General features: G+C 45.5%; 4 protein-coding genes across 13 annotated transcripts in view; 2 read left to right on the top strand and 2 right to left on the bottom strand.

Moving 5' to 3' along the window:
- The window catches only part of mphosph8 (M-phase phosphoprotein 8), a 21,241-nt gene extending 50 nt beyond the window's left edge, over nt 1-21,191 (top strand). Inside the window, exons 1-15 of one of the 3 annotated variants that reach the window (XM_012842340.3) lie at nt 1-204; nt 8,663-8,812; nt 9,785-9,841; nt 10,383-11,528; nt 11,895-11,985; nt 12,795-13,121; nt 13,623-13,754; nt 14,372-14,460; nt 14,806-14,946; nt 15,580-15,666; nt 16,338-16,492; nt 16,959-17,119; nt 18,628-18,752; nt 19,201-19,284; nt 20,334-21,191. The exon at nt 1-204 is cut by the window's left edge and continues 50 nt beyond it. In XM_012842340.3, coding sequence (XP_012697794.2) covers nt 103-204; nt 8,663-8,812; nt 9,785-9,841; nt 10,383-11,528; nt 11,895-11,985; nt 12,795-13,121; nt 13,623-13,754; nt 14,372-14,460; nt 14,806-14,946; nt 15,580-15,666; nt 16,338-16,492; nt 16,959-17,119; nt 18,628-18,752; nt 19,201-19,284; nt 20,334-20,375 — 2,889 coding nt within the window. In that variant the 5' untranslated portion in view covers nt 1-102 and the 3' untranslated portion in view covers nt 20,376-21,191. Of the gene's footprint in view, nt 205-8,662; nt 8,867-9,784; nt 9,842-10,382; nt 11,529-11,894; nt 11,986-12,794; nt 13,122-13,622; nt 13,755-14,371; nt 14,461-14,805; nt 14,947-15,579; nt 15,667-16,337; nt 16,493-16,958; nt 17,120-18,627; nt 18,753-19,200; nt 19,285-20,333 lie in introns of all 3 variants that reach the window. The other 2 variants (XM_012842339.3, XM_012842341.3) reach the window with 2 other exon arrangements.
- Nucleotides 21,192-25,216: 4,025 nt separating this feature from the next.
- zmym2 (zinc finger, MYM-type 2) lies at nt 25,217-53,603 on the top strand. 8 transcript variants are annotated; one of them, XM_031583289.2, is made up of 23 exons: nt 25,217-25,298; nt 31,556-32,654; nt 38,536-38,824; nt 39,185-39,383; nt 40,468-40,680; nt 41,226-41,382; nt 41,771-41,886; nt 42,300-42,425; nt 42,944-43,094; nt 44,510-44,682; nt 45,129-45,294; nt 45,414-45,448; nt 45,702-45,843; nt 46,011-46,141; nt 46,686-46,815; nt 47,213-47,413; nt 48,600-48,712; nt 49,180-49,366; nt 49,818-49,963; nt 51,332-51,446; nt 52,190-52,435; nt 52,724-52,850; nt 53,229-53,603. In XM_031583289.2, exons 2-23 carry the CDS (start codon nt 31,571-31,573, stop codon nt 53,515-53,517), a joined length of 4,536 nt encoding a protein of 1,511 aa, XP_031439149.1. In that variant the 5' UTR covers nt 25,217-25,298; nt 31,556-31,570; the 3' UTR covers nt 53,518-53,603. The 8 variants fall into 8 exon arrangements, with proteins under 8 accessions (XP_031439149.1, XP_031439155.1, XP_031439168.1 ...); XM_031583295.1 differs by lacking the exon at nt 25,217-25,298 and adding an exon at nt 25,301-25,324; XM_031583308.2 differs by lacking the exon at nt 25,217-25,298 and adding an exon at nt 26,159-26,295 and having other exon boundaries at nt 39,185-39,347.
- Nucleotides 53,604-63,432: 9,829 nt separating this feature from the next.
- Nucleotides 63,433-66,428, bottom strand: gja3 (gap junction protein, alpha 3). Its single transcript, XM_012842347.3, has one exon. It carries the CDS (start codon nt 66,400-66,402, stop codon nt 65,044-65,046), a length of 1,359 nt encoding a protein of 452 aa, XP_012697801.1. The 5' UTR covers nt 66,403-66,428; the 3' UTR covers nt 63,433-65,043.
- A 3,272-nt stretch (nt 66,429-69,700) lies between these two features.
- Nucleotides 69,701-70,793, bottom strand: part of gjb8 (gap junction protein beta 8) — a 3,429-nt gene continuing 2,336 nt past the window's right edge. Inside the window, exon 2 of the mRNA XM_012842299.3 lies at nt 69,701-70,793. This exon is cut by the window's right edge and continues 1,270 nt beyond it. The gene's annotated coding sequence lies outside the window, so the exon portion shown is untranslated.

Below are 70,793 nucleotides of genomic sequence, written 5' to 3'. Positions count from 1 at the left end.
CGTCGCTTAGCTCAGTCGTTGGGAAAGTGGACTGGCTTGATATCCGGCGGCAAGTGTGTAAACCAAGGGAAGACTTGCAGATTGGTTCTTGCTTCGGTCGAGATGGCTTCTGGAGCTGAGAAACCCGAGGTCGGAGACAGCGAGCAAGACGAAGAGGAAGATGTGTACGAAGTGGAGAGAATTATTGACATGCGAGTGGAGGAGGTGAGTTACAGAAGGGGGGTGTTGGCAAGCCGCTCAGGAACCTTTGCTAGCCGTGTGAGCTAGTTAGCTGGCTAACCAGTCTGCTAGCATGTGGACTTTGGAGAGTTCTTACAGAACTGATGGGGGTTTTCCCGACACACTGCGGTGTAAGGGACGTACCCAAGAACGTTGCAAATGTTGCCTTCTCTGCTTAAAGTGCAGGTTAATGCATGCCTTAACTTAAGTTGATATTAGTTAGCTAGAGAGACTAGCCGTATCACGATTCCTCCTTGGGTGCCAAGGATAAATTGTTGTACTCTCCTCCGATGAACCTCATCTAACGTTAGTTTTTACTAAGCTAGTTGGCTATGCAGCTAGCTAGCAGGCAAGGCTGAGACTGTATCCATGTTGTGAGCTGGTGTATGTTATCATATAGTGGTCAAAACATAAACAAACACGTTATCGCTGTCATGATTGGCGGCTGGACAAATGTTGCGCTTGTTAAGATTGTTGCTTTTCCATATATCCCCATGCTAACTGGCTAAAAGGCGCTAGTTGAATAGAAAATAGTCAGTTCGCTGGACAGCCATTGCAGATCCATCTGCGAAATGCCTGAACAGCAAGGATAGTGAGCGATTTTGTCGTTTTTGGTGTACACATACTGCTACAACAGTTGTCGGAACCGACTTGTGTAGTGTTCATTTTGCAGCTAGGCTGACGTTTTATAATACGAGTTGTTTAGTTAAGTTGTCCCTATGAACGGGTCTGGGTGGCGTGTTTACGTTGAGAGTTTACCGGCTGTGCGGGCAGCCTTTGGTACATTAAGTCATTGTGCGAATTTTCTGGAAATAGATTCAACAAAAGTATAGTCGCCAAGGTATTTAAAAAATATTTTACCCACGTTGCTTTTGTTTTGTACCCTTCTAATAATCTAATTTATTTTGTAGAACAAAAATAGTAGGCTCTCTCTATCGCTAAAGATAACATAAACATGGTGTACCTATATTCTTTGAGGCTAACTGGCCCGTGAAGTTGCTCTCTCCTATTTAGTGGACATTGGCAGATACACGAATTTGCAGTTGATATTCAATAAACTATAGACATCGCTGTCATAGTGTGAACTTGTATAATTAGTGTACATCGTGTCAGGTTTGGTGCACTGATAATGGAACTGTACTAAGCTGGTATTCTACCAGGGTTTTAGGGTATGGAATCATACTTAATAATAACAACACACCTGTGTTATGATGCACTTTGCAGTGTCATTCAATGCTTAACTTTTTCTTGCATGCCTGCCTCTTCGCTTTAGCCTAAATAACACTCCCTGTCTGATTAAATATGTTTCTGACATGCCCACCCCCCTCCCCACTGACTTGAATAGCTGTCCTGTCTCTTACCCTGCAGTCTTTACCTGCTGCACCTGTTGCTAAGCACCCAAGGGCTACTCAGTGTCAGTGTGTGTATGTGTTTTGTTTTTATAATAAGAACAGGCAGTGGGAAATCTTATTTATTCAAATTTATGTCATGGAAATTACCGGATCAAAGCATCCATTCCCTTCCGCCCTAACACAGTAGTCTGTAGCAGTAGGATTGATTGGGGCTCAGAGGTGCTCCACATGAAGTCTGCCAGGAGTTGAGCCGAAGGCACATATCTCAACTGTGTGTACGGTCCCTCCAAGGCATGGCAGAACGGGCTAAGAGAACCTGTTTTGTCTTTTTTTTGTTTGTGTGTGCAAAGCGCTCTTATTTTCAGACGGGCAGTGTTGACTTTTTTGATAACAGGTGCAGCCTTGAAGCCTCAGGGAGACTTTCCTGAGGGGGGAGGAGGCGCTGTTCAGGTACACCTTACCCCCCCCCCCCCCCCCCTCTCCACCACACTTCCTCCCGAGACCCTCTGCTTCGAGTGTCTGCTGGGAAACAGACAGATGGCACGTCTATCGTCTTATGGGAGTCGACAGAAGCGTCGTGCCCTACACACACACACACACACACACACACACAGCTCAGAGATGCGGCTGCGGTAGCTGGGAAACTGTCATGCCCACAGAGTGGTTTTTATAGCTGCGGCTTCTGCATGTTGAAGTGCAGGGGGTTGTTTGCTTGTACGCGTACCGGCTGCTGGCAAGTGTACAAAGGGATCGAGGAAGTTGGGTAGGAGGAGGTGGTGACCGCCTCACCGTGCTCTCTGGCTTAGTGAAGGCAGATGACGGATGTGTGTGTTTTTTTTTTCCCTGTGTGTGTGTGGTGTTGTTACAGAAGAGGCTCAACTGTGGTTATGGTGAAAGTTCCATTTTGGTGTGTGTGTATATGGGAGGGGATGGAGTGATTGAGGAGACTCTCTGATTTATCTCCTAACTGACGTCCTCAATGCAAAGCTGAAGGACAATGGTAGGAGGCGGGCAATGAAGCAACACAAAACGGAATAAGAAAATGGGAGTCCGAAAGAAAGATAGAGGTAGAGGGGATGAGGAAGGGACAAAACAGGAGAAGGAGGGCAGGTCTGCCCCCACAGGGATAGCGGTAGAGTGCAGATAAAGGACAGAACAGAAGAGACAGAGAGAGAAAGAAAGTAAGGAGAAAGACCATATGAACGAGTGGTTGGCCACAGAGTGAGAGAGGGGCCAGTGTGAAAGAGTCCAGACAGAGACTGTGTGTGTGTGTGTGTGTGTGTGTGTGTGTGTGTGTGTGTGTGTGTGTGTGTGTGTGTGTGTGTGTGTGTGTGTGTGTGTGTGTGTGTGTGTGTGTGTGTGTGTGTGTGTGTGTGTGTGTGTGTGTGTGTGTGTGTGGTGTGAGAGGCAGACAGACAGAGACTATGTGTGTGTGGTCAGATTTGAGCGGTTCCTTCACTCAGATGAGGGGGACCACATGCTGCTCTGGGTGTGGTCCAAGCACTGTGTGAGGAGCTGTGTGCTTTCAAACTTTGCACGATAGCCTAGTAAACACATACACACACACACACACACACACACACACACACACACACACACACACACACACTCTCTCTCTGTTTAAGTCATGCACTCGGAAGCACCACTCTCCTACAAGAGTCATTGAACTTTGTGTCTGGAATTCGTCTCCCAAATGTCACTGTGCAGTATTGGATTTGAGGTCATTGTGTGTGTGTGTGTGTGAGAGCGAGACGGGCTGTGTGTGGGACAGAGTACAGACAGAGACCGTATGTGTGTGGTGTGAGAGACTTTGTGTGTGTGTCTGGGTGTGTGTGTGTGAGCGTGCACGGCTGGCTGTATGTTCCTCTGCCAAGGCCGCAGTTGACTGCACATTTCACATGACTGAGTCATTTTGCAGTTCTCACAGGGATTCCTATGTATTGGAAGATCTCCCGTTTTCCCCTTGTGCTGCGTTTGTGATTGCCGGCTGTGTGCTGTGGAAGGGGCTGTTTTCATTCTCTCATTTTTTTTTTCCTTCGTCGCCTGTGTGTGTGCGTGCGTCCGTGTGTGTTCTGTCATTATCAAACATTCCCTCTTCTTCCGTGCTCTGTCTCACTCTGTGGTGAAAGACTGGTTCATTAGCATTTGTTAGCACTAGCGCTGATTAATGCTTCCTGTCAGAACTGTTGTTTTGCGCTTGTGTGCTAATGTTGTTTGTTTGTTTCTGTTTTATTGTATAACTACTTACAGACACACTTGTTATTGTTAGTAAACATTATTGGACATTCTTGCCGATGCACTACAATGGCCTCATACTCCCAAACAGTTAGTTACAGTCCAAGCTATCGCGTCCTTATTACTCACACACTCTCTCCTGCTCTCTGTGTCTCGCTCTCTTTCTCTCTCTTTCCTCCTCCTTGTGTGTGTGTTTGTGTGTGTGTGTGTGTGTGTGTGTGTGTGTGTGTTAGTACATCCGTGTGAGAGTGAAAGGCCTCCCTCATAATACCAGGGCTGTGTTGTCCCAGTAGCCTCCAGTTGTGTGGGAGAGGGAGGGCATAGGAGAAGGGGGTTGGGATAGTGTGTGTGTGTGTGTGTGATGAGGGTGTTGGTTGACTCGGTGGCTGAAATCAGAGATGGAGCTGCTGGCGGTCTGCCATCCACTGCCATTCACAGTTCAACTGAGTGGGTCTAGAGACACACACACACTCTCACCCCTATCTCTCTTTGTCTTTCTCACTCACTCACGCACACGCTCTCACTCACACACACACACACACACACACACACACACACACTCTCAATCACTCACTCCTGTCGCTCTCTGTCTTTCTCACTAACACACACACTCTCTCTCTCTCTCTCTCTCTTGTCTCACACACACACACACACACACGCGCACACATTATCTCTGGTGCAAACATAGACACTCACAAAAGTACAAAATTCTCTCCAATACAAATCCACACAGTCTGTCTCTTGTTAACAAATGCATACACATGTACACACACACACACACACACACACACACACACACACACACACACACACACACACACACACACACACACACACACACTCTCAATCACTCACTCCTGTCGCTCTCTGTCTTTCTCACTAACACACACACACTCTCTCTCTCTCTCTCTCTCTCTTGTCTCACACACACACACACACACACGCGCACACATTCTCTCTGGTGCAAACATAGACACTCACAAAAGTACAAAATTCTCTCCAATACAAATCCACACAGTCTGTCTCTTGTTAACAAATGCATACACATGTACACACACACACACACACACACACACACACACACACACACACACACACACACACACACACACACACACATACTCTGTCTCTCTAATACAGATGCATGCCATCACTAAATGCCCCAGAGCGTGCACGTGATCTGTTTTTCTAGAAGTTTCGTTCCTTCTTCTTTACTCGCCACACCCCGTCAAACTCTGTAGCCAGACACAAACAGATACTATCAACCCCCTCCGGCTCACCTTTGGTCACAGAGCAGAACCCTCTCCTCTGGCACATACCTTAATGAAATTGTCTGACTTAAACACTCATTAACTCCCAGGCTTAATGCATTCCACTTGAAACTAATCTAAAACTACTTGAACTACTCCTACGCAAAACACAAACAGGCGCGCACGCACATACACATTAACACACGCACACACACACACACTCTCTTTCTCATTTATTCCCACACATACACAGATGTGCAATAATACACCCACACTCACAAACAGACATATTAACACGCACACACACACACACACACTCTCACACAATAACACACACACACTCCCTGACTCATCCACTCACTCCCAGTATCCTCCTCAGCCTTCTGCAAGCATTAACAGCAGCTGACAGGCACGCCAGGTCAGGCCGCCGCTGACTGCACGCTCTGCTAGTGTGGGAAGATAAGGCCCGGCTATCCCAGTGTTTGTTTACGTTTGAAGTCTAAAGCTCCGTTTTACTTGCCGCAGTTCAGGGCTGGAGGCCAATCAATGGGACCTGATTTGCTTTATCATAATAAAGTAGTGCCTGTTTGAAAAGGGCTCAGGACCCGCAGATTTAGCGGCTTTGCTCGGAACTAAGGGCCCATATGAAGACAAATGGCATGCCTGACTAAGAGCAGGCCACACTAATCAGTTTTAGTGCCTGCTGGGGTGTGTCTGCTCTGTCCTTGTGTGTCTGTGTGTGTGTGTGTGTGTGTGTGTGTGTGTGTGAATGCATATTTGTTTGTGTGTGTGTGTGAATGCATATTTGTTTGTGTGAGTGTGCATGTGAATGCATATTTGTGTGCGTGCGTGTGCTTGTGAATGCATATGTGTGTGTGTGTGTGTGTGTGTGTGTGTGTGTGTGTGTGCCTGTGTGCCTGTGTGCCTGTGTGCCTGTGTGCCTGTGCATGTGTGCCTGTGTGCCTGTGCATGTGAATGCATATTTGTGTGTGTGCACGTGTGCATGTACAAGCACAAGCAGGGCAACACACAGTGTTGTGCATACACGTTGCACACACCTACATATTCATATATACTTGCACACTCGCAGTCATAATCATACACTATGAAGCCAGCACAGTAACACACATGCAGTACAAGAACAAATGACACAAGTCAGACACAATCTCTCTCTCTCTCACACTCACTCACTCACTCATTTGCAAACATGAACACACACACACACACACACACACACACACACACATGCACACTCTCATTTACAAACATGAACACACACACTCGCCACCTGCAGAGGACAATGTGGGCCTGATGGGTGGGTAGGAAGCAAAGGACAAAGGCTGGGCTCAGGGGGCCTGGGGAGCCAATCAGAGAGCAGCCCAGATGACGAGGTTTCAGCATGTTCACAGCCACGCCTTCGTCACCTAAAGAAAACAAACAAACAACAACACCACCAGAACAATAACAGCAGCAGCACAAAATCAACACATAAATTAATCAAATGGTCATTTCCTATTTCATTGACATCCCATTATTTCTCTCAGGATTGTTTAATCTCCATGAGAAGTAATTTAACCATTACCTAGCTGACTTTATAGTCCTCTCCATTTAACTTGACGCACACTAGCAACTGCCAACTGTTTCCCCAAAGCTAGAGATAGCTATGGTAATTCATAGCTAGGTTAACTGGCATGAGACCTTACATGTGACCTTACATGTTTTACACGTCTTGCGGAGGTTCGCACTCCATAGTATTCTGTTATATACAGTCAGGTGTGAGAACATGACATCCGTGACTCTGCCATTATGGAAGTGAGCTGAAATGACTATTTACTGTCTACTCTGTTTGTTTTTATCTGACACATTAGCCTGGGAAAAGGGCTATGGAGAGAGAGAGGCAAGTCATTGTTGTGTGTGTGTGTGTGCATCTCTTCAGCGGAGAGAGTGGGTGAGAGCTGGAGGAGAGGCCGAGGGGGTGGGGGGTGGCGAAGAGCAAAATGGAATGAGAGTGCAGTGAGGGTAAGGTGGATGAAGTGAGTAAAGGGATGCCTGCTGTGAGTGACATTGGGCGGGGGGGTGTGTGGAGAGGGGATATATGCAAAGGGCTGGGAGGAAGAAACAGAGGTGACCGGGTGGTGGGGCAGAGAGTGAAGACTGTGTGTGTGTGTGTGTGTGTGTGTGTGTGTGTGTGTGTGTGTGTGGTGTGTGTGTGGTGTGTGTGTGTGTGTGTGTGTGTGTGTGTGTGTGTGTCTGCCATAAAGGAAATGTTCGTGCTGAGTGGGTATATATGTGTGTGTGTATCTGCCGTAAAGGAAATGTTCGTGCTGAGTGTGTATATGTGTGTACTAAGCACACACACACACAGAGATAGCCTCACAGTATGAGTGGGGCACAAGCACAAAGAGGCATGCAGAAATACTGTGTTCCTCCGGCTTAATAACAGTAATCCACATGAGAATGAAAGCATCCGCTGCTGGTGTGAATTCACCCATTGAATCTGCTGTCCAGTACACTGAGATAAACACACAGCTGGGAAACCACTCACTCTCTCACTCACGCTGCCTCATTCCACAGGCTTAGATAACCCATTACTCAGACTTAAGGCAAATATTGTCTGGATAGTGAGGATTTCTAGAGCTTAGGGATTGTACACAGTGTGCCGTCTTTTAAGTGTGAGGGGCCAAGTGTGTGTGTGTGAGTTTTTCCATGACATACATTTTGCAGCAGCAGCAAATGCGTGTGTGTGTGTCCCCGAGCGGCCTGGAGTGGCCTTTGTCCTTGCAGGACAGGGTCCCCGGTGCACCAAGCAGATCACATTCTCTTCGAAGATCCATTGGAAACCACTCAGTAGACAATAACATCCCCCTCCCCCATTTACCACAGCACAGCACAGTCCGTAGAGAACCCTAGACCCTTTGACTCTCTGTGGGAGTGTGGAAATACAAGATAAGATGATGCTATACACACACACACACACACACACACACACACGCAATGAATCTTACTGAAAGTTTCCAGTGGGTTGCAAATGGGTGTCTCCGCCATAAGAAGAGGAAAAGGTGTTTGATCACAGATCAGTTGTATGGTTGTGTTTGTTTCATTGTGTTGTGTGTCTGTCTCTCAGTGGCTCTGGGTAGGTGGCCTATCCTGTTTGACTGATCATTTCAAGACAGAGTGCCCCTTTCGTCAGTTAGTTTCGCCATTTAAAACCCTTCACCGCTTTATAAACCTGCTTTCAGTAGCAGAAAGTATTGGTCCTGTTTGCTTGTGCGAATGATTGACTGCAAGACTACTTTACTGCCTATTTGTGATTGTATTGTCCATGTTTTCATTTGGTAATATTATTTTATATTTTAATTTAAAGGATGCCTAGTGTTAGGTTGGTCAATGGTGGTGTGCTGTTTGCCACACAGTTCCAGCCAAAGGCCATGCGTTACTTCCTTGATGTGTTATTTTTTCTTTCTCTGCCTCCTGCATTAACCTGGTGAACCACCTTGTCAACAGACTATGTTTCTCTCTATTGGATACAAATAGTTTTTTTGCTTAAACACTGTGGGAAACCTGTGTGCCCCCCATCCTCACTGTCTGTGACCTTTGACCCTGCAGGGCGAGGTGCTGTACCGCGTGCGCTGGAAGAATTATACAGCGGACGAAGACACCTGGGAGCCCGAGGCCCACCTGGAGGACTGCCGAGAGGTGCTGACGGCCTACAAGAAGGTCCTGGCCGAGAACAAGCCCAAGAAGGACCCGAGCGTGGTGAGTGACCAGGACAGGGCGCCACTGACGGACTCGCGGCCTGTAGCTGTAACGGTAAAAACACCAACTGGGTTTCATTACTACGATTTGGGTTCCACCCATGCCAGACTTGTGTGAAAGACTTGTCTGGGAGCTTTCAGGAAATATACGAGAAAATCGATTCAGATGAAGGCTTTAGCAGGTGTAGGAATTGCTAGAAATAATGGTTTCCGGACATTAAAAAAAATAGAGGGGGGAAAAACTGGGAAAGCATCTGAAGATATAAGTGTGTTTGGCATTTTCTGGAACAGAAGGCATAATTATAAAACCACTGTGATATAGATCACTTTTTAATGTGTCCGGAAAATAGCTTTTTGGAAAAATATAGAATTCAGAAATTATCATGTCATTTGGCCTGGAAAAGTGTTGACATGTAGAAAGTAATTTTCTTTTGGGGAGAGGGGGAATAATATTGCAGTTTGTGACCTTTTAAAAAAAAAAAAAAAGACAATTGAATACTAAAGGACCTACAGTACGAAAGAACACATCTGGAAAATCATTTAATTAAAATCTGGAGTCTGTCCTGGACGGCTTCAACAGTTCACAGTTCCAGGATCTGCGTCTGATGCTAATAGTAGGCCACTGCAAGGAACATCATCAGTACCAGGGGAACAAACAAACAAACAAACAAACAAATAAAACCAAACAAATGTAAAAGAAGCAGCCCCAGGTTATTTCACCCCAGCTTTATGATCTTAAAAACAGATAGAAGGAAATAGCAGCCATGGAAAAACAGGAAATGGGTTTTCGAAATTTGAATCTTAGTGAAATCTGTCTCTCGCTTTGCCCCTCGCGCTTAGCTTAGCGTAGCGCATTCTGCTTGAGTGAATGGATGAGTGCATGAACAGTGATTTAGCCAAACATGAAGCCCCATATCCCCCCCCTGAGTCCGTCGTCATTTTTGCTGACGCTCTTACATTTATACTACCTCAGACCCCTTGCAGCGATGATAGTTCAAGGCCCACCTCTGCTCCAACCCCCCAAGGCCAGGTAATGCATGTCTACGACTATTTGGGTTCTTTGGGTGGGGATGCTCACATGCCCCACAGTAGCAAGGTGGTGTCATGATAATCAAGCGGTGATATTATGTTACTGATTTAATTTAATGATGTTGTAGAGTTATAGGAGAACGTACTGTGATGCACTGATGGATGCAGGATAATGTAGTACCCTTTGTGATGGTTGTTTTGGAGTTGAACCTTAAGCAAAAATTGCTGTGATGTGTAGTAGGTTGTTGGTGGATGTTTTTTAATAGTTGTGTGATAATGGACTGTCAATCCCATTTAGTACATGTACAATAAAATAACACACAGTTGATACCATCTACCTTTTATATTGAAAGGCTTAGGAAAATATTGTGCTGGGTTGTGTGGGTATATTTTTTCCTGTTTTCACCACCTCTTTGGGTTCCAAGTTTTCTCCATAATGCTCTCTCTCTTAGTCAGTGTTCTTGTGGCTGCTACGAATGCAGTCTGACATTAAGTCTGACAGGAAGTCTTTGTTTTGTCCATTTGTTTTCCTCCCCCGGAAGCTGCCTACGAAGAGTGACCTCTTCGACGCCGACTCGGACAGCAGCGATGGCAACGTACCCGTCAGCGCGCCCATCAAAAAGAAGAAAAAGAAGAAGAAGGACGAGGTGGAGGAGGAAGACCTTCTCGTGAACGAGAAGAAAAAAAAGAAGAAGAAAAAATGGAAGGAGGAGAAACCTCTCCCGGCGCCGGAGACTGACGAGGGGGACGACGAGGAGGCCAGAGACTCGCCCCACGCGGCGAGTCCGCCATCACAGCCTCGCAAGGACCACAAAGCCCCCGAGAGCAAGCGAAGGCTGCAGGAGTCGGACGATTCGGACACCCCGGTCATCACCAAGAAGCACAAGAAGGACGGCAAGGCCAAAGATGGTGGCGGCAGCGGAGGAAAGATGGTGAAGAAGGAGAGCGTGGAGGACGCGGGGAGGAAGAAGAAGAAAAAGAAGGCCAGGAAGAGCCTGGAGTCATCAGAGGACGAGGGCACCAACAGCGAGGTCACCACAGAGACGCAGTCGCTCACCAACGAGGACACGGCGGATAGCCACGGCGACGCAAAGGGGAAGACGCTGGACAAGGAACGGGAGCGAGCGCACCAAAAGTCAGAGAGCGGAGGGCCTGCAGAGGTCCGGGCCAAGCAGCAGCAGCAGCAGCAGCCGCAGCAGCAGCCGCAGCAGCAGAAGAAGAGCAAGACGGACCTGAAGCTGCAGGGCCTGAAGGAGCTCATGCTGGACAAGAAGCCCAAAAAACCCGAGGGGTCCAGCTCCGCGGCTGCGTTCAAGGACAAGCTCAAGGGCCTGACCAGCGGCGCCAAGAGCCACAAGTCGCCCCGAGGCGGTAGCGGCGGCAGCAGCAGCAACAACAATGAAGACCTGGAGGCCAAGCCCCGGGGGAAAGGGCTGGAGCCTGTCGCGGGCCCCATTCCTCAGAGAGTGCCCTCTTCATCCTCGTCTTCAACATCGTCCTCGGCCTCCATGGGCGCAGGCCGGGGCAAGGAGGAGGAGGGCAGAGAGGAGGCAGCAGCGGCGGGCGGGGACAAGGACAAGGACCGCAACGCTTCCAATCTTTTTGAGGAGTTCCTGCTCAACTGCGAGGCCAAGGACCGGGTGCCACGGCGACAGGGACTACACACGGGTGCCGTTGGCCCGGAGAAGGTACGGTAACGGTTCCCCCGCAAATCTCAATCCTGCACCTTGTTGCTCCAAGCAAAACTGATCACCTAAATTAGTTGTGTTCATTTAATCATAAGTCCCAGAACGAGCAAATAGTGCAGCTGTCATGCAGCATTTGTAAAAACAGAATGACATGATTATGGACATATTATATTATTATATTATATTATATGGACATATATTCCCTCTGCTCAGCTAGTTTCAAGTTTAGAAAGCAGATCTATTCTGTAAGGCTCGTTTCATGTCAACTCTTGTTAATCAGGTTAGAAAAGTGTCTCTCTCTCTCTCTCTGCTTCAGCTTGTTCAGCACTATCTCTAAGGTCATGTTTGTTCTTGTTGCTATGGCAGGTTGTGGCCAAATCGGACAAGAAGACCAGGCCCATGAAGGAGTCCCCCGCCCGGCGGCCGGATGCTGACAAGGCAGACAAGTCCAAAGATGGTGAGGCAGCAGGGGAAGCCAGCCAAGCTGTGTGTCTCTGTGTGTCTGTCTCTCTCTGTGTGTGTCTCTGTCTATCTCTCTGTGTCTGTCTCTCTCTGTGTCTCTGTGTTTGTCTCTCTCTGTGTCTCTGTGTTTGTCTCTCTCTGTGTCTCTGTGTTTGTCTCTCTCTGTGTCTCTCTGTGTGTCAACACAGCTCTCTGTTAGCACTGCTCACATAGTTCATATACGACTCATCCAAACATATGGCATTCCTTAAGGCGCTGTTCACATTCCACATATTTTTTGTTTCTACAAATGCCAGGCACACCGCTTATATTCCAAAGTGTGAGCGTAAAAAAAAATGCCAGGTGGAAATTGGCTGTGTGTGTTGTTGCTATGATACGCTAGACATTTAGCTCCCTGATATGGCACAGACAGGGAGCTAAGCAACGCAACCACAGAAGTTAAACTATTTTTTAACTTAAAGCGTCTCAATGTGCGTAAGCCGGTTCTAGAAAGAATCTAGAATATGGATGGAATGTTAAATGAATGCCCTCTTGTTGTCTGTTCTTTGATGGAGAGTTCATATTCTCTTTTCCTGTCTAGAAACAATATATATTATTATTATATCATTATAATAGGTTAAAATGGTTAAAATGTAGTGAAAGACTACTGCTTTCTCTCTGTCATCTCTCTTTTTTCTTTTCTGTTTCTCGCTACACCCTCTTTTCTTTTTTTCCATCCTGCTGTTGTTGACCTACTTTACCGCTGCTGTAATGGATGTAATTGGTCATCCTCCTGGACTCATTGCCTCTGTTCGTCCGTCTCAGCGTCACGTTCCGGACAAAGCCCCATGACCCCGGAGTCGGAGGCTGCCATGGAGGCTTTAGACCAGAAGGAGGAGCCTCCGGCAAGGTCAAAGGTCGACGAGCGCAAGGAGCGGGCGGCGACAGAGGAGGAAGAAAGGCGGCGGAAGGACCGGTTGGAGGACAGGCGGACGGCGTCCGAGACGCCGGCATCCATTGACGGTGCGGACGAGGCCAGCCGGTGGAGAGAGCGGAGGAGGAAGAGGCAGGACAGCGAGTCACGCCTCGGCATGGCCTCTGACGACAATCAGGAAACGCACGATTCCTTGGAGCGGCCAGAAAAAACGCCTGGTAAAGTTTGTTTGTTTGTTTGTTTGTTTGTTGCTCATGTGTTTATTTGGGATAAAGACAGAAGAGCGGGGGAAATGGTGTGTAGTTTTATTGACGCATCCCATAATAGTCTTATTATGTGTTCAAAATCAGCATCATCTTAAATGCCTATTAAAACATATAGAGACCGTGTTGGGTGAAGGCACACCTGCCTAAGGAGCAGGAGTTCTAAAGCCCAGTAGTGACGGGCAGAGTAGGGTAATGGATCAGACACAGGCTCTCTGGTTTTCAGTGTTTCTTTTGGCATTCTGTTCTTATTCCAAAATAGTAGTTTACCTATTTTAAACGCTAGCTATGTTTAAAAATACCTGATACCAACACTAAATGTTTAATGATTCTGTAACCTCTCTCTCTCTCTGTGTGTGTGTGTGTGTGTGTGTGTGTGTGTGTGTGTGTGTGTGTGTGTGTGTGTGTGTGTGTGTGTGTGTGTGTGTGTGTGTGTGTGTGTGTGATGGTGCATAGATCGGGGTCAGGCCTCTCTGAACCTCGGGGTGGATATCAAGCTGGACTGGATGACACTGGAGGACTTTCAGAAACACTTGAACGGAGAGGATGAGATCCTCTCTGCAGAGCCAATATCTCCAATATCTCCTAGTGAGTGCTAAACACACACGCTCACACACTCATGCACGCTCACACACTCACTTTTGTACACACACACACACACACACACACACACACACTCTTGCTGGCACTCTCTCTCTCTGATACACACACACACACACACTCATGCACGCTCACACACTCACTTTTTTTCTCACACACACACACACACACACACACACTCTTGCTGGCACCCTCTCTCTCTGATACACACACACACACACACACACAGTGCTCCAGTAACAACCGTGGTAAATCCCATGCAGCATGGGTGTTTTTTCTTCATTTGGTTACCTGTTATCCTGAACCATGCTGTTCATCAGATGTCTGAGTCGGCTTCAGGCTGCTGCGTGGAACAACATTCACTGCCTCCAATTTCCTCTTTCTTCCTTTTTTCTTGTTCTTCCCCTTCCTGTATTTTGTCTCCTCCTTCCTCTCTCACTCACACACACACACACACACACACACACACACACACACACACACACACACACACACACCATCTTACGTTAAACGGATGATTTGTTTTCTGACTTTCGCTGTTCCACTTTTACATTCATGTTTGATATGTCTCTCTCTTTCTCTCTCTCTCTCTCTCTCATATTCAGGTGAACTGCGTGAGGCAGTGAAGAGTGGAGATTACATGGCTGTGAAACTTGCGGTTGCTTCTAATGTGGACTACAATCTGGATCAGGAGGTGTGTGCTACATTTTATTCCACAGAAGACAACACACTCCACAGAATGCAGTCTAGCTCACAGTGAAGCGCTCTGTTCTGTGAAATACACACATTACTAAAAATCCCCCAAAACATTAAAGCATTCCTCGCAAGACAAAAATGTAAAGTGCATTCCTCTCAGTCAGTGCAGAAGTGCAGTTGTGGTAAGAATCCCCGCTCCAACCTAGAAGAGAGTGGTGTATAATTTCAGTGTCCCCTGATGTATTGGTAGGGCCGGGAGTCTGTGATGTGGTGTGGCGGTGTGTGGTTATGGCGGTGGTCATGAATGTGAATTTGATGGTGATGACTCTGCTGCCCCCTGCAGGACTCTAGCGGTATGTCTTTGATGATGCTGGCGGCGGCGGGGGGTCATGATGACATCCTGCGGCTGCTCATCAAGAAGGGCGTGAAGGTGAACGGCCGGCAGAAGAACGGCTCCACCGCGCTGATGCACGCTGCCGAGAAGGTACGTCCATCCAACACTCACCACTCTCCAAACAAAGCCGTTTCTCACGGCTAAATGGAAGCTATTAACCTGAGCAGTAAAAGTTGATGGGCAGAGGGTCCTCAGAGGACAGAAAATGTTAGTGTGTTAGAACCAGACACACGTTCACTTTATGTGTCCAAAATGGATCCAATAGGCGTACTATATTGGGTGCAATATAATGGAAACTAAATACAAATATTCTTTAGAGACTTGATGGAGACCTCCTCCATATTTTATTGGTAGTTTTTGCCAACCCAAGTAAACGTATAACTCTCAGCCATCTGTTGCTCAACTGGTTGTGCGTGCGGTTGGAATCCCCTTTGTGAAGGCAAATATCTCGCTGGTTGCAGTCGCCTCAGATGGAAGTCGGGTGACCAAAGCTGTAATTTTCTTGTGGTACTCTCGTCTCTACCGCTGTGCCGCCACACGCTCTGGCACCCTGGAGGTTTCACTCCTCGCTGCTGTTACCGCGTCGTGTCAGTTGGTCCCAACACAGACAATCCTCGCTGCTGTTACCGCGGTTACCGCGTTGTGTCAGTTGGTCCCAACACAGACACTCCTCTGACGGGTCCCACGCGGCCTCTCTTCTTTTGTCTTCCTCTCCGTGTGCAGAACTTCCTCACCACGGTGGCCATTCTCCTGGAGGCTGGTTGCCATGTGAACACACAGACGATAGGCGGAGAGACAGCGCTGATGAAGGTGAGGAAGAGGATGATTACAACCAACGGATGAGTGTTGTGCAAAATGGGACTAAACAGGAATAAACTTCCTAATATTAGTATCTATCTAACCATCTATACATCTGTCTGTCTCTGTTTTATTCTCTCTATCTCACTGTCTCTATTTTATTCTCTCTGTCTGTCTCTCTATCTGTCTCTCTCTCATTCTCTCTGTCTTTCTCTATCTGTCTCTCTCATTCTCTTTATGTCTCTATCTCATTCTCACTGTCTCTCATTCTCTCTATCTCATTCTCTCTATCTCATTCTCACTGTCTCTCTCATTCTCTCTATCTCATTCTCTCTATCTCTCTCTCTCTCTCTTTCTCATTCTCTCTATGTCTCTCTCATTATCTCTGTCTGTCTCTCTCTCATAAACACTCTCTCTATCTCGCATATATTGTGTAACACAGACACATTATACTCATTATACTCAGTCCTAGTAATAGTAGTACTTTAATGTCATAAATATTGATGCAGACTGTGCTAAAATGACCAGTTCTGTGCCTTGGGACTAGAGGTCCTGATTATTGTACCTGTTGCCTTAGATTGTCAACAAGGCTGAATGTATTTCCTGTATGACCACATTTGAAGCGACACACTTCAGTAAGATAGCGTCGCTAATAAAAAACGTCCCTGTCCCTCGGCCGGTAGGCGTGTAAGCGTGGCAACGCAGACGTGGTGCGCCTCCTCCTGGAGTATGGTGCGGACTGCAACATCCTGTCCAAGCACAAGAACACAGCCATGCACTTCGCCAAGATCAGCAACAACCTGGTGGTGTACGACCTCATCAAGGACCACATCAACACGTGAGTTAGGAGCTTGTCTTGGACTAGACCGAAAAGGAGTATTATTCAGGGTGATATTATCACAGTGGTGGTGGTGGTGGTGGTGGTGTGTCGGGGATGGGAGCTGGGAGCTGGATGCAGAACATAATTCAGCCGTTTACTCATGGTGTCATTGAGCTTCAGAGATGCAGTGTGTTCATTTCTAATCATACTCTGAGTCTTAATCATGCTCTGATTACACTATACACATTTGAATTTAATAGGCAGTCCACATAGAGTTTTGAAATGATTGAATCTTAGACTGACTTTGATTTGAGCTAATTCCTCTAACTAATTAAATTAGGGATTGTGGGTTGTTATAGTGTGGAAGGTTTCTCACCTATTCTCTTTTTCTATCAACCACACACACCACACACACCACACACACACACACACACACACACACACACACACACACCACCCCCCCCACACACACACACACTCACAGGTTGTCAACGGTAGCGGAGGAGACAATCCGGGCGTACTTTGAGGCGCGCTTGGCCTTGCTGGAGCCAGTGTTCCCCCTGGCCTGCCACAGGCTGTGCGAGGGACCAGATTTCTCTCTGGACTTCAACTACAAACCACCCCCTACACACAACCCTGGAGAAGGTATATACACACACACACACACACACACACACACACACACACACACACCTACACGCACACACACACAAACAAACAAGCTCAGCGCTGATGCAAAGTTATCTCACCAAGGAGGTTTTATGAGTTTATGAGACCAAACACACAATCACTGAGTTCTATCACTGGTCCAATCAGAGACATGAAATGAACACCTCAACACTTAATTTTCACTTACTCTTCTGTTGTCAGTGTGATCTTAAATCACACACTTATCACACTTATACACACACACACACACACACACCAGGCCCAGTGCCGCGAGGGGACAAAAGGGGGGTTTGTTCAAGTTTTATGTGCCCTATAGAAAAATAGCAAAAACAAAAAAAAACATTGGCTGAGATTCAAGTGTCATAGAGTTGACAGTACGGTAATGAAACACCATCTTTGACGTTTTCCCCCATGAAATATTTTAAGCTTGTTATCTGATCCAGCTCTGTTCCCACTGCACAAACAGCATTCAGACATGGTTCTGAAACATAGTGCTGTTATTTCAGAACCATAGACAGTGCTGTTTGTTGTGCGTTGTCAAGTGATTTATTTATTCAATTTGAATCTAACTGCTAATAAGTTTGCTAGCTGGTATTGATCTAAAATGGAAAGAAAACGCTTATGAATTTTTTTGACTGTTTTGAGTTTAGTAACCCAAAACTAAGGCAAAATGAGAGCCAAATCATGTTTTGGCTGAAGCAGTCCTTTAAACTACCATAAAGATTGCCTCAACCGATTTCTTTTCAAACATGGCTTGTTTCGCAGTGCAGTCTTTGTCCCAATATCCAATGTTCCAGGCGCTCTCATTCACATCTGTTTATGTCAATAGACGCTTTCTCGACGGTTACTGAAAATGAACTGCTTCCACTTATGTTGTGAATGGCACACTCAATGGTGGCACAACTTTCTTGAGTCTGTATAACATGATGGAGAATCCTAAAGCCGCCCCTGGATAGAATCGTTCATAAATTAAAATTCAAAATTATTTTGTGTCTTGTAGCCCTACGTTCTGAGTGCTTGGATTCCCTAAATTGTGCGAGGACATTTGGTTTAATACTGGCTCCACCACTGCAGCGGTCTTGTGCTGTTATTAGGTCTTTCAGAGGCTATTACACGGTTAAATCAATGAATTTCATTAAACCTATTTTAGGTGTTTACCTGGCAATCATGGCCATGAAAAGAAATAGGAATATTTGAGTCCGTCGCACAAACACATGGAAAAGGTGAGGTAGGGAATTATATCTACTCAAAGCGCAACTATATTGCCACCCGTAGGATGAAAGCATGCCGAAGGCATAGCAGGATAATGACCTACTGTTTTACTATATAAAAAGATTTGCCCCCTCGCCATTTTTAACTGCGCCCTCAGTCATTTCATCCTGGCGCCGGGCCTGACACACACACACACACGCATACACACGCATACACACACAAGCATACACACACACCATTCATACTGTTCTGTGTTTCCTGGTTTGTCATAGGATTAGGCATCCTGCTCTTCATCTTCCATGCCAACTTCCTGAGCGAGATCACGGCCAGGCTCTGCGGCCCCTGCAGCGTCCACGCCGTTGTCCTCAACGACAAGTTCCAGCTGCCCATCTTCCTGGTATGTGTCCGCCCTCTGTGACGTCACATCATGTTTTGTTACACACCATGGCTAAATGTTTATCTGGTGAGATGTTCATCTGTTGGCTTGTGCACTTAGTGTTGGTCGTTGGCAAGGGTAGATCTCTCACGCGTTTACAAATATTGACGTGGTTCTCTTGCACCTTGAACAGTTGAAGACGTTTCACCAAAGTCCTGGGAATGCTTGGACTTTATGTCAGCAGCTGCATAAATCCATATAGCTCAGCTGTTTAGTTTGTTTCTTTGCTCCCTTGAACTCCCCGAACCCTCACACAGTCACATGTAACCACCAGCAGGTCCAAGCTGATACTTGAGGTGCTGCGTGTTATCCAAAGATTGCTGGGGGGGGGAGAAACAAAACACATGAGAGAACTTAACTATGTAGAAATTACTGATAAATGACATGTTGTGTTTGCTGCCCCCTGCAGGACAGTCACTTCATCTACTCCTTCAGTCCGGTGGTGGGAGCCAACAAACTGTTCATCAGGCTGGCCGAGGCCCCAACCGCTAAGGCAAGTCGGGTGGGGGCTGAATGTGCTAAACAGCCATAGAGCATCTGGGTGTTTAACAGATATAGCTCTCTGAGGCAGAGCTGGTTTCCATTATGATGCATACACTTAAAGCATTCATAAATAGTACAGGGCTGGATTAGATGGAGAAAGGTCTGCCTGGGTAGGTCATTGAGTACATACAGAGGCAAGTCTAAGATGTCTCAATCAATTATAGAGAGCTACATGGCCTTTGTAGTCATGGATACCTATGGCATGGATAACTTGATACTCTTGCGCACATTCTATTCTTAGACTGTGTAGCTATGTTATCCAATCGTTATGTACACCTTCAGTGATAGTAGAACGAAGACCACCTATGTGAACATTAAGGATGCGATGTGAATGATTTAGGGAGATCTATTAGCAGAATGGAATACAGTATTCATAATTATGCTTTCATTGTATCTGTATCTGTAACTATGTAACCTGTAACTATGAATAGTTGTGCTTTCGTTAGCTCAGACCGAGCCCTTTATATCTACATAGGAGCGGCTCGCTTCCACAGAGGCCGCCATGTTGCTCCTGTGAATGATGAGTCTCAATCAGCAAATGAAAATGAGACTGGCACTCGAGGGTAGGGTCTGGGGGAGGTGGGCTGCCCATTTCATGATGTAGATAAGTCCCAAGCGGTTGACTCTACGTCAGCATCTGCCTTACGAGGTCCAGGATGATTAGCACCAGCATTGATGCGTTTAATCACACGGCATCCGTATCATTTAGTTTGCAGCTCAAAGAAACACATTCAAGGGTGCAGTCACACTTTAAACCATAGAAACTAACCTAAACCATAGATCTCAAGTGATTTGTTTGATTTGTTTTTTTCCTATAGTGCATTCACATGGATAACAATAATGTCACCCTTGAGGGCCTTAGACAAATTTTCTTTCTCTTTTTCCTGAAATGATACCTTACTGCTATACTAATGTAAGTTTAAGGGAATGAACTGTAATGACCCCTGACTTTAATGATCCTGAATGAACCCTAAATGAAGATGCGTTGTTTCTCCACAGGTCAAGCTCCTTATCTCTGCGTACAGAGTCCAGCTGAAGTGACGTGATCAGTGAACATCATCCGGATCAACAGTCCAGAGGAACGGAATGAAATGCTTCAGAACTCATTCACTTACCCACACATACCCCCACACACACACACACACACACACACACACACACACACACACACACACTCTCACTCTGAAACATCCCCCCTCTCCTGCTGACAGAGATACACAGAAACACACCGATGCAGACACAGTAACTTGCGTATGTGGGAACAAACCTGCAGTTGTCCAGTCACTCAAAAAGGAGCGCACTGGTGTCCGCACACGACATGAACTAATCTCTGTTTCAGTTGGTTTGCATCCGGTCCGGGGAGACCTGAAATCCAGTGGTCCAAACGGCGTAGCCCAACCTTCCCTGAAAGAGGAGCGTCTCTTTTTTGTTTGTTTGTTTTCTTTTTTGGTTGGTTTGTTTGTTTGTTTTTGGCGAGCAGCACAGTGTAATGTGTGTGTGTGTGTGAGCACCGTCCCAAATAATGCAAACACACACACTTTCAAAGAACTGCTACCGACACTCTTCTACACCCCCCCAGGCCAATACACCCCTCACCCCAGGGGTGTGTGTGTGTGTGTGTGAGAGAGAGGGAGAGAGGGAGCAAGAGAGCAAGAGCCTGTTTTATATTTTATACCTGAAGGTCATTTGTAAATCTTGTTTGTTTGTATATTTCTGTCCTCAAAAGAATAATTTATCAGCAGATTTAAGTTGGCCTCCGGCTGGTTTGATCTCATCCCATTTTATTCTGGGACCTGCCGTGTGTGTGTGTGTGTGTGTGTGTGTGTGTGTGTGTGTGTGTGTGTGTGTGTGTGTGTGTGTGTGTGTGTGTGTGTGTGTGTGTGTGTGTGTGTGTGTGTGTGTGTGTGTGTGTGTGTGTGTGTGTGTGTGTCTGCTTGTGTCTTGAGAGCTGGTGTGTCCGTGTGTGTGTGTGTGTTCAACTGTGTGTTAGAAGTGTGTTTCTGAGCGTTTGTGTGTTGTGCACACCCAAGAGTGGTGGCGATAATCACAATAGGAAGAAAAGTAAAACTCTCTTGCCCCAATGCTGGGTTGTGGAGGGACCTGGGCTCTGGACTTTTTTTTGTTTGGTTTTAACCAACCCACCAGAGTTTCTATCACGTTTTGTGTGTGTCCATTTGTTTTTAAATCCTCCTCTTAAGGCCTTCCTCCACAGGTACCTGTGTGAAGCTTCAGGTGTGGCCCTCGTGAGTGCTGTACTGAGACCCCCACTAGGCAGAGAATAGACATTGTAGCGTGTGTGTGTGTGTGTGTGTGTCTGTGTCTGTGTGTACAGACAGACTCAGTCAGATGTGCATCACCTTAAGGGCTACGACGTGCCTGCCTTGGGAAGCAGCGCGGCGCGTTTCTCTCGTTCCCGGGGGTCGAGTGAGGAGCAATTGTCTGTCGTCACTCTACAGGCTTTGTAGAGGAAAGTTAACTGTTCCTGTTCTCTCTTTCTGCTACTGTAAAACGTCCAGGAAGTCATGGTTGGACATTTACAGCAGGGCCTTTCATACTTTGTACATGTTTGAAACAGCAGTGGAGAGATCTTTTCTTTTCTTTCTTTTTTTCTTCTTTTTCTTTGTCATGTCTGTCAATCTGGTCAGTAAACCTGGTCACGCATAAGCACGATTTTTTTTTTTTTTTAAATAGCTGCTACAAGGTCATTTTTACTGTTCTGAGGCCATGTTCTGCCTTTTTTGTTGTTGTTGTTGTTGATGATGACCGCATTGTTCAGTTATTTGCATGTCCTAGTCAAAACACATATGAAACAGTTCCATAATGGATGTCACATCAACATGATACAGAAACAAGTATCATAACATGACTTTTTAAAAGAAGATGAGTAACATTGCTTGTTGTGTGCAGAATGTCACCTTTTTTTTTTCCTTTTTCTTTCCCCTTGTGTTGGGTTGAGTCTTTTCCTAAAATGGTTTGTCTCAAATGTGTCGCCTCGAGTGAAGATTGTGTGCGAGTGTTAATGAGCGAAAGAGAGACTGTGTGTGTGTGTGTGTGTGTGTGTGTGTGTGTGTGTGTGTGTGTGTGTGTGTGTGTGTGTGTGTGTGTGTGTGTGTGTGTGTGTGTGTGTGTGTGTGTGTGTGTGTGTGTGTGTGTGTGTGAGGTGCACTTGTGCTTTGTTTTCTCCTTCTCTGCCTCCTGTGAAGCCTGACACACCCTAAATCAGGGGCTTACCTTGTCTCTGGAGAAAAATATATTAAAAAAAATAAACTGTACATATGTTTCCATAGCAAAGAGTAAACCCTCTGCTTTTTTTTTTTTGTTTGATTTGTGACCGTTAAGCAGATGTGTATTTAAGATGTTTTAGTTTTTGACTGTTCCTTACTCAAAAAAGCCATTATATTGACAATTTCAAAATGGCCTCACATGTACATTTCCTGACATTAAAATGTCACTGACTTTAAAAGAACTTTTTTCAAAATCCTTCTCTTGTTTGAGCAGTCTTTATTTGCCCTGATGTCTAATTTGACAAATCTGAACATAGCATAAATGTGACCAACTGCTTTCTAGCCATCCTGAGGTCCTCTTAAGGGCCGGAGCGCTGTAATTACCAAGCCTTGTGTACACGATCATGCATTTTCGTTCTCCACTGACTTAAGTTTCATTATGGGATGTCAACCCATCAGAAACAACACCCCTTCATGAGCGCTGCAGAAGCGTCCATTACATTCTGTACTAACGGTGACTGGAAGAAAGTGAAGCAATGAGATATTCATGCCGTATTAGTGTGTTAGGATAGTCATTGGCATTACCCATGATATATCTACCCACTGTGTGTGTCGAGAGGGAAAAAGACTGTGTGTGTGGTGTTGACATCACACAGTCTCTGAATGGTCCTTTATTTGTGTTGCCACTGCTCCAGGCAAACAAGACTAATGATCTCATGTCAAAAACACGTTCAGTGTGCTTGGCCATGTAATATGCATTGTCATACCACGGGTTCATTTTTAGGAGTCTGAAAGCACCACTTGTTAAACTGGGATGAGTTGTGTACCAAGCCAGTTCTAGCAGCTATGTGCTGCCTATGTGTATGTTGTCTATGAATACAGAATAGATCTGTACTAACTGAGAACAAGGAGGAGGGCCCATTTGTATAGTCTTAGAGCAGGGGTTGCCAGTCTCTTACAGAGACCCACCTCACTTATCGCAACATACAGACAGCCATTCACTTGTTCCGATCCTTTTGCACACATGGAATTAGCAGGGACACAGTGTCTGTCTGGGATTTGACAGACCCATCAGGCTTGTTATTGCAAGTTTGGGAACAGGCCTTATTTTCTTGGACTACACATGTATATACCTCAGATGTCATGAATAAAGGGCTGTGCGATTTTATAAAAGCTTACTATAAAATTATGTAAGTGGCCCCCTGCAGTACCTTCACATACCAATAGGGGTGCATGGACCCCCAGTAGAACAATAGTAAAACCACCCTTTTGTAAATGATTTCGTTTTTTTTCTTTCTGTGAGAGTATAGTAGATCATTTAGAGCATTGATTTTATAACAAGTAAGTAAGAAGGTTTTTTTTGCAGACTCAAAAGCTATTAGCTATAGCACAACTGTTTGTGCAGGGACCCCCAGTAGGAGAATAGTTGTGCTATAGCTAATAGCTTTTGAGCCTGCATAAAACCCTTCTTACTTACTTCTTATAAAATCTATGCTCTAAATGATCTACTATACTCTCACAGAAAGAAAAAAAACCGAAATTATTCATAAAAGGGTCGTTTTACTATTGTTCTACTGGGGGTCCAAGCACAAACATGCATCCGAAACCATGCTTATATCAGATTGATATCGCCCAGGCTGACTCTTTCATTTGGATGACTTGATTACTTTATTATACGTCTAACTAGTTTTTGATTGTTGTCTGAAGCTATTCTTCAACTATCCAACACGTAGGAAATGCTGTTGATAGGTTGTTGGTTTTGCAAGAACTTCAAAGCAAGTACAGTGCATAGTAAACTGCGGACGAGTTATTTTGCATCAGGGCATTGCTTACATCTGTTGAGGATTTGAAAGTTCATTGAGATTTACATGGACAAATTATGCTTGTACTGTGCTTGCTTGAATGTGTGATATGTTGTTAGGACCACTACCGCAGAAGTTAGTCAATGAATGTCACCACCCGGACACACTGAATGATCTGAAAATAGATACACTTTAGAGGGATATTACAAGGAAACGCTACTGAATCAGCCATTGACTGCACCATGAAAGGTAACTGCTCTAAAATGGAGTCTGGAGTAGGCTCTCTCTCTCTCTCTCTCTGCTTTATTCAGAGAAGCACAGACCAATTGACAAGATAATTTTGAGTTTAGGGTTTCCATCAGTAATCCCCGGTCCATATCAGCTAATTATAGACCCTCGCACACTCAGAAAACGAAAACTTTCACGAAACTAACCTAATGAAATATAGGCCGAGTGATGACATGAGTCAATCTCTCGTGTTTACTGCTTGGTCATGTGTTGGCTACAGGCTAAATAATAGTCCAACAACACAGTAGCCTACCAATAGGCTAGGCTATTTTTTCAGTAGAATTCTTACATTGACACGTTGGTGTACTCGTCAGTAGGCTACTTACTTAGCTATATGATTTAAATTAACATTCGGTTGCTTTGAGGACTGCGTTTTTGTTATTCCACCTTTCTTGTGATGCTTGAATCATAGCGAACCTCCCCTTTTGCAATGCCACGGAGTCACCACTGGGTAGGGCTGGTCGAACCACTGCATCACACGAGGACAGCGCCCCTTAAGGCTGATCTGAAGTCGGCTCTGTTCGCTTGGTGACAAATACCGAAGTGTGGGCATGGTAGGATAGAAACTGCTCCGAGATCAGCATACTCTCAAGGCAGCAGATCTCCATGGACCCTGACAAACTCTTATGAGACCAGCCAAAATTTCGCAGGTAAAGAAACGGGGTGTCTTTTTTCGGTAAGTTTCTTTTGGTGAAGTGATACGATTGATGAATCTACATGTTGAAATAGGCTAGAAAAGAGCTAGACAATATCTGATTAAACCTACCCACAACCGCACCTGACTCGCCATGTTTTGAAGACCTGATGTCCAGCATGAACTGATTGTCCATACCAGAGCCGCCTACACCTTCTGATTCCCTCCTCTGTGTGTTGTATGTTCAACTTCACTTCACATCATATATTATCTCACAGAATTCTGTTTTCAGTCACTGTAACACCTTAATTACGCATGTATCCAGGCATATTGACATCCATTTTGATTGCATAACATCATTAGATTAACGGACTGTTGCTGTTTAGGTCATTCTGGATTCCATTATGTGGACATGTGTTAGCAAAATAACTAAGATACGTGAATATGGTCTGATTGAGTGGGCAAGGAATTGGATGTAACCTCTTAAAAGTTTTCCAAGATCAGCCTAAACCTATTTATTAATGTAGCCTAACAGCTTTCTGGACTTAAAGTGACAGATTGCAACAACATGTATACAGGCATATAATGTGCATGTATCCTGAATGTGCATGCAACTCAAATGTGTCCAGCTGCTTATCTGCAAAACTGATCTTTCAGATCTGATCTGTGCAACCTCAACATGCTTGCATGCATTGGTGTAACGTTGATCTCATAGCTAGCTTGTTCAATACACTTGAGTGAATTTGTCACATTTCTCAATACCACTCGTCATTTTGAACCTCAGAAGTACGACCAACTGAAAATCGCAGGGTGAAGTTACTTATGTCATTTAATTGTTGACCAAAGCGTACTTGATTGAACGTTGTGCGCTTGCGCCACGAAAAAAAGACGAGAAGGATCTCGTTGGCAGTGTCCTCCCACGCGCCAGGAACGTCTGTACGTTTTCGCGCATGCGTCCTAGGATTTATGTCAAGGCACAAAAGTGGCGCTATATCGTTTCAAGCTCGACTCCGGTAAGAATTTCAGAGACGTATTATTGCGATTTTATGGTTAATTGGTCAAAGTTTGGACAACTATTTACGATGCATGTTTGGTCCTCAGGAAATATCATGAGACTCCTCCTTTGTCGACAAGACTCATTTAGTGACGAATTAGCAGTCAATTTTACCCCGCCTGAGATTTTCTCCCCCTCTCTGCCGTGGCAGGGTGCTGTTGCCTATGCTTTCACGTATTGTTTCGTTCGCTCTCTAATGGCGGACGTGAGGCAGTGCTACTTGCGTACCGGAGGGGGCAAATTACAGACTGGGTCGTAAACGTTCATTGAGACGTCCTTCACTGCGTTTTGACTGATGGGAATTCTGTTGTCATGCGCGGACTTTATTGAAGGTGTGTGCTGTGTTTTGGTTATATTTAACTATTTTTAACAGCGCAGTTTATAGAGTGTGCCATGATCTAGCGCCCCTTCGGGTAACCACGTGTATTTTTCTTTGATTGCCCGGGGTTGTCGCCCTGGGGTAACTTTCCAATTAAACGGTATTGTACCCCCATTATGTCTCGAACTTGAGTGTATCAAGGTTTTTGTGGAGTACTTTTCACTCGGCATCTAGAGTTATAATTTGATATGTCAAATGGTTAGGTAATGCGCTGTAAGAGAAGTGTGTTTTCAGTGTCACAGGGAGAGTTGATTGGGTAATGCTAGACTGTAACGTTAGCTAGCTACAAAGACTCTGTTTTTCTGTTTCAGTGAGCATTTTTGAGAGGAGCTACTTTGTTGAGGCTGTTCGACACATATGCCGATATTAGTCTTGAATAATTTGCGATTATTTTTCTGTTATAACAATGGCGCAGTCTAGCAAGCTCTCCTGCCTCCAGTTCGCCGCTAATCCAATGGCTGCATGCGCGAGGAGGCCAGGGGTGGGAACGGAACACTCTTTACTGAAACGCGCTTCATGGTTAGCTGGGTCTACGAACTGATCAGCCTCCTGTTCGTGAACAGTTCAGAGACGTCAGAGTCGACGAGTACGATGTTCTGTTTCCTACGTTAGTATTCCATTAAAAGTTTTAAAACTATCGTCTGTAAGTTTATAATGAACTGAAATGAGAGCTCGAAGACCGAGGCGTGTTGACGTCGGTATCTGATCGCTTTGACAGTGAAAGCGATGGTCCAACAGATAGAACAAGGGTTCTAGCTACCACTGTGTTTAACGACAGTCAAGGGCACGGCCTGGAAAGGCCCTGCTTTGGACCGGAGGCGAAGGCTCTCTTGTAATATTAAAAACGCCACCGGTAGGCGATGAGAGATGACGTTGGTGGAAAAAGACACAGAGTTCACCAGGTAGAACCTAACCAGCGACTGCATCTGGATGTTGTGAAAATTGACTCGATTGTGTAATACATTTCTTCTAATAATAAGCGACAGCTACGAAAGAAATATTGACTTAAATGTGGAAACTTTGTTCAAATTAACACGCCGGGCCAAAATGGAAACCCCAACTGGCGTTAACGTAATATCTGAGCCAGGCTGACTTGTCCATCGCAGGGCGCATGTGCCTTTTCATTTCGTTCTAAAGCGGTGGTGAGTAATCTGATATCTTTACACTTCTTAAATATAGTTGATGCGAATGTATTCAAACCATGTAACGGTTCGAACACTTGGATTTAATCTGGGTTGAATCTTGCGTGATGGGGTCTTTCGAATCGCCAGGTGTATGTGCTTCACAGTTTTTGGTAGATACCGAGTGACCGCAATACGTTTGCGCCTTGGAGGTGCTGTGCGTCAAGGTAGCGCTTTTAGTGCGGTTTCTAGGTCTAGTAGATCATAATTCATGTTCTTAACCGAAGATGCAAAAACTGTGACGAGACTTCACAGCGCTGCATTGCAGTCTTGAAGCCAGAGGAGTTCAACCTCCCCTGCGTGTTTGGCTCAGACGAGGTGTTTTCGACTCGGCCTGGTTTTCGTCAGAATGTGTGCGTGGAAGCTGGCTTCAATTTGCCTCGATGGCCGTACTTTTGTTAAGCTTGGTCCCTCTGCGTTGATTCCTTAGTAGACTTAAACCCATCACTTCATGGCTAGGTGCAAATCCTAACTGGCCCTAACAACCACTGGATAATTTCTGTCCCACCTACGCTCACTGTCTACCCCTACCACCACGACCACCCTTTAAAAAGGTCCCTAGAATGGCTGCCCCAGTAATCATTAGACTCAGTCTCAGTGATTTATTTCTGAACGCCATCCCCTCTCCATGGTGAGCCAAGCACTTATTGCACTCGCAATCGTATGCATGGGCGGTGGTCTTAGTTTGTGTGTTTGTGTGGAGCATAAGACAATGACCAGACCCAGTGGCTCGTGGCTCTGTGCCACTTAGTTGGCCATATGGGCCCTGCGTGTGTTAACACGTGTGATCACATGCAGTTGCAAAAAAGAAAAATGAGCAGAAACACATACACATTTCAGTATCCTTCATTTTTCCTGAGAGTGGAAGGGTACATGGATGTCAGATGACGCTATGGCCCGTGCCCTCCGCCCCTCCCCAGAGAGTTGATTTAGCCCCAGGAGGAGTTTGAATACCCCAGAAGGCCATATGGGCCAGATGTTCCTAGGCAGTGAAATAACTTTTGGAGCAATGGGTATTCAGACGTCAACCTGAAAATATATAATGCGATGGTCGCTTAAAGGTGGGGCTGAGCATGTGCTACTCAGTCTCCTGTGGTGCTTTCAGGTAAATGGTTTTGCAGGCCTGATTGTGATTTTACAGGCCCATTCTAAATTAATCACATTCATAATTATTACATTGCCATTCGTTTGGTGAAATCATAATCATGGAAATGTTTCACTGTCAGATAATTTGGTGATGTCTGCACTGGGGGCGGCTCTCTCTCTCTCTCTCTCTCTCTCTCTCTCTCTCTCTCTCTCTCTCTCTCTCTCTCTCTCTCTCTCTCTCTCTCTGTGTGTCTGTGTGTGTGCTGCAGTATCCCAATGCTTGGGTGTGTTGCCTGTTTTTAGCAGGTGCCAGACAGTCAAGACCTCATATTTGGCCCTCTTGGTCTGTGTGAGGTGGGATTTGCTGATTTGTGTATTTGTATGGACACTGTTTGATAAGAGCAGTAAAATGTCACCTTCAACTGTGCCGAATGTTCAAGTAGGTCCAACCTGACGAAGGTATTCTTTTCTTTAAATCGCTGATTCTTGTCCATCCCATGCGTTTATGACAAGTGGCTCTAGGGATGTCGTTATGACAGTCCAAGTCTTTCTGATGTCTTCCGGATCGTTCTCTTGGCTGATGTATGGAACAAGAAGCAGACTTGACATTGACAGTTTGCTTCATTGCCTGGACCCCGTCCTGTTTTGCCTCTTGTTCTGCCCCACGACAGAGTAAGATGGTCAGTAATATCATGAGAGAAATGGGATGGTGCTGATCGTGGAGTGGTAGTTAGTTCCATTTCAGGACTGAATTGATCGCCTGTGAAAGGCGACATTGTTTCTCAGCAGCTCTGCATTGGGGATTGAGCCAAGATGGCTCCCGTGGCAGGGGAAACTGTGACCTTGTTTCCTCCCGGTTTCTGTGGAGCAGCATGGTAGCTTGGTTGCATGCAACGTATTTATGAGTCTACTAGTTTTTGCGTTCAGTGTATGATTCTCGTTGCACAGCTGAATGTTGACGCACCAGTGCTGTTGTGGTTGGCGTCCTTGATGACGGCTGTCTTGACAGCACGTTGCATAAGCAGGGGTTGAGGAACCTTTTAGCCCTGGTGTGGGTTCTGAAATGTGTCTGTGTGTGGTTTGCGCCTGAAACACAATGGATCCAACCTGATCCAGTCTACCTCTAGCCATACAATCCCTCCAGTGGTGTCATCACTACGGCAACCATGGAGATGCATCAGTGTTAGAGCAGCGATGAGAGGGAGAGAAGGAGAGATGGAGAGAGGAGGGGGGAGGGAGAGAGAGAGAGAGAGGGAGGGGGAGAGGGAGGGAGAGATGAGGGGGAGGGAGAGATAGAGATGAGGGAGAGAGAGAGAGAGAGAGGGAAAGACAGAGGGAAAGAGATGGACGGATGGAAGGAGGGAGGCAGAGAGAGATGGGCAGAGAGGGAGGGAGAGAGAGATGGGCAGAGAGATGGACAGAGATAGAGGGGAGAGAGAGAGAGAGAGAGACAGGGACAGGGAGAGAGGGATAGACAGGGAGAGAGATGGAGGGAGAGAGAGGGGGAGAGAGAGGGATATAGAGGGAGAGATGAGGGAGAGGGATGGACTGAGGGAGAGGGAGAAGGAGAGAGAGGGAGGGAGGGGGGGATAGAGATATGAGGAGAGAGATGGACAGATAGAGGCATAGAGATAGAGAGAGGGGAGAGATGAGGGGGAGAGAGATGGGCCGAAAGGGATTGAGCAAGAGGGAAAGGGAGAGGGAAAGGGTAAATGGGCTGAGTGAGGACCACAGAGAGGAATGGAGGTGGTAGGAAATGACAAACCCCATGAAGTCAAGTTTGTTACAGCTGGGAGGAGCGCTTTAGGCTGAGGTGAAAATGACATCCCTGCTTGCGGTTGCTTTCCTTCATCAAATCTGTCAATCATTCTGCATAATTGCCATACAGAGCATCTCAAGTAAGCTCGGGATGACGTATGTGCTTGTGGACTCCAATTACATGGAAAAGGGATGGTTTGACAACTGCAAGGCTTTGTGTTTAGTCCGGTTAAGGTTGTGAAGTTATTGCTTTGCTGCTTATCTGTGGCAGTGGTAAAGATGGTATTCAATAGAATCTGCCTCAACCTGTATGTGAAAGGAAAGAGTATTAAATCAAAGAACATCATTTGGATTCCTAGTTAGGGTCAATAAATATAATTTCAACAAGCGAACAAAAGTAAAATATGGCAACCAGTTGACGTTGGTTGTGTTTTTTGGATAGTTCATGATAAGCTTTTGGTGACCACATTATAAGCTTCTGTGCTCTTGAGTTTAGCATATCTCTTCAGTAATGAAAAAAATCTGAATGAATCCGTGAATACATTTGTTATTCCATGCTCACCAAAGAGGGTTCTCTTCAACAAATGTAGCATATTATTTTCTTTACTCACTGTTTTCTTTTGTTCAAAACATATTCAGGATCATAGCTGTGAATTTAGAGCCTGCCTTTCCTTTTGGTTTTGGGAAAGCAGGTGTTGGATCAGGTGCCCTTAGGAACAAAGGTTGTGTTTGGGGGAAGGGGGGGGTGCCGTCTGTTTGCCCTCCAGCTGTCACACACTCACCTGTCCCTCCGGGGTCTGTTTTCACCACGACAGGTGGTTGCCTAAGCAATGGACGGAGATTTGGAGTCCAGGTCAGATGTAGAGGGCGGTGGCTTGGCCCCAGAGGAGCCGCAGCAGCTGGAGGAGGAGCCCATGGAGACCACTCCCCCAGAGACCCAGGACACGCCCACGCCCACAGAGGCCTGTGACGACGGCAGCACAGAGGTGGTCGCCACGGTAACGGCCGCGCCCAAGCCAACGGAGGACAATGACGACGACGTGGTACTGGTGGAGGATGTCTCTCCTTCTGGTCAGCAGGGGCCCATCAGCCCCGCCCCCTCAGGTGGAGACGCTGCTGCCACGGCGACCGAAGCCACAGACTGCACAGAGCCCGCTGCCACGGCAACAACACAGACGGCATCTTCCATGGCCTCCGCCTCTCCTCCTCCTGCTGCTGCTGCTTCTGATGCTGATGCTGATGCTGCTTCTGATGCAGCTGCTTCTGATGCAGCTGCTTCTGATGCTGATGCTGATGATGCTGCTGCTTCTGATGCTCTTGCTGATGCTGATGCTGCTGCAACAACGAAGCCCCAGAGCGAGCCCATTGTGATAGATGATGAAGAGGAGGCCGAGCAGAGGGGCTCCTCCTCCTCCTCCTCCTCCTCCTCCTCTTTGTCGACCTCACAGCAGGCTCATGCAGTGCCCTTGAGCAGCACGGAGCCCGACTCGGAGATCAAGATTGCCAGCGTTACCACGCTGGGCACCCCCGCCTCTGCCTCTTCCTTGTCCTCTGCTTCCGTTTCTGGGGGAGCTTCGGCGGTTGCCGCGGCGACAGCAGTGGCAGAAGCAGCAGGCTGTGTGTCGTCTTCATCGCTGGCGACGAGCCCTCAGGGAGACATGAACCTGATGATCACCAGCGTGACGTCACTGCAAGGGGAGGGGGCGGAGAACGGCCTGCAGATCAGCAGCACGTTCAGCCTCAACCCAGATGCTCAGCAGAACCAGACTCAGAACCCAGCCCAGCCCCAGACTCTGGGATCCTCCAGCTCGGCCACCAGCCGGCCCTCGCCAACCTTTAACCCCGGCCGCGTCAGCTCCAGCTCCGCCACCCAGCCCGTGCAGAATGGAGAGACGGGCACGCACCCAAGGCCAGGTAGAGATCGCACCTCTCAAACACACACACACACACACACACACACACACACAAAGAAAAGACCACACGGACATGCCCCATGCACAGAGATGGAGCTTAAGCGCCCTCCTTCTAGGTCAGAGATATAGGCATGCACCAGAGGCCAGGTAGAGACCCACAAGCAAGCCATGCTACACCCCGCGTGCACACACACACACACACACACACACACACACACACACACACACACACACACACACACACACACACACACACACACACACGCGTTTCTGAAGCAACACTGTGTGTTAGGTTGCTAGGCAAACCAGATCCAACTCGCAGCCTGTGTGTGTGTCTCTAACTGTGTAGTCCGCACACTCTAGAGGCCCAAATGCAACACTGCACCACAATGCACAGACATGTTTCACACTTGCCCTTTGAGACACACTGTGGGGAAGGGGTGTGTGCTCTGCAAGAGGAAGAGAGCATGTCCCCAGAGCACGGTGTGTAACGTGTGCTCTTGTCAGCTAGTTACACAGACCTGCGCTACCAAGGGCTTGATCGGGTTGATCGCTTCCATGTATCTATACAGTGGTTAGAGCTAAGTATAGTATAGTATATCCGTTGGATGTTTGATTTTTAGTGGTTGTTTGTGTGTGTGTGTGTGTGTGTGGGGGGGGGGTTGCATTTCCTCTCTCTCAGCAGAAGCCTGATCCAGACCTGATAGTGGTTTAATGCTGGTTTGAACATAGATAATCAGAAAGATAATGAACTCCAGGGGTGCGTTGAAACAAACACACACACACACACACACACACACACACACACACACACACTGTAGCATATTTTGAGTCCAGATGATTCCACAGTGGAATGCAGGCCTCAGAAGGTTGGATCAGAATGGCCATTGCGTCATACACATTGGATGTTTTTGCTCTGGAGTGCAACCTTTTGATTTTCTCTGCTCTGTTAAGACTAAAAATAAGTTGGCCTAGAAGACCTATGGAGACAGGGCGTACACACATGTATACACAAACGCTCATGCTGCCCTACACACACACACACACACACACACTAGGGCTGCCAACGAATATTCTAAATTCGAATATATATTCGAATAGTTGTTAAAAATAGAATTTCGAATGTGAAAATGAATATTCGAATGTAAAAAAAAAACAAAAAAAACAGCGGCAGCACTGTCTGCTTTGCGGGTGGGTGCGCGCCTGAGATCAGGGACAGGTTACAGGAGTCTCACTGTCTGGCACAGAGTCACTGCTAACAGTTGACTTCCGAGATGCAGAAAGTGCAGAATCCAGCTTGACCGCAGCAGAGAAAGTGATTGTAATCCCCAAACATCTAAAGAGTGATGTCTGGAAATATTTTGGATTTTGGTCAGTTGATGTTAAACTTGTTGAGCCTACAGCTAAAGTAGTGTATAAGCTATGTAAGCTAGAGTTAGCTTACCATTCAACAACTAGCAACTTGAGGCTACTGTCGCTACACAATGGTAGTCCTTTGGGGGATCGTAGTCCCTCACATTGCGCATGCGTCATTTTGCGACACTGTCGACAGCGAAGCCGCGCGCGCATACGTCACAACGACAGATCCGTTTTCAATCATGGAGAAAAGCGACGAAAGCCAGTTTTTTTGAAAACATGACCATTTATTTAAAAACAAAGAAGATGTCACAGTTGACAAAACAGATGAGGTGGAGGATCAAAAAGTCTCTCCCCAGTTTCGTTTCATATGTTGACGTAGAGCCTTATGCTGTTAGCCGTTTACAACATAATTAAATATAACATTAAATATACCCACATTATGCGTTAAGACAAGCCCCATATGTTGACGTTTAAACCGTTTACAACATTATTAAATATTACGTTAAATAAACCTACATTATGCGTTAAGACAAGCCAGATATGTTGATGTTGAGCCTTATGCCGTAAACCGTTTGTGTCTGAGCATGCGCAATGTGAGGGACTACGATCCCCCAAAGGACTACCATTGTGTAGCGACAGCTACATCTCTACATTTTGGAGATGTAGCCTCAAGTTGCTAGTTGTTGAATGGTAACCTAACTCTAGCTTACACACTACTTTAGCTGTAGGCTCAACAAGTTGCCTCACTGCTGACAGTTGACTTGGTGGAAGATGGCAGAAAGTGCAGAACCCTGCTTGACCGCAGCAGAGAAAGTGATTGTAACCCCCAAAAATCTAAAGAGTGATGTCTGGAAATATTTCGGATTTTGGGCAGTTGATTGTAAACTTGTTGAGCCTACAGTTAAGTAGTGTGTAAGCTATGTAAGCTAGCGTTAGCTTACCATTCAACAACTAGCAACTTGAGGCTACATCTCCAAAATGTGCATCCAAGTGAATATGGCATAATATGTGGAACTTCAGCAAAACAGCCACGTCTGGATACATATTTTGCGCCGTCCGTCACAAGTTCGTTGCCTGCGGCACGACAGGAGGCTTGCACGCAAAAATTGATTTCGTTCATATGGAAGGACATGAGGCCGATCAGTGTCGTGGATGGGATAGGCTTCAGGGAGTTCTGTGAAGCACTGGAACCGAGGTACCATATCCCTTGTTGTCGTTCATTTAAACCGCTATGCGCAGAGAGCGCGACGGTGCGGGAGAGGCAGAGAGAGGGAGAAAGAAAGAGTGCGTGTGTGCGAGTGTGTGCAAGCTCTGCAGTCTTGGCCATTAGTTAATTTACTTATTTTTGTGTAGGTAATATGTTGTTAAATATGTTTAAACTTAAATAAATTACCTATACAAGTAGTTATGTCTCGTTGTATTAATTTGTCCTGTTATTGACGTGCCTAATGCGCAACCAGAAATTCGAATATGTTCGAATATATGTGTTTTTTTAAAGCGAATATTCGAACGTCATTTTTGAGCAATTTTGACAGCCCTAACACACACACACACACACGCAAACAACAGTCCAACAGACATTCTTATGTTTTTGTTTTCTGGTGATGGCCATTCACCTCAGAATCTGGTTTTAGATCTCCTCACATGTATGTGATAACTGCTTGTTTCATGTAAGATTGCATGGGGAAAGTCACACATGTATTTACCAGAAGAACACATACAATGGCAGCTGAGATGCTTAACAGATGAGCATATGTGTAGGGCCAATGATTTTCCGTTACAAAAAAATGCATTTTCCGTTTCACATTTGGTGAATTCCGTTTTTTTTTTCCGTTTCAGCTCATTTTGTTCACCCTGAGGTAGATTGATGGCTTAAAATGAGTGAATAATATGTGCCCTTCTTAGATTGTTGTTTGCCAGCCATCAACAGAACAGAAGACTAAACATTTTTTGTTTTAAATGCGATTGGGAAGACGAGCGCGTGAATGTGACTGAATGTGGCTTTAGCGGAGATCTGTGGGTCAACCGTTGAAAAGGGGGGCGTGGCCGGAGCAGAGTTCAGCGCAGACGTGACATTTTCTCAGTGGTTTTGTTCTTTAATTAATGTTTGTTCATCGTTGTTGTGTTTATTTGAAAGAAATATAGTCTTGCAGCCCAAAATACAGGGGAATTTGGGCGATTTGTATGCACAAAATGATGTTTCCGTTTCAAAGTGTTCATTCCGCGAATTCCGTCCGTTTTTCGTTATCGCGGAAAATCATTGGCCCTATATGTGAGTGATTACATGCACACTACCAACCATGAGGGCTCTTACCCAAATGGTACCAGTGGCGTTGTGGATGCCCTGCATATATGAATAGATTCCATTGTTCAGCCAATTTTCTTTTGTGTGTGGGTGTAATTCTTGGTAACAGTCACATTAGATAAGAATCAATGTTTTATTAGGCTAGTATTTTAAATGACTATTTTGCTGTTGATGGTCTACTAATGTAATGAGTCGACTTCAGCTTTTGAGCTTGTAGTTGATAAATTGAATAATGATGTCCCTAGAAATTCAAACAGTGTGTGTGGTGTGTGGCTGTATTGGCAAAGGGGTTGTGACCTCTTGAGGTGGAAAGTGCAGTAGTTACTGTGGCTGATTGCAGAACAGGAAGCCTGAGCTTGGAGCAGTTGAAGCTCAAGTTGAAGTAGACCTTCCAAACTTGAATGCCAGAGCTAGAGAGCGAGGTCATGACCCCGAAGAACCAGAACTTTGGTGGTGGTGAAAGAACCTTCTGTCACATTCTGTAGATTCTGTAGAAGGGTTGCAAAAAACAGCCTGCCCTTTTAACATAGCCTATTACCTTATATGGTATGAAGCTTCCTGAATATGCAAAGTCATGAGCTCATGTGATGCTTGAAGAGCAGTACTTATGGGGGCTCATGAGTCTGGTGACTGGGCCAAAAAACAGGCCACCTGATTGGACTAATCGTACTCATCATGTTCCAATCAGATTAGCTCCCTGCACTCTCTAGCCCCTTGCATTTTGGGTGAGATGGCTTGGCTGTGTGAACCAACGGGGAGAGGGGCATGGGGGGCAGGAGTGTGGACTGGCAGGGAGAGGGGAGTAGGGGACAGGAGTGAGGACTGGCAGGGAGAGGGGCAGGGAGAGGGCTGTGGGGGGCAGGAGTGAGGACTGGCAGGGAGAGCGGCGTAGGGGACAGGAGTGAGGACTGGCAGGGAGAGGGGCGTGGGGGGCAGGGAGAGGGGTGTGGGGGGCAGGAGTGAGGACTGGCAGGGAGAGGGGCGTGGGGGGCAGGAAAGAGGACTGGCACTTGGATGATTCTGGTCATTTCGCGTTTCAGATTCAGACCCCCTCGTCAACCCCTGGGGGAGTAAGTCAGTGAGCAGATGCCTGTTTCAGTTCTGACTTTTAAGGGTCCTTTTCAAAGAGGAAGGTCACTAAAGAACTGTGTTGTAATAGATGCTAATGGAAGAGAATTCTGTATTCCTTTCTAGATTCCCGTCTCGGATTTTTACTGTTGAGTCTCTGATCACTGGCTAATATTTGGCCCAGATTCATCATAAGGGTCGTTCTCAAGCTTGTGTTTCAAGTGTGTTTCTTTTTTTTTAATCACAGTTATAGAGGTCGACCTCTAAAAAATGAATACATTCCTTATTTTGTCAGCTCTCTGTATATGTATCCTGCCGTTAAGTATCTGACATTTGTAAAAAAAAAAAACGCAGGGAGCGCAGGCATTAAATGGCAGTGTGATATTTGGAAAGACCGTCACAGAAAGGCTATGTAGATTAGCAGTGTACAGTGCCCTCCCAGTGTCATATTTAGCAGTTAGGATCTGGCATTTCATAGCAGGTTGGTGGGCCAATTTAAAGGTTCTGTTCAAATGATATTTTTCATATGTGCGTGCATAGTTAAGTGTTATGTCATACAAGACCTTAGAGGTGAAAATTAAACCTTTTCTACTGATGCACTGCAGTCCGACAATCCAATCTTCTCCCAGACAGGCCTGTCTTTGGCCCTGACCCTGTGTTCTGTCTGTCTGTCTGTCTCACCTGACCCTGTGTTCTGTCTGTCTGTCTCACGGCTCCTTGCATCACGTCTCTGTACATGATGTGCTATAGTAGGAGCCTACGCTCTGCCGTCGCTCCCTCCTTCTCAGCGTCTGCTCTGGTATTTATGATGCTGTCGTCACTGGCACAGCACAGCACATCACAGCACTGGCGGGGTCAGAGGCTCGCTGCCTACCTTCACCGCACTTAAATCTGCATAAAGCAACTGTGTGCAGCAAAAACGCTATGGTATATTTTCAGATTCCTTTTAATGGAACATGGTCATGTGAAGGACAGATGCGCACGCACGCACGCACGCACGCACGCACGCACGCACGCACGCAGCTTGCTAGTTTTAGACCAAAACCAATAGGTATGGAAGCATTCCCACACAAGCCTTCATCTCAGTACTGCTCTCCTGCCTCCCCCCTTCCTCTCTGACTCCTCTCCTCCGTTTTCTACATGGCAACAGACTCTTGGATCTCGCAGTCGGCGTCGTTCCCGCGGAACCAGAAGCAGCCGGGCGTGGACACCCCGTCTCCGGCCGCCTCTCTGGCCAAGCCGCCCGGTCAGTCGGGCTCGGGCTCCCAGCAGCCCCCGCGCACCGTCAAGGTGACGTGCGCCAACTGCAAGAAGCCGCTGAAGAAAGGTCAGACGGCGTACCAGCGCAAGGGCTCCTCGCACCTCTTCTGCTCCACGCCGTGCCTCTCTGCCTTCTCCCACAAACCCCAGCCCAAGAAGAACTGCACCATGTGCAAGAAGTATGTACCTCCTCCTCCGCTTTGTTTTTGGCCAGATCTTTGCTTTTGAGTTCAGTCTGATTTAATGCGTTTGAGATCATGATTGATTCATCTTCGGATGTATTTGTTATATGTGCACGATGTGTAATGATTACAGAAATTACAGCAGGCTATTGAAATTATGGCAAACTATTTTTTTTAAGGAAATAAAATAAAATAGACAAAATATGCGTAAATGTAAAAATACACCATTTGTCTATGCATGACTCATCAGAGCTTCAGTGTTTAATGGATGAGGTGACTGCCCTCAGACTGGCCTGAGTGTGTCTGTTGCCGTCAGCATGTGACTGTTCCTGAAGCTGCCTTCTCATTGGTCCGTAGGGACATAACGAGTATGAAGGGCACCATCGTGGCCCAGGTGGACTCCAGCGAGTCCTTCCAGGAGTTCTGCAGCACCGGCTGCCTGGCGGCCTACGAGAATAAGCAGGTCCCCCCCAAGAGCGCCATCAAGACCAAGTGCACCGTTTGCGGAAAGCTCACGGAGGTGAGTGCTTCTGTAGGTGCCAACGCTGCGAAGGAGGTTGGTTTAAATCCCAGAAAGCACTGCCGAAAAAACTGTCTTCTTAAGCTGTAAATCAATTTGGGTGAAGTAACTTTGATTTGAATTATGATTGTGATTTGAAGTGTGGCTTAGTTGTAGCAGTTTAGCTGACAGACGTGGATGCAAGGGGCCAACATGGAAGTCATGATTTAGAATTCCAGGGATCTTCTGATCTACTGTGATTTGCATAACATTGGGCCTCTTGCAACCCCGTCTCATGTGTAGAGCCACGGCGGGATATGATTACCCACAATGCATCACAACACAGGCACAAGTTGTTGGAGCACACATATTGATAACACCCGTCTTGAACTAATAACTTGATTTGGATAAAAGTGTTGGCTGGAATGAGTAGCTGTAATTCTGAATGAAGTGGGAGGGACTAGCTTGCAACCAGCGTAGTTCAGCATTTAATGCATGAATGGGAATACAACACAAAGGAATTGTGGGGACGTGTGTGTGTGTGTGTGTGTGTGTGTGTGTGTGTGTGTGTGTGTGTGTGTGTGTGTGTGTGTGTGTGTGTGTGTGTGTGTGTGTGTGTGTGTGTGTGTGTGTGTGTGTGTGTGTGTGTGTGTGTGTGTGTGTTTAGATGCAGTATACCTTAGTATGCTAAAGATAAAGGTTTGGGGGGGACGATCGATCACCCGTAATCAAGAATCGTGTCATATCAAATGTCCAGTATTGCCTCATTATTATGTAATTGTTGTTGTAAATGCCCTGCCTCCTTACATGGATACATACAGCCAGTTGCTTTTTGAAGTCCACAACATGGCAGAGTGTCCTAAAGTTAGATGAGTGAAACAAAAAAAACACCGCATTTCCCTTGTTTGATTTGTGTGAATGCATGAGCACAAACCAGTCCATCATAGACACAATCTAAAAGACTGAAATACAGGAAGACAAGACTGAAATACAAGTACAAATGTATGTAACAAGTTTGTGCATCTTTTCATTCACAGCGTGGATTCATCACTGGTAAGGGTGTCTTGGGGTGACCCAGGAACACACACACATCAATTGTATTGAAAGTGGTTTTAAAAGAAACTCTATGTGTAATTTACAGATCCGACACGAGGTGAGCTTCAAGAACGTCACGCATAAGATCTGCAGCGATGCCTGCTTTAACCGCTACCGCATGGCCAACGGTCTGGTAATGAACTGCTGCGAGCAGTGCGGCAACTACCTGCCCAACCGCGCCACCGCCAACCATTACCTGCTGGTGGACGGCCAGCAGAAGCGCTTCTGCACCCAGAACTGCATCCGCGACTACAAGCAGGTCAGTCTGCCTGTGTGGCTGGCAGGGAGTGAGAGAGCGGGCTTGTCCCAGGTGGACATTAACCTTCTCAATGGGGAAACGCAGTGGGAATATATGCTTCCCAAGGGTCAAGGGTCACCAGACATAAATCCTTGCTCCGGCATTGATATGGTCATAAGTGCGCTGGGCTGAACTGTGCTGTCCTAATGGAGGCGCCATTAGAAACTTCATCTGCCTGTGATCCAATGTGTTTAACTTCTACCCATCTGTCTGCTGTAGCCTCAAATAGCACAATAAGGGCTGCAAAATGTACTTTCTGTTGTTGTCGTAGTCGTCGTTGTTGTCGTCGTAGTCAGACGACGATGATGGATCATAGATCCTACAGTGAGATGGACAGGGGTGAGGAAGAGGAAAGCACCACTCCAATGACATTACCTAATTATGCTAAAACACCACAACAGGAAAGAGACAAGACTGGTCTCTCTCTCTCTCTCTCTCTCTGTTGTAATAGAACATGTAGGGGTACAGTCTCCGTAATCAGTGTTTGTTGTTGTTTTGTGTTGAAGGCTCACGGTAAGATGACGGCGTGCACCGGCTGTAAGACTCTGTGTCGCTCGTTCGACGTGACCCAGTGCATCGGGGCTACGGGAGCCATGGAGCCCTACTGCTCCACCGCCTGCATGAACAAGACCAAGGTGTCTGTGTCTGTGTCTGCCCCGCAAAGTGAGTAGTGTGTGTGTGTCGTATCTTGGTTGTTACACATCTTTTTGTGTTCGTGGATGTGTTTTAGGTGTTCTAACATAAGTTGATGTGGTGGACTTGGTCGTTTAGCACAAGGTCACAGGTTCAAATTCTCAGCAGCCACACAAACTAATGAATAGGTTCTCACGGTCGTGTCAAGAAGGCCTCTGTACATTGTCAGCATGAATGCATTTTTATGTGTAGTCAGTATATTGATGTAAAAACAAAAAACTTTCTTTCTCGCTATCTTTCTCTCTTGCTTTCACTTTGTGGTCTTTCACTTTCTTCCTCTTCCTCTCTTGGTCTCTGTTTCCCCTTCTCTCTCTCTCTATCCCTCCCTCTCTCTCTCGCTCCCTCTCCCCCCATGCAGATGTTGAGCCCTCGTGTCACTTCTGTAAGAGGAACGCGTTGCCCCAGTATCAGGCCACTCTGCCCGAAGGGAAGGTCTTAAACTTCTGCAGTTCACATTGCGTCACCAAGTTCCAGGTGTGTTAGGCACGCACACACACACCTCATTTTAACTCCACCTCCCCCTCTTACACACACACACACACACACACACACACACACACACACACTTCCCCCTTCACCTGGAGGTAATGTTGCCTAAAATAGGCAGCGCAGTATGTTGCATTCAGAACCGTTTTGCGGTGCATTGTGTTTCATGCAGTAAAATACACTGTAAAGAAATGCACTCAGGAAGCAGTGATGGCAGAGATGGAAAATAAGTCTTTTCAGAGGAGGAGGATGTGTGTGTGTGTCAGGTGTGTGTGTGTGTGTGTGTGTGTGTGTGCGCCAGGTGTGTGTGCCTGTGATTGTGCCTGTGTGTATGCATATGCACAGTTGGTTATCTAATAGCATCTTCTCGCTCTACCCCCACCCCACCCCCCACTCTCCAGAGCGCTGCGGTTCAGACTTCCACCAACGGCCAGGCTCCTCTCTCTGTCGCAGGCAACAACATCCAGCTCAAGTGTAACTACTGCCGTGGAGCTTTCAGCCTCAAGCCAGAGACCCTGGAGTGGGAGGTGAGCGTGTACCGCCGCTGCTGCAGCTACAACAATTCAGTTTAACCAATGGCCTACCTCAACTGAGCAAACGCCACGCCACCAGTCAGGCTCTTTGGGTCGTTGTAGTGCCTCTCACCTGCTTGAAAAAGGATTTCGTAATGCTTTTAGTTTCAGAAAGCAGTTGCATTTTGATGGTGATGATGCATAGTCACTGGCCCCCTTGTTTTGCGTTAATGTACAAAAGCAACAGAGAAGCCTCTGATTCTTACCTACATCTCCTTGTTACCTACATCTCCTTGTTACCTACATCTCCCTGTTACATACAGCTCCTTTTGTGAAAGGGTTGCTCCTGGGTTATGCTTTAATAGACTTAGTCTCATCCCTCTGCTGAGTGTGAGGTTTTCTTTCTGACTGTGTGTGTGTGTGTGTGTGTGTGTGTGTGTGTGTGTGTGTGTGTGTGTGTGTGTGTGTGTGTGTGTGTGTGTGTGTGTGTGTGTGTGTGTGTGTGTGTGTGTGTGCGCGTTTGTTCTCTACAGACTAAAGTGTACCAGTTTTGCAGTAAGACGTGTTGTGAGGACTATAAGAAACTGCACTGCATCGTGGCCTTCTGTGAGTACTGTCACGAGGAGAAGACGCTCCATGACACCGAGAAGTTCTCCGGCGTCAGCAGGCCCTTCTGTGGCGAAGGTTTGCACATGCCCTTTTTGTCACTTTTTATTCATTTATTTATACTTTTGTTCTGTATTTCTCATCTTTTGGATGTTCCTGTCTCCTTAAAGTTAATAACTCTTATAAAATCAGCACCACAGACCAGAACCTGTTTCTCTGATGGTCCACCAAATCATGCACCCGCGTTTGTAATGTACGCTGCTTCTTCCTAACACTGCAGCATGTGCAAACATATTTAAAAATGGCCACGTCATCCAACTCACCATCCAGTATTTGTCTCTAAGCCTGGGTTGTCATTAGATGATGTTCTGAAACAGCTAGAAATCACTGTGCGTGTGTGTGTTTGAGGTGCATTATATATTAGGCTTTCAAACTCCATTAGTTACCAGTCTGTCAATGTTGGCCTAGTTGCAAGCTGTGCCCCAGGAACAGAGAGCTGCTTTCCCCACTGCTCCAGAGCACAGAGCAGTTCTCCCTGCAGCACGCAAGCACAGGCAGGCCTGGCTGCAGTACTACATGGTGGCCATTCATCACTATTATGAACACTGAGAATTCAGGTTTCACAGAACGAGTTTAATTCTAGATGTTATGTGGTCTAAAATGTTTAGAGGCTTGATGCACGAGGCATTTGTGTGTTTGTTTGTCTGTTTGTTTATGTGTCTCTGGTTCTCAACATTCCTATGCATCCTTCGTATACATTTATGTCTTCATTTTGGGCTTGTCCATGCCATTATTTCTCTTTTTGTTGTGCATTTGTGCATGTTCACTAGAATACCAGAAACCAAATTTGTAATCCATAGAGGTTTTGAAGAGACGCTGTTGTTGTTTTTTTGTTGTTGTAATTTGTACAGCTATGTTGTAGTTTTTGTTGAGTACATATAATTAAGCTGTGAAATTCTCTTTAGATTCTCTTTAGACTCTTTAAGATTTAACTTCCCAAGTTATCAGCAGTGCAATGAGGGCAGTATCTATTACAATGTGACCTCTGATAACCTCCCGTGATTTGAGATGTGATGGGCCTTAAGCTGCCTCTAGGTGGAGTCCTTTTGCCACCCAATTCTCAAGATCTGAACCTCACCCTTCAGGGAGATGTGACATAGTAGATAGTCCTCTCAGTTTCTCCTGGGCGAGTTCATCAATGGAGTCTTCTAGCAGACCGTAACACACAACATCATTACTGTCTGTGTTGCTGTTACCGTGCTCCTGTTACCGTGCTCCTTGTAATCAGAGGTATATATCCCCCAAACGTTGTTGAACTACCATCATTAACTGATAGAAAGATAATTTTTACCATTCTCCGTCTCCACGGAAACATCAACAACGCTTTTGGGAAACATGGTCCTGGACTTGTGTATGTGGAGCCCTCTCGTGTGTGTGTGTGTGTGTGTGTTGTAATATGTGCTCGCTCATGTCCGTCCTCTGTCCCTGCCCAGGCTGTAAGCTGCTGTTCAAACAGAGCTTTGCGCGACGTCTGGGTCTGAAGTGCGTCACCTGTAACCACTGCAACCAGATGTGCAAGAAAAGCGTCACCAAGCTGATCGACAACGTCTCCAGGGACTTCTGCAGCGAGCCCTGCGCCAAGAAGTTCCACGACTGGTACTACAAGGTCAGAGGTCAATCATAACGCTGCTTGGGTGGACGCCAGAAGTAACAGTTCTGTTTGGGGTGGGCGCCTGCTCTCCCATCTCCGGTCAACTACTGTAGTGTACCCTTGAGTCTGCTCCGATAGTTATTCAATTAATTAATTCAATCAATCAATCAATTAATTGGCATAGGGATTTCCCTCTCCCCCTAACTAAAGACACATAAAGTTTGAAGTTGGATATCTGATGTTATGATGCGTATGCGTAAACAATTCTGAATGTGTGCATTTAAGTCCTTAATTTGTGACACATTCATTAATTTTGCCTATTTATCTTGGGATTAAGATGGACACTAATGACACCATTCCATGGGATGATATTGGGCTGTGATTTTCCATCCGTTTTGTTACTGGTTACCAAATATACTCAGCATGACTACAGCATTGCAATTGCTCCCTCTGTCCACCAGGCGGCACGCTGCGACTGCTGTAAGGTGCAGGGCAGCCTGACGGAGTCTGTGCAGTGGAGGTCAGAGATGAAACACTTCTGTGACCAGCAGTGTCTGCTGCGGTTCTACTGCCAACAGAACGAGCCCAACATGGCCACGCAGAAGGGCCCGGAAAACACAACCATAGGTACGGCTCCCCTGATCTGCCCTGTCATGTCCTGTCCTGGCTGAGATGTGGGCACGTGCCTGTGTGTGGGTCGTAGTCTCAGTATGCTGTGCTGAAACCCACGGTCTGTTTACTTGCAGGAATTGGTGTGCAGACACAGGGAACAAAGGTGACGGTAAGTGTCTCTGTGTGTGTGTGTGTAACGTTGTGTCAAAGTGTTTGTGGCGTGCTCACCAAAAGTTGTACCGTATGAGAAACATGAATTGCTCAACAAGTCATTATGATTGGAGTACCAGGACCAGTTGTAAAAGCTCCTTCTCGAGGGGTTTTTGAAAATATAAACAAAAGCGTTCTCCTCGCTACTACAGTTGGCATTCTACGTTTGACTGATGTCTGTGTTGACTGATGAAGTCTTCTCTCTGGCGTAGCTGTTCAACCAGGGCCCAGTGTCGTACGCCGGCGGAGGGATCCTGAAAGACGTGAAGAACAAGGCGGTGCTGTGCAAACCCCTCACCATGACCAAGGCCACCTACTGCAAGCCGCACATGCAGAGCAAGCAGCTGCAAACAGGTGTGTGTGTGTGTGTGTGTGTGTGTGTGTGTGTGTGTTTGACTGGGTGGACAGCATGCATCTGTATGGTCACGCACACATGTAAAGACTCACTTTCTTATTTAACAACGTAAATATGTATAAAAAAAAAAATTTACCTGCTTAATCTTGTGTGTGTGTGTGTTTAGATGAGGCAGGACTGGACGAGCTGGTGAAGAAGGAGTACATCCCTATCCCTATCCCGGTGCCCGTCTACGTGCCTGTGCCCATGAACCTCTACGCCCAGGCCAGCCCCACGCCCATCACCATACCCGTCCCAGTAAGAGCCCTCACCACTGCTGACCTTTCTTCTCCTCCCCCTCTCTCTCTTCTTCTCCTCCCCCTCTCTCGCTTCTTCTCCTGTCACTTTCCTGAATCAACAGACATCATCGCACACTCTCTTAAATATTTTTCTCACCTGTTTTTCTTCTCTCTGTTTTTGCTCACTTCTCCTTTTCCACTCTGACCCAACAGTTGCATACTTTGTTCAATCTTATTGTAAACTGATTCATATAGATGCAAATTGGCATGATGCGTTAATTTGTGTTTTCTGTAGGATTTATGTGATGCTCCAAGACTCATGCTTGTTCTGATCTCTTAACTTGTTCATATCTCTGTCCGCTCTCCTTCATATCTCTGATCTCTTGCCTTGTTCATATATCTGATCTCTTGCCTTGTTCATATCTCAGATCTGTCTCTTACCTTGTTCATATCTTTGTCCTCTCTCCTTCATATGTCTATGTCCCTTCTACTTCCTTCATCTTCCTCTCTCGTTATTTCCTTCTCCCATACTAACTGACTTGTTTCTCTCTCTCTCTCCTGAGGTGCCTGTGCCAGTCTTCCTGCCCACCACGTTGCAGAATGTGGATCAGATAGTGGAGGCCATCAGTGCGCTCAAGGCCAAGCTGCCCCCTGGCCTGCTGCCCACAGAGGACATAAAGCCCGACCTCATAGGTGAGCAGGAGGAGGACCTGAGAGAAAGCACCCAGCTCATGGGGTTGTCGTCCAGGTCTGGGGTGTTTTGGAGAAACAGGCTAGACACAGAAAAATATTCTTGTTGCATCAGTTTGGTTGCATCAAATTGATCCTTTGATGGGTTTTTTTTTTAGATGAATCGTTAATCTTGCAAAGAAGGGAGCTTGACTGCTTTATTTTGGAAGCCACTTTAAGTGTGAACGTACGAGCACTGGTCCTTTTCTGCGTAATGCTGGAACCCTCCGTCTCCTGTATATCGACCGGCTCCATCGTGCTCCTCTATACAGTTCTCAGCTGAGAGACCCACCTCCTCCCGGTGAGGGGACATGTTTGAGCCAAGTCAAGCCCTGTGTGTGTGTGTGTCTGTGGGTTTCAGAGGTGAAGTGTGAGGAGGAGAACTCGTCGGGAGCAGAACAACTGGTGAAGAGAGAACGTGTGAAGAGTGAGGGCGGCGGCAGCAGCAGCAGTGATGGCAGCAGTGGCAGCAGCTCGGAAGAGGAAGAGGAGAAGGAGAAGGAAGAGGAAGAGGGAGAGAAGTACGAGCCCGACCTGGACCTGGAAAACGACTTCCCATTAGGTATACTTTATTGGAATCTGTATTCTCTCGTTCTGAAGCTAGCTTTGGGTCACATTAAAATGATGGCACACCCATCATACACCACACACACACACACACCGACCAAATCATCATGTTACCAGAGCCAATGCCTGTCATTGCCCTGCTTTGTTGCCATGGAGCTGTCAGTTACTCTCACCAGTTGCCACGGCAACGCTTTACCGCTTGGCGAAGAAGTGTTTCATGATGGCAACAGTTGTGGTTGTGTGTGGAGGGGAGGGTCCTCAGTCTCCTGAAAAAGGGGGGGACAGTCATCTTTCATTCAAATTCCAGGGTGGCTATTTGCAGGCCCAAAGTCATCGGTGGACATCTGTCTGAGAGCAGGGGATTTGGAGATGGGGAATCTATGGCTGGGAAAGGGTGACTAAGAGAGGCTTAGAGGGACGGAGGGAGGGAGGGAGGGAGAGAGAAGGAGGGATGGATTCAACAGGGGGAGAAAAAGAAAGGCGGGGCATTGGCGAGCTCCCTGACATTACGCAATGGCATGTGTTTACGTGAGCAGTGTTGGCCCTCCGGGGTCTTGGCCAGTGCTCAGCCCGTTACACTGCAGGGGGTTTCACTTGTCTTAGGCTGGCTTTGCAGCCGTGCAGTGTCTTCACGTTGGCTCTTAGTCCACCCATGTGTCTGCCTCTCTCCTGCCTCTCTAAATTAGGAGCAGAGGGAAGTGTTTGTCTTTCTCTCTGTGTGTGTGTGTGTGTGTGTGTGTGTGTGTGTGTGTGTGTGTGTGCTGCGTGCAAAGCACATATGGATTGAATGCAAGGAACTAATACTTAATTAAATCAAGTACCTCACACTGCTGTATTTACAAGCGAGTTTCTTAAATCCCTCGTGTGTGTATGTGTGTGTCTGTCTGCATCTTGGGCTTTTACAGTTATTCCACTTCTGCAGAAATGTCCTGTGATTATAACCATTTGCTGTTCACATCCTGAAATATGGTGTTGACTAATTTGATATGAGGACATGGTCTTGTATAAAAGGGTACTACGCCTGATTTTGGAACATGAACTCTCAAATGACTACCCCTCACATCCATGCAAGCGGATCAGATGTGACCGTCATGACTATTATGATACAGATGTCCATGTGTTAGCAAAATATGTTAATGCCTGGTGTGTGTGTGTGTGTGTGTGTGTGTGTGGCTATACAGCCTCGGAGCCAGTGCCTGTGGTGGAGGGGCTAGATGCAGAGATGGGGTTCACTCTTCCCCCTGTGTTGGCCGAGGAGAAGGAGGAGACGCCCCGACCCAGAGTCAGACGGAAGGTACTGAACCAGTTTACACACACACACACACACACACAGCCATAGATGTATGTGTGTGTACATGGACGCTGGCATTTTGTGTGCAATAATGCACATAACCACACCCATGTACACAAGCAAACACAGGCATTACTAGTTTTACCTACATCTAAGACCTTGATAAACACACACACACACCTACCTGTCCTATGATTAAAACTAACTCTACTGCTGTTCACATCCTGATGAGTTTTAAATTTAAATGAGATTTAAATGAGGACATTTCTGTCAGCCTGAGTCTGAGCTGACAGGGCTGTTTATTTAGGGCCAAACACATTTAGCAGAACTCTAACAAAACTCTTGGATTTGTGCCCAGTTTTAAACATAAAGCTCTCTCTCAAAGAACTTGTCGGACTGATTTTGTTTGTTTGTTTGTTTGTTTGTCTGTCTGTTTGTTTGTTTGTTTGTGTGTGTGTGTGTGGGTGAAGGGAGTGAAGCGGCAGGCGGTGGAGGAGGGCTCCCCTGCTCCCGCGTCCCCGTGCGTGGATGAGGACTCTGGGGAGGGCGCCATCCCCCTCAGGCCTCGCTACGGGCTCAATGCCTGGAGGCGGTGGGTCGCCGCCAGCGCTTCCCCACAGGAAGCAGACGCCCCCGCACAGGATGGACCCAAACGAGGTGAGTCCTGTGAAGTCCCCGCAGAGAGGACAGGCAAAGGGGACGAAGAGGGCTTTTGTCAGCGGGAGGAGGTGTAGTGGAAGTGCCATAGGACCACTGAAATGTTAGGAATGTTGAATAATATTTTGATATATGTTTGTCAAAAATGATATACGAATATATTTATTATTTTAAACTTTTTTACTATTATATATTTTAATATTATTATTTTATACAATAATTCTATCTATCAAAAACCGACTGGTCAGGATTGACCAAGAGGAGCTGGCAGGGTAACCACTGAGCTATCCTATAATATTATTTGTCTTCTAGTTTCAGTCTAGAAGAAATGTCCGAGTTAGGATAGGTTGACGTAATAGATTTAATTAGTCTATTGGCATATGATGGTTTAATGAAGATGAGGACGTTTGAACATAAGTGATGTGATCGGGTCTGCTGTGTCTTGCCTCAGGTGCGCGGGTGAAGAGTAACCTGCTGTCCCTGAAGGCATCGCGTCTGAGCCAGGCACTCTCCCGCTTTGTCCGAGAGGTGCGGCGGCCCAACGGAGAACGCTACGCTCCCGACAGCATCCTCTACCTCTGCCTCAGCATCCAAAAGGTGAGACGCCGCCATGGGAAGGAATCTCTGTGGTTGTGTGTGTGTGTGTTGCCGTAAAGCTTGTGTGGATTTATGTCTTGAAGTACAGCATGTAGGATCTGAGTCGAAGGGCTTATGTGTCTGTTGGAGAGTATTACGTGATGTGGAAATGTTGGAAAACGCTTTCTCCAGCATTCTGTGTAATGCCACATGGGATATCACACCGTGGCTAATGCTCTTTACCTCCTGTGCCAAATGACCCTTAAATGGAACTGCAAACCATAACAAATCAATCTACCTCAGCTACAGGAAGCTGGATCACAAGGTAAACTAGCATGATCCTGAAAACAGGCCGCGTTTAAAAAAAATAAATAATTACGATATTACGGTAGGTTTCCATAGCTTAGTCAGTAGATTGTGTTGCTATGGTTGCAGGCCCACTTCCAGGTCATGTGGGCGATTTGAAGTGAAAGAGGTCAGCTGAGGAGCTGTGTGCTGCCGTGTGAGAGCACGTCTCAATCTCCATGCCATGGGGTAACACTGTGGTGACTGCGTTCACTGTTTCATTATCGCCCCTCTGAAATGGCTGCACTGACTGTTACATGGGAAGAGATGGAGACTGGAGTGCTGTGGGCCATTCCTTTAGGGGGCATAGCCCGCTCTATAACCACGCCACTTCTCAGAAACTTCCCTAGAGGGTGAGAGAGTTGTCAGGGCAGTGGGGGGGCGGTGAACTCATGAGCTGCACTGAGTGCACATTCCCACGTACATTCCCAGAATTCAGGGGGGCCTGTGACCATCCCTGGTGTCCAATGATTATATCTCTATTGCTGTTCACATCCTGAATCAAGGTGTTGACTTTATATGAAATATGAGGACACTGTTTACGCCACTCGGGGTCTGCCTGACTGACTGCCCGTAGCTGCCAGATATGGTTGTAGCCATTATCTTCCCTCTTCATAGCAAAACCTTTATCTGTAAGCGTCAAAGGTGTACTGCTCAGCCTGGTTATGATGGATCGTCGTCTAGTTTTCTTTGGACTGAATCTTCTGCCCAAATAGAAACTAGGCATCTGATTCCTCTTGCACTCCAACCTCGCACATCAATCTCTCAATTTTTTTCAAGCGATGGCGCGCTGTCACCAAAACAGACACCAACTGGCTACAAGTACACAGGAAGGAGTGTTAGTGGTATTGCTAGGTTAGGTTAATGCAGGAAGGAGTTTTAATGGTATTGCTAGGCTAGGCTAACATGGGGAGGGCCTTCTTTTGTTAGACAGTTAAGAATATTAGGGCAACCTATATGGTAAATAAAACTCCACTCACTGACATTGATGACCTGCTGCTGGTGACAACTGACCCTGGTGTGTGTGTGTGTGTGTGTTTATAGCACTTGCAGGACAAAGGGAGGACGGATGACCTCTTCAGTGACCCCTGTTACAGGCAGTTTGGGGAGGAGCTGAACAAGATCCTCAAAGACTGGCAGCCCAGTGTGTTACCCGACGGTGAGTACAACACACTGACCCTCACAGGGTCAAACTCGCCCTCTGCTTATTCTGCTCCATACCGCTGATCTAAGTCATTCATCATTTACAAGTTTCATACGGAAGGTTGTTGACGTGTCCGAGCCGAATGGGAGTTGTTGTATTAGGGGGATCTGTAAGGGTGAAGTTTAAAAGTAGCACTGTATGGAATGGCATGAGACATAACAGCTTGTTTTACACTAGCTGTCAAGGCAAGGCCATACAACAACATGTCATGTCGTCGTCAACAACAACAACAACGAGTACAAGTCATGTCTTTCTAGAGCTCTGGGCTGGTGCCTCTGCTTCTTGGGCTTTTACAGTTATTCCACTTTTGCAGAAATGTCCTGTGATTATAACCAATGCTGTTCACATCCTGAAATATGGTGTTGACTAATTTGATATGAGGACATGTTCTTGTTTAAAAGAGTACTACGCCTGATTTTGGAACATGAACGCTCAAATAACTACCCCTCACATCCATACAAGCGGATCAGATGTGACTATTGTGTCATGACTATTATGATACGGATGTCCATGTGTCAGCAAAAAAATGTTTGTGTGTGTGTGTGTGTGTGTGTGTGTGTGTGTGTGTGTGTGTGTGTGTGTGTGTGTGTGTGTGTGTGTGTGTGTGTGTGTGTGTGTGTGTGTGTGTGTGTGTGTGTGTGTGTGTGTGTGTGTGTGTGTGTGTGTGTGTGTGTGTGTGTGTGTGTGTGTGTGTGTAGGTTCTCTATGGGGACGTGTGCAGGAGCATTGCTTGTGGGACAGCGGCCTGCTGGGGAAGCAGAGCCCTGTAGCGCTCCTGCGCTCGCTCGTGTACCTGAACACGAAATACTTCGGCCTGCGCACGGTCGAGCAGCACCTGCGCCTCTCCTTCGCCAACGTCTACGGGCCGAGCCGCACCGACCCGCTCACGCAGGAGGTCTCCGTCTGCATACGCGTCCCCTCCATCTCACAGGACGAGCACCAGGGTACGCTTCCAAAACTAAACTAACTAAGAAACATGTAGATCTGACGGCAGTTTGTCATTCTGGTTAAGGTGGCCAAGATCGCCTAGTGAACAAGGGGCATGAAATGAGGTGCTCTTGTGCTTTCAGACTGAAGCTAAAACATGAATTACATGCTTGCTGATTGTGAAGGGGCACTGCAAAGTGCAGTGAAACTGTAAACGGTACCCATACTTAAAGTCGCTTTGAATATCACTGGCTGGTTTCAATATTCAAAATGCTCTTTTTTTTGTTGATGTTTTTGATTGGCAGTACAAACAGGAAATAAGAGGAAACGGCAACAGAATGACTATGAGCCCGATGATGGGTCGGGAGGCTCCACCCACTGTCCGGTGAAGAAACATGAGAGTCGCCTTTATGAGGTCTATCTGTCTAAGTGGTGAGTTACAGACTCTATATGGCAATGAGCATAATTTTGGATAGCCTACATCCCCCACAATGCATTGCTACTGGAATTTTCAAAGCAGTCGTTTTCCCAAAAGTATGAGGGCGCTGTATCTGTATCATTCACACCTGGACCATAATTTTCTTTCATCGGGCTTTGCCTTCTTTTCTTTGTCCCTCAAGTAATTTCCACTGCTCTTGTCACATCTGTTGCTCTGTCTATCTTCCCTTCTATGGTATTTTCTTTTTGGTTTCTTTCTCCTCTCATATGATGGTTTTTCCTCATTTGTGCTGTATCCTCCCCCATTCTCTCACACACACACACACACACACACACACACACACACACACACTCTGTCTTCTCCTCTCCCAGCCCTGTGTCTATGCGCCAGAGAGCAGACCTCTTCTACATGCAGCCCGAGGCGTCGGGCGGCGACGGTGACGACTGCGGTGACGGTGACGACTGCGGTGACGGTGACGGTAACGGCCCCCTGTGGTACAGCAGCACACCGCTGGACAGGAGCGTGCTGGAGAGCCTCCTCATCCGCATCCTCCTGGTCAAGGATGTCTACCAGGAGAACCACCCCGAGGAGGAGGAGGAGGAGGAGGGAGACGGCGAAGACAAAGAGAAGCAAAAAGAAATGGAGGGCGGGATGGATTAACCCCCCCCCCCCCCCCTTCAGAATAGCCCCTGCTTCCCCTCCTCCCTCTGCCCCCGTCTAACGGTCACTACACGTCTGTCGGCACCTCCCCCCACTACACACACACCCTCATTCACAGGCATCAGGACTGGTCCCAGAACGTGGAGGCCAAGGGAGTGCGTGTCCAGACGTGATGAGGCCGTGTGCTTATAGACTGATCTGTGACCAGAGTGTGGCCCCTCGGATGGGCGAGACCGACCAGACTTGGACGATTCGACAGTGGGCATGAGCGTGTGGTGCTTCAAACAAAAACTATAAAATATATATATATATATATATATTAACACGAAAAGCAAAAATCCAGACTGCTTTTCATGATTTGATTTGATTTGTTTTGTTTTTGTTTTATTTGTCGTTTTGTTAGTTTTTTCCGGAGGGAGGAGAGTGTATATGTGATGTAGCATTACTTAATATGCCCAGATTGGGCAGCTCGGACTTGTAAATAGCTGTAGTAGCGAGGGTAGGGTGGGAAGAGAAGAGTGAAAAAAAGAAAAAAGAAAACAAAAAAAAATACAACACGCACACAACCCACATGGCTTCCTGAATCTGCTCTAACCCTTTGACACCAACTTCTTTTTTTCAAAGTGACTTATTTATTATGATTGATTGGACTTTGATTAATATGTGCGTTTCTGTTCATAAGTGGAGGGGAGACCCCCAGTGAGAGCTTGTTGAACAGTGTGTGTGTGTGTGTGTGTGTGTGTGTGTGTGTGTGTGCACCCCCTTTATCTCTCTACTCCTCAAGTACGAACATTAAAGACCTGATACAGGCCAGGAGTTGTCCGGTGTGATTTTCACTCGTCTATCTCCCTTCCTGTTATAGCCTCTCTCTCTCTGTATCTCTCCCTGTTTCTGCTGCTCACTTTGGAGAGAGGAAGAATGCCGGATTCCGTTTATTTTTTGGGGACGAGGCTGTTTGAGTTTCTGAAGCTACCGTTCCTCTTCCGTTTAAGTTTACCTGCTTTTTCTTTTTTTCCTTTTTTTTTTGTGGATATTAAGTTTGAAATAAACAAAAGCATTTGGCCACAAGTGCGTTGAACACTTCCCATCCGTTGAAAATTGCTTTAATGAAATGTGGGTGTCGTGTGACACCCTGCTGGGGGAGACAAATGTACTTTCGGTTTTCTTGTTTGTTTGTTTTTTGTCATTGGGGACGCTTGCATCCAAACTACATTTGAACACTTTGTCTATGTTCAATGTTGGAATTTTATTTATGTGAAGGAAGAATAGTTACTTCATACCTTTTCATTAAGTTTATGTTGTATTTTTATTTTCTTACAATAAATTCCAAATCCATATATTCATTGTGCCTGCCAGTGGTTGTGATATAAGTGTCCAGTTTGCTTCACTTATGTTTGTTTGTGCATGTTGGTGTTGTTTGTTTGTGCATAATGGTGTTGTTTGTCCAAACATGCTGCTGTATTCCAGCAAAAGTTGGGAAGGAGGATCTCTTTTAAAATTGTGTGTTTTTGCCTGTGTGTATGTATGTTTGTGCATGTGTGCATGCTTGTATGCGCGTGTGTGTGTGCGCGTGCGTGCATGTGTTTTTGTGCGCGTGCATGGGCATTTCCCTGCACCAGTATGAATGTGTTTTTTTAGTGGTGAGGTGCCTCATAGGCATAGTGTACAGGTGCTATATATAGAGGAGGCTTGTCAGGTTTTCCATGTTGAGGATTGAACGAGCAACTGTACAGCTATTAATATCCTCCTCCCATAAGGTCTGTTCTACTCTACACAGACCCACCTTAATCTGTGGGGTTAGGATTACACCGCTGTTGAGAATGCAAGGTATGGTTAGGCCGCGACTGAAGTCGTTGTTACTGCCAATTCCGAGGTTGCGTGTTTTAGGCACGATGCATTGTCAAGAGGTGTGCTATGTGTAAACTGACAGGCAAGCATGTGTGGAGGGGTGTCTCATGTAAGCAACTCAAGGTCAAGGCCGTGGCAGAGTTAACTCCTCAGTATGATGTCATTTCAAGAAATGGCAGAAGAGAAGGGATTGAATAAGATAAGATGTACATTTTCTGTTTCCACGGGTGCCTGGTTGATCAATCACGGTGTCGATTGACATCATAGCATTTGTAAAACCTTCAAATTCACCCTCAACCCGAGTGTATGTGGAGACCGCTGGGATTACATCCGTTATGGCCAGCTATTTATAGCCATGAACTTCAGGCTACTTCCTCTGTGGTTGTACACAGATGCGTGGATGGTTGTTTTCGTGTGTGTGTCCAATTGAGGTCACTTTTTCCCCGCAGAGCAAACCTAGGTATTACTAGTATATGCTAATATTTTTTTCCTTTACACTTTTAATAAGTCAACATTGCCTTTACAGGTTTTTTTGGTATAATTGGCCCCTTATTCTCTCTGCAGTTTTGCTCAGGCAGTGAGATGCAATTTAGAGAGTTGGTTGGTGAGAACAGCATGTGGAATGTGTGGCGGGGGTGTCTGTAGACCACAGAGGAGGACATATGAAGTTGTAATCTGAAATAGAAACACCCCGATAGTTTTCAAGAGGTCTTGATATTTTAGGATAATATACTACAGCTCATACACACTGCCTCCACATAGCTATATGATCTACTACACTTTGTGAGAAAAATGCAACGAAGGAAAGCTCACCATCGGGAGACGGGTAACTAGATCTGATGTCACAAAGGGAAGTTCACCATTGGGAGAAGGGTAACTAGGGCTGATGTCACAAAGAAAGTTCACCATTGGGAGAAGGGTAACTAGGTCTGATGGCAGGGGGCACCACTGTGCCGCAGGTAAGTATTTGTGTGGAGAAGAGGGGGCGGGGGGGCTGGGGGTTGTGTCATGGGGGTATATTTCACATATCCACCACTGGGGGGCAGTGTGGTACAGTTGGGGAAGGGGGGGCCGTGTAAAAACACTAAATTCATTAACATCACAGCCCTAGACCAAATTATAACCAACCGATACCCATCATGCCCGTCTGATGGGGTGGCAGGGAGTGGGGGTGACCTTTAGGAGTCGATGTCGGGGGCATCTGAGAAAGCATCCACTGTGTTTGCCTCCTGAGTGAGACTGACATAAAACTGCCACAGGTCTCCCCACCCCTGTGTCAGTGCATATGGACTTCACACCCATCTGTGTGTGTGTGTGTGTGTGTGTGTGTACAGTATATGTGTGAGGAGGTGAGGGTGTGTGTGCTGTGTTAGATTTACCATCAGATTCAAACATTTTTAATAGTTCAGGCAGTTTTTCAGAAAACATAATCTAAAGGCTTCTGGGAAGCTGTAGGTGCATATGCATTCTCTTAAAACAATATGCCGTTTTTATGAGCATTTGTGCAGGTATGACAAACCCTCCATTTTTTTTTGAAGAGGCAGCTTTTTTCTTTCTTTTCTATCGGTTAGAGTTGGCCAGACTCCAATAACTTGTCCCATTGATCTAAAGCTAAAAACCCAGCCCTGTACTGCTCACACAGACACAGCCTTGCGAGAGTGCGAGCGAGTGTAAAAACATTTTTCACCCTCGTGGGGTTTTTTTTTGTTTGGGCTCAATCCCCGGCCCTTTCAGGGCGCATAAAGAAAGCGCTTGGCTCAGCAGGGTCCTGTGGGACAGACTCTCGGCAGAGGCAGCCGGCAGACTATAGGTGGCGATTAGGGTCTCTAATGTGCGATGAATTCTTTTCGAATCACATGATATGAACTAATGTCGCCATTTAATTATAAAACAACAGAGCTGGGAGGGACGGGTGGGGGTGGGGACGGGTGTTGGTGGGGTACGAGGAGTACAACTGTGCTATAGAGAGAGGAGGGACAGAATGGATGACAACTGCATTTCTCTTTTTTTTTTTTTACATGAAATGCATCCAGCACTTAGATGCAAAAAGCTGAGGAAAAATGAGTACTAATTAAAAAAAGTTCAATATCTCACAAGATGGTTAAAATTGTGGCTCTCTACTGCCCCCAACCCCTCCTCCCCCCCCAAGTAATATTTCTCTGGCTAAACCGACAATACAACGCTGTGCTCGTTTGTCCCGTTGCCTGGAGGAAGAGGTCACGGTTTTGTTATGACAGCCATGACACTGACTTCTCTGCGCAGCCCAACTTAACCTTGGGGGAGCTGTTTTTAAATGCTGGTCCGTGGAGGATTAAGTTAAATTTAGGATGACCTATCCCTGTTTCAGAAGACACTGAGAGACAGTGGGTGTCACCCATCTGCCCCCCACACTGACTATTCACCCCTCACAGTGGTGGGAGGTCTGGTTCGCCCACCAGCTCCCTCCTCCATCAGCAAAGGGCCTGTGGGCAAGTGTGCTGCGATTGTAGTAATGAACCGCTCACCCGAGCAATACAATTAATGTAAAATAATGAATAAGGATCAGATTTATTACATAAATACATCATCCACACACCTTCACTACATTACAGACCCACAGTTTTACCCAAGCACCCCCCCCCCCCCCCCCCTCTAGAACTATTACAGTATCTGTGTTAAAATATAAAGTGATAAATTCACATACTGACTATATAAGTGTCACATACTGACAACAAAGAATTTTTAAGGGAAGAGGGGGGGGGGGTGTGCAATAACTTGTCACCTAGTCATCCTGCCAAACTGTGGTGGTAAAGTTTGATTCTAAACCTGTAGGTGTTGCTATGGAGCACCAACCCCTACACACCCTGACAGCCCCCCCATTCTGAACATTGGCTTCACCACTTTGTAACCATCCCTCAAAAGTGACAGGCCCCTCCCTCAAACGTAGGCACTGAAGCTCCATGAGTACTGGAACACAACACAGACTAATAACTCTAGCTTTCCGCAGAGATGGAGTAGAGGCTAATGTACAGTAAATTATCACTGATAATTACAAATACAAAGTAATTATCCACAAATGATCCACTCCGCAAGGAACACTACTATAACTATTAAGTATATAAGTATTTTGATTACCCCTCTCATAAACTAATGTTACATCACTCCATGCAACGTATGTAATACCAAGCTCTTCATTTTGTCCAAGCAATACAGTCGGTCCACCAGAGTAGCATAACTCATGCTGCTCCAAGAGGTGAGTTTATACTTACATATCTGGGGCCCAGTGTGCACAGCAACGCACTGTGGTGTGCAGGCCCCATGCAAACATCCAGGACACTCCTGAAATAAACAACAGGGAGGCTGAAGTATTTGGGCAGTGGGGCCCGTGTGAATTTGTATTGGTGATTAAAGGCTATAAATAAACCCCTGTCTGTTTTAGGCTTTGAGCTGGAGCAGACACAACCCCCCCACCCCCCAGCCACTGGCCTTCGGGGCTCACACTGAAGCGCTTGACCAACAGACAGGCCATCCACCAACACTCCACAGCTACTGGACCGTCCACTCCAGAATCTATCATCTCCTCTCTCTTTCCTCGGATATCCCCCAACCCCCACACTTTCCCCTTTCCCACTCACTGGTCTGGTCTCTTATGTGCCTGTCACTCTTTGGTAGCACACTGTTTAGTTTTTCTTATTTTTCTGTTGCCATCACCCATTCCATTTGTGCTGCAATGTGACATTTTGAAAATTCTTCACATTCATACAATATCTTTCAAAAATAGACAACAAAAATGGACCAAAACAGAAAAAAATTGTTGGCTTTATCTACCACGTTAATCGTTTTAAAAAGGTCCCCATGATATTTCCTCTGGTTTCCAAACTGGTTAGTAGAGTAGAGAATGGGAATTTCATCCAAATGTATTCCAGATCCAGATTTTTTTAAACAAAAAACGCTTCTTAAGCTCTGGTTGTGATAGCAACACTGATCTCTGTTTTATTAGCTATTCGTTATACTGTTAGCTAGCTATGTTGTTAGCTGAAGAACACTGGGCAGTATTTCTAGCAAATGCTATCTCCCGGCAAGATTTGTTCTATTATGAGTAAAACAAGATATGCTCACATTTATCAGTTTTTTATGAAAGAATTATGTTTTAAAAATCTACTTAAACCAAACTTGCTAATACAACTTTTTTGAGGTAACGTTAGGGCTAGAGAGACAACATTATTTAGCTATCATTCGTATAGGTTTCCTAGGATAGCTATCATAGCTAACACAAACCGATAGGCCTACTTAATCCAGTATCGCAGTGAATGTAATTTCGCAAAGGCAATCATTTTTTGAGGAAAGGTTACATGCTAGTAAGCATCTACTTTATTTTCACACAACCTGCTCAAAAGAAAAATGTGTTACTTCCATATCATGAGTAGGCTAATGGATTTGAATGTGGCTCTGTAACACGAACTATTGTGGTTTCCTGATACCATGTAGGCCTATAGGCTACATTTGAGGTTGACGATTAGCCTAAATGTCGGCCTAAACCAGTGGAACCCTTATGTAGCCTTGATTGCAACTGAATAATTGTCCCTACCAGTGATTGGTTAGTGAAGTAGTGTCTTAATGAACCATATCAACATTGTAACTGTTTATTTGTAACTACAGAATCTTATCAGAAGTTAACAATGCTGCCTTCTTCAGATAATACTTGACTGACATCAGATGTAAATTGGTCTTCCAAAAAGTCAAGGAACTGGTTATGCATCACTAACTTCAACTCTGGTGCAGATAGTAGTGTATGCCCCTCAAACAGGTGGATCCTCTGTCGTGGCCAAATGAGTTCCCATTAATGGTGAATCAGAAAGCTTCTACAATCACAGTGGGTGATGCTTTTGCCTGTGTGTCTTTTTTGTTCTGGCAGTACTTGGAACAAGCCTAAGGCACATTCCACAACTTCTCATGCACAAGGGCTTTTCCACACCACGCCACTTCCCTCTCCCCGGTGTCCCTGGTCCCGGCCTGCTGTCATGTCCCACGCCAGAGGTATTAGTTAGGTGAGACAAAGTTAAGTCACTGAATGTGATTAACCTGTGGCTGGACTTAACTCTCTTAATGACTGTTTCCCCCAAGCAACAGTTATGTTAAAAATTCAAATGCCGGCTTAAGGAAACACCCTGGAACACAGGGTTCATTATGGTTATGTTTTAGTTGGTTGGGATTAGGACTGCTTTCAAGGCATACGTTGATAACGTTATGGCTAATTGATGGTGGACTGTGAACTATATCCCATATACACCTTAGCTGATTATATTGTCTGTATGTTTGTGTGGGTTTCATCTGTTGCAAATCTTATACAGCAAGCAGTTGTTAATTGCCACAGGCTGTGAGATCATTCCGAATGGGTTTGTGATAGATGTTGTTTGTCTCTCAGTGTGAACCTGCTACAGTGTTACTTTAATTGCTTGCTCGTGTTTACATGTATGTGAGTATGAGTATTCATATAGGTTGTAGTGCTGAGAGGGTGTGTGATTGAAGTGTCATTTTTGCCTCCTCAACTCGCTCTCACATTCTCACATCCTTGTGTGGAATTTGGAGTCTGAGGGTGATAACTTTAAAGGTCATGGGTCAATGGCTTGAAGCTCCTCTGCTAGATGTACCGAGGTGTACCTAGATGTACCTCTGCTTAGGTTTTGCCTTATGATTTAGATGAATATGTGACTGCCATGAATTTTAACTCATACATACATGACATATTCTTTATGAAGAGATTAACTTGATTTCACAAATAATTAAAAACGAATAAGTGTAATGTAGTTCTACAGCAATACAAGTTGTAATGTACCTGACCTTATAGGAATGAAGGGGAACCTCTCTATGTTTCGGGCTGTCTCCCTTGTATTCTGAGTGTCCTCTGTCTTTGAGTGTGTGTGTGTGTGTGTGTGTGTGTGTGTGTGTGTGTGTGTGTGTGTGTGCACGAGTGTGTCTGGAACCGATTCGGATTCCTGTCATCAGCACAGTAAGTTGACTTGGTCATGTAGGGCTCTCCATGCTTGAAAGTAAAACTGTCCGGCTATCTGCCTTGATAAAACCCATGTTTAACACTCTTCAATACTCTGCATTTAACATGCCAAGCTCCTCTTAATGTAATTCATTCTCAAGTGGTGTCCTGTCTTTGATCTTCTTCCAAAAGTTTAAAACCCACACTAAAGAGGCGAGTGGAGAGGCACGATGGATATGGTACAAAAAGTTTATTTAGTAACAGTTTTGTAAACATTTGAGGTAAATGAACATTTACATCAACTTGTTCTTACAAAATTCAGTAACACAAGGCATTTCTCTTAAGACAGCATTGAAACAGGCTGCTGTTCTGAGCATGTGAAGGTGGATCCTCCTCCCTGATTGGCCAACTGTAATCACGCTCTGCATGAGTATATCAACAGTTCAAGAAATCAGTTTTATCCCAGTGTGACTGGCTAGATGGCAACTCAAAAAAAGACACATCGTTATGAAAATGTGTTTTAGGCACAAGGGAACTGGGTGGGTTGGGGTTGGGGATGAGGGGGGACAGGGGGTGAGGGAGTGAGGTTGGGGGTGAGGGGGTTCAGCTACCTAGCTAACATTCTTTAAACGTTAGTGTGGCGTTATAATACCATTGTAACACCAGAGAATCACAGGAATGTAGCGAGAACACTGAAGTGAGCACACGGAAAATACTCACAGTCTCTAAACCCAGTTTCTCTCCTTATAAATATCCAAACTTTCTGCAGTTCCTCTCAGACCGGGGTTAAGTGTCCTAAAATCAACAAATCAGAAACTTAAATTATTATATTCTACAAGCCATTAAAATCACATTAGATTTTTTTGTTTTTGTTTTTGTTCTTTTTTTTGTTTCATAATACTGTCTTTAATGTGAAGAGCTGCTGTGTTTAATAGTAAGACATATTCCTTTAAGGATTATAAACACTGCCAATCATAAAAATTAGCAGGGTCTGATGTTTCATTTCCCCTCTCCTGGCATAAGCCTCATAGAACAGCATGTTGTTTTTGCGTAAATGTGCAAATCATCTATTTACTAAAATGTAAACTTTAAGAACCAAAAAAACTGACAGAACACACATTTCTGTGTCGAGTACCATACAAAATAGCGGGGAAAAATAAAATTTCACATACATCAGGAAACATTGCATGTTTCTGATGTGTATATGTGGCACTGTCACAAGCAAAGATATGCATGTGTCTCTCATCGAGAGCATAGTTTGGGAAATAATAAGTGTTCAAAGTATGTGTGATGAGAAAAGAAATGTCAATTACAAGTCCCTTTCAGACTGCAAACTATGATGAAGCATACCTGAATTTGGACAACTACAAGATACTTGAACACAAACATCTTTCCTATTACACCATGCTACAAAACCAGCTCATTTAGGGCTTTAAGAAAGTCTCTGTAAGTACTTACCTAAAGTATGTAGTTGTAAGTAGTTGTTCTGTGCATTGGTTTTGCTTGATATTTGAGAAAGCATATTACAGTAAGAACGTAACATATTTATGTCTTCTAGACAGAGGACAGTGCATACCTTTGCTTACTACAGTGGTAGTAGTCAGTAAGATTGTTGGTGGGGCGTTGCGTAAATAAATAAATAAATAAAACAATACAAATGAAGAGATGGGCGCAGACTTAATACAGTATTTGCATCTGGACATTTGTTGGGTTTTTGCGTTTGTACACTGCATAACTGTAACCACAAACTGACTACAGGAAACCAATTTTAATAATAATTTCAAAATACTGTTTTTATAGCTGTTATATGGATAAAACCTATTAAATGGTAAATTAAAGTTGCACAGCTGATACATGTGAGAAAATACTCCCATCCATACATAGTTAAAAAGTGACTGTTTTCGTTTGACAGCAGTGAACAGTTATATACTCAAAACTGAATCTTCTCAATTTAAATCAAAGTGTTCATAGCTTTTTTACTTTGGTTTGAATTTCAAATTTGATTTGGTGTCATATTCAACCAAAGGACAAAATCAACTTAGGGTTAAAAAGTTGTCAGCCTAATTTTCAAGAACCTTTAAGTTCTGTTCCAGTGATTTGTTAAGATGTTTATACTAATAGTTCTGTCATACATCAACTGTAAATTTCCTCAACAGAAATTAAAAGATGATGTAATTATTCATGAAAGTAGATGTACTTGTTCTATTTGTTTTTATTTTGTGATAAATTAATCTTTTAACCAGCAGAGCAAAATGCAGAGGCAGGAACTGGAATCACAGTACCCAGTGGGCACGACTGTGACAGTACTAAAGGTGACCTTAGTGTAGTTGACATGTAAAAACAGTGTGGGGTGGTCTCCAAGCCTAACTTAAACTTTTGACCTTGACATAGAGTAGACACTGGAGGTCTGCATGGGTCACTGTGTGGGTCGCAGAGGAGTTCACAAAACCTGTCCATGCTTAAATACATGCCTTACTGCTTTCATTGTCAGCGTCACTCTCAGGACTTTATGCATTTGAATGGCAAAAAATTACACCAATTACCATCTCAAACATTGTAACATAGTAAATATCCTTTCTTTAGACAATGAAAAGTGCAGGTAAAGCATTTATTCAGCAGCCAGTGTTTTTTTTTAAGCCTATTTTGTTTTTTGTTAGTTTGTAAGGGAGTTCGCTTGGACAGTGGCACTGTCTGCAAGCCGGTGGTGAGTTGTAGCCTAGTCTCATAGGTCAGTTTGTGTTCTTAGAACGTAATGATGACGTTAATGGCAGTTCACAGATGAAGATGATACAGGGTAGATAGAGATAGCTAGGACAGGAAATGCATCACAAAAAATTTTTTCAAGCTAATTCTTGGAGATTCAGATTCATGTCAACAAATTGGAGTTATGGTTACTACCAAAGAAAAAAGCATGTCATTGCTGAATTTAGTTTCTCTCATTAGATTTGTATTTTTTTCTGATACACTGCAAACATCAAACGTGTATTCCAGGTTTACAGATTCTGATTTTGTACCATGAAATATGGACTGATACAGTTTATGGGACTGCATCAACAGCACAGAAAAAGACGAACAGTGACAAATCCCAATACTGCAGCATGTAAGCAATTGTAGATCTCGATGCCTTTGCAATCACATTATAATTTCCTCTCCACAATTTTCATATCACAGTCTAATGACTAGTGTAACCTCTGTATTTCCTTAACCAAACATCAAGACATAACAGTTTGTCCCAGTTACACCAGGTCACGACAATCCAGTGTTCAATAAATTATTTAAATAACCTGATTAAGACATGCACACCACAGAAATTCACATTTCCAGAATGTATCACATGACCCCAACTAGAGAAATTTTCTCTTTAAAAAAAAAAAAAGGAAAAAAAATACTAGATGTAGACATCAAGACATGTATCCCGTTACCCTGTGTAATATGTTCAACCTGTCTAACAGTCACAGTCAGTACCCTCATTACAAACTCACCGGTGTTTACAAAATCATCACATGAGACACCAAACTCATTCAAGTTACTCTACAACTCACCAGAGGATATATGGAATTGTTGTCAAGATCTCTTTAGTTCCAGCAACCTGCCTCTCATTTCCTCTTTCCTTGTTAAATAATATTTTTTTGGCATTTTGTTTATATATAAAAAATCTGGGGGCAGTGGGGCGGGGGCGGGGGGTTTTTGTTTTATAATTGGGGCGACTAAACTGCCAGGTCGTTGGGCCTGGCTCTAACACTGCTGGTCTTGCTGGCTCTGCTGAGCCGGCGCGGGTCTGTGAACGTGAGGGGCGGCTCGTGCATCTCCACCATGGTGGTGACGTGGCCTTCTTCCGGCTCACTCTTGCCGTCACTCAAGCTGCCGCCGCCGCTCGAGCTGGGGCTGGTGGTGGGCAGGGCCGCCTCTTTGGGCTGCCGCTCGTGGTCAGCAGAAGAGGAGGAGGAGGAGGAGGAGGACGAGGAGGCGGAGGCGGAGGAGGAGGGGGAAGGGGAGGTGGCCTTCATCTCCCGAGTCTGCTGCTCGGTGGCCAAGTTGGCCCAGTTCTGCTCAGCGGCCAGCCTGTGGTTGTTGTTGTTGCTGATGTAGAAAGGCGAGGGCTCGCGCAGCTCCTCGTGGAGCGGATCCATAGCGAAGTCGGCCGAGGGTGGCGCCACCGCAGGCTGCAAGAAGGCCGAGTTGCCTGACGTCACGTCTGTGTAGGTCGGCGGGTAGCTAAGGGTGGGAGGAGCAGTCCTGGGACCAGAGCTCACAGGCTCGGGCCCAGCACCCTCCCTGAGTGGTAGTAACTCGTGGTCGTAATTCGTAATCATGCCTTGCTTGACTTTTTTCCATCCAAGGTGATAAATCTCTAACAAATTCAGCAAAAGAGACACGCAAGCCACCACAAGCATAAATATGATGAAGATGGTCTTTTCTGTGGGTCTGGAGATGAAGCAGTCCACGATGTTGGGGCAAGGCCACCGCGCACACTTATACAGGGGCGTCAGCTGAAAGCCATAGAGGAAATACTGACCTAAAATAAACCCCACCTCAAAAAGGGTTTTAAATATGATGTTGAACACATAGGTGCGTAACAGCGCACCCCTAATACGGATTTTCCCGTGCTCGTCTCTGATTGGTGGCTTCTCCTTTTTCACAGGTCTGCCACCCCCTCCTCTCGCCCCCCCTCCCCCTCCGTTTCTGTAAAGGAGTTCTTTCTCCTCCTGGAGTCTAGTGGCCTTTCGCAGTTCCTCCTCCTTCTCTTTCCGCTTCTCCTCCATACGAACAATGTGCAGTACATGGCCCAGGTATATGAGAGTGGGCGTGGACACGAAGATGATTTGTAGCACCCAGAAGCGGATGTGTGAGATGGGGAAGGCCTCGTCGTAGCACACGTTCTCGCAACCGGGCTGCTGCGTGTTGCAGGTGAAGTCCGACTGCTCGTCCCCCCACACCTCCTCAGCAGCGGCCCCCAGCACCAGGATCCTAAAGATGAAGAGGACAGTCAGCCAGACCTTGCCGATCACCGTTGAGTGTTCCTGCGCATTCTCCAACAGCCGCCCCAGAAAACTCCAGTCACCCATGCTTCACGATTTCTAGCCTAGGGAGAAAGTACAGTCTGTAGTGTGAACACAGCGAGGGGGGGGGGGGGGGGGGGGGGGGAGAAGGAAAGGGAAAAGGAGACAATAGAGGAGAGAGGAAGGGGGGAAAAAAGGATGTGAGGACGACAGGAATTGTCACAAAACACAACAACAGCTGTGAACACAAAACAGGAATACGCTTAGACACAGCAAGCAACATATTTCAGGCTCAGCCTTGGTAATATCCCTCGTGGCGGAGACACACCAGGCCCGGAGAGCGAGAGCAGTGGACACAGAACGGTGGCCAGTCACAGAGAGCACTCAACGCTAACAAATATGTCTGTAGAACTCATACATACTTTCAACGCCAAACCCTGGTAACATTTAAAGTTTCAACGTGTAAAAAAAAAAAGGTCCGGTCGGTTAGTTTTGAACTAACAATAGGTGTTTTTCTGCTGAAAGGAACACACAGTTTTGGACAGGAAAAAAATCACAAGTCGATCCCAAATTACAGCCAATTGTGAATCACCCGAAATGGACCAAGTTACGTAAAAAACTTTCACCTAAGCTCAAGGATTTCGTGAAACCCCCTATTTAACCATCCATCTGATTGCTATGAATCTGGCATGCACCGTGTAAGCAAACTCTCTCCCTCTTTCTCTCTCTCGTACTCTTTCTCGCTCTCCTGTCATACACATACACGCACATACACACTCTTGTACACACAGACACGCACACACACTTTTTCTCTGCACTCTCTCTCTTTCTCTCTCTCACACACACACACACGCTCTCACCTGCTCGCTCCACTGCTCAGCCGGCATGTGCTGAGATCAACATTATAATGTTCAAAAACAGCCGTGAGCATGGAGTGGACAGCACAGTGTACAGGATACAGTTGAACCACTTCAAATCTAAATTGTATACAGGATTCAAAAACTGCTCCCTGTCTTACCCACACAACTATAAATGTTGAAACATAGCAAGCACTGATAACCAGAGTGTATCAATTCCAATTCTGTTGGTTTTATCCTTATGGAAATAACTATGCCAGGAAAAACTTATTTTAGTTATCATTTTCGCCTCTGTATTATAATGGCATTCCCTTGTTTACCCAGTATTGCTAAAATATCCATTTAATCAATTTGTTTTGGAAGGGAAAAAAAACATTTTTCATTTTTCATTCTTGTGGCAAAGACTGTCACCAGAGCAACCATCAATAGGAAAATGAGCATTTTCCTGACTTCTGTGTTTCAATGTGTAACAAGTTTGGTAGAAGCAGCAGCCTGTGAACTTGTCACTATAACAGTCATTTAGAGCAAACCACATGCAAAGGCAGGGAAGATGAACTTACAAAAATGCTCTTGTGTTGTTGGTAATAAATCCATCGACTAAGGTTCAATATGTGTTAGAAACCTGAAAAATAAAAGAAGCAAATTAAAACAGTTTATAGAGCATACACATTCGTATTAAATAGAGATATTTGAGGTTGCTGTTCAGCAAATGGCTTTGAAACAAAAACAAGCATTTATTGATATTGGCTGTCCTTATGCGTTTTCTCATGACTTATTGGTTTTAATTTTGCCCCATTTTACAGATTAACACAAGGACAATTGGAGAACTTTTGCTGTAAGGCAGTTTTGTAGCATACTTTAAAGGATTCATGTGAACAGTTACAGTTTCTTAAATGACGTGCAACAAATCTGTTTTACAAAGATGTGCGTTCAGTCATATGAATAAAAAATGCAATATAATACGGAAGCAAAAACTAATCTTTGCTAACATTTAATAAATTGACTCTGCTTCCTCCACAAACCGATTGCTTCTCTCATCAGAATCTGAAATGCTGATCCAAAATAACCGAGGTTGAGTAAACCTAATTTGTAGATTAAATCGCCTTAAACTTTCTTGATTGGGATGTGTTTAACTAATGATATTTTGTATGCTAAAACGGATATTGAGCTACAGTTACGGCAACTCTGTAACTACAGTAGCTACAACTACTGTAAGAAATGTAGAGTTGTACCTTGTGTACATGCAGTCATTGTTTGGTCGGTGGACCCTATTGTATTGTGAAACTACAGTTTTACGTGTTCTTTTATGTCTTGGTGACAGCTGGTTAACATGACGGAATTAAATCTGATCTCGGCCTAGTACATCGTACTTGTCAGTTGTATATTTAAGTTTGGAAATTGATATGTAATGACAGTGAATGTGTAACTCTAACAATATACGGAAGGTGCCAGATTTCTTTTGAGTCCATTTGTACCATTGAGGCAAACAGCCTTTGTGAGAAACCTTTTGTTAAATGACCATTATAGCTGAGGGGTCCATAACATTTTTTCCATAACTTAAAGCAATTTTGAAAAGTTGCAGGCCTATTAAGAAGCTGTGACGACAGCGTCGCCTTCCGCTGTCCATGATGTAATGTGAGAAAAAGAATGCACCTATCTTAATCATACCTTAAACTGCAGTTGCCAAAGTTATCTATTGAAAGAAATATCCGGCCGCCACTGGTGCCATATTTTGAGTGCGCTGGATAGTATACAGAGTTCCCAAGGTAGCTGGAGCCCTCCCCTCTCCCCTGTTCCCAAATCCTGGCAGCTCTGCCAGCTTACCAAACTTTTGAAAGCAGCCAGCCAACTTATTCATGCACAAACTTCTTCGCCCGTGGATTCGAGGCCAAACTTGCGCAAGAAAAGTTATTTTTTCATCGCGAATTCAACGTGGAGATTGGGTTTCGCGAAACGCAGCTGCCTCCCGGTCCCAGCCATCGCGACTGTCACATTGTGTTGCCATGCATGAGTGAATTCAAAGTCATCAACCTGAACAAGCGCACGCCACGCCCCTGCCAATCCAAGCTTCAAATATCCACTGACTCTCAAATATATCAACTTTATGTTCTCAGAAATAATTTCACTGTTTATAAAGTGAACTATTTAACTTTTTTTTTCTTTTTTAAACAGAACTGTTTCAAGTGTAGCCTACATGCGTGGGTAGTGATGATAGCCAATAGGCCAATTGTGTGCTTGAAGTGGCAAGGCTGATTGATGTAGTTAGACAGTAGGTTCCCTCTGGCAAAATATTGGAAAATACTAGGTTTAATATTAGAGGTTACTGTAAACAAGTTGAATAATGAAGGCTAGAGTTCAACTTCTGAGAGTGTATACATATACATACAGACTAGAAACACACAGCGCTCTCCCGGTTGGACAAGGGGAGAGCAAAGCGAGATCTTCCCAAACAAATGGACAGCCCCTAATGCAGTCAAGGAGATCAATCACAGACACACAGGTAAACATTTAGTTCTTCTTTCTCTTTTAATTGTAGACATGATTCTATGGCAGAGCGAAATGCAGATTAAAATGCAGTGCAACTAACAGTCATACATACAAAACGTCCTGGCCTCCTTCATTTATAAGTCATCAATGCATTCTGATTTTAAAATGTAATGGGATTTGATTGTTTCTCTCTATAAGCTACGCTACAAATGTATGACAGTCTCAGTATTTGTGTAAACCCAATGTGGGCCTACCTTTTTCCAGATGATACAATGGATAATCATTTAAAGAAAAATGAATAAAACGAAATAAAAGTCCCTCCTACTGGAGTAGGCTAAACGGTTGTAAAACGAGCAAGCAATTGCTCGCAATAACAGAAGACATAAATGATAGCTTACGTGATCAAATCATCGGTTCCCACCACAGGTGTCACTATTAAGACTTTGGGTGGCGGGAGAATAATTTCCATTGTGTATGTAGCATAGTGCAGGGTTAATTCCAGTCATGCATTTCCATGGCCTATTCAGAGTTGTGACAAGCGCTCAAGGAAACACACATGGTAGCGTGCAGAAAAGCAAGTCCAGCGCTAAAATAAACGGTTGAGCATGGTATACCTTAACTCACAGATGATACGTCTTTGACATTTCTGACCTCTCGCCTTAAGACTGCAAACTAGATATGTTAAGTTGTTAAAACTGATGGAACTCACTCGAATTACTAAGATGTGGCCAGCTTCACCTGATGTAATAACTTGTCTATATTTTGGAATGTTTTCCATCTTCTGCAATAAAAGCTGGAATGGAGATCTCAGTCTTCATTATTTTAAGGCTATGGCACATACGAACTGCATTTAACACATGCACTAATGCCACATTTTAGTTTATTAATGAAACTAAATACTTCTTTGGAATTAGTCTCAAATAAATGACAGAACTGGCAAAGTCTTTGAAGGATATCTTGAACAACTAAAACCTTAACAGAACACATCATGCCCAAGAAACTGATGTATATCTTTAAAATGTTCCTGGCAAACTCTAAGGCAGACTATTTATGCATTTCAGTATGCAACACACATCAAATGATGGAAAGAAGCTTCGTTTTTCTATGACAACG

Source organism: Clupea harengus, chromosome 2 (genome assembly GCF_900700415.2).
Source record: "Clupea harengus chromosome 2, Ch_v2.0.2, whole genome shotgun sequence".
In the NCBI taxonomy this organism is placed as follows: domain Eukaryota; kingdom Metazoa; phylum Chordata; class Actinopteri; order Clupeiformes; family Clupeidae; genus Clupea; species Clupea harengus.
The sequence above is the reverse complement of the archived record's forward strand: the minus strand, read 5'-3'. Positions and strand labels throughout refer to the sequence as shown.

Bases quoted from the DNA above. Each gene is read 5' to 3' on its own strand.
- zmym2 (XM_031583289.2), top strand. From the start codon at position 31,571: ATGGACGGAGATTTGGAGTCCAGGTCAGATGTAGAGGGCGGTGGCTTG. The intron at 45,295-45,413 runs GTACGGCTCCCC...GTTTACTTGCAG, and splicing joins CCCGGAAAACACAACCATAG to GAATTGGTGTGCAGACACAG. The intron at 46,142-46,685 runs GTAAGAGCCCTC...CTCTCTCCTGAG, and splicing joins CCATCACCATACCCGTCCCA to GTGCCTGTGCCAGTCTTCCT.
- gja3 (XM_012842347.3), bottom strand. From the start codon at position 66,402: ATGGGTGACTGGAGTTTTCTGGGGCGGCTGTTGGAGAATGCGCAGGAA.